The sequence below is a fragment of the Erpetoichthys calabaricus genome, chromosome 9, assembly GCF_900747795.2.
Source record: "Erpetoichthys calabaricus chromosome 9, fErpCal1.3, whole genome shotgun sequence".
Classification (NCBI taxonomy): Eukaryota; Metazoa; Chordata; class Cladistia; order Polypteriformes; family Polypteridae; genus Erpetoichthys; species Erpetoichthys calabaricus.
The window spans coordinates 46,114,883-46,186,971 of record NC_041402.2 but is presented as its reverse complement, the minus strand read 5'-3'; the positions used below and the strand labels follow the sequence as shown (position 1 = coordinate 46,186,971).

The following is a 72,089-nucleotide window of genomic DNA, read 5'->3' as shown; positions in this document are numbered from 1 at the left end:
ACTCTGCATGAAACGATGGGGTGTCCGTGCACTGCAATTTCAAAAGTACGATAGGCTCTGTGTTAAGTAGCTCTATTCATTATGCTACCTAGGAATTGTGGGGGTTTGGTGTTTGGACAGATTAAATAGAATATTCAATAAAATTTGATGTGATGGGCTGGCGCCCTGCCCAGGGTTTGTTTCCTGCCTTGCGCCCTGTGTTGGCTGGGATTGGCTCCAGCAGACCCCCGTGACCCTGTAGTTAGGATACAGAGAGTTGGATAATGGATGGATGAAAGAAAATTTGTATCACTTCCAGTTTGCACACCATCACAACACAGAGTGCTTCTTATAGACTATATATATCAGTGTTTTACAGTCCTGTACCATCAAATATGATTTGTAAGCTCATAGATCTAGGACTTGCAGTTGTTCACCTATAGCAACTAAATTTTGCACCTTTTAACTGTCAGGTCCAAGCATATGTAGATTAGCAGGATTACTTCCTCCATTGCTCATCAACACAGGGACTCCCATGGTAGTAATACAAGATATTATCATGAAGGGGCGGCACGATGGCACAGTGGGTAGCGCTGCTGCCTCGCAGTTAGGAGACCTGAGTTCGGTTCCCGGGTCTTCCCAGCGTGGAGTTTGAATGTTCTCCCTGTGTCTGTGTGGGTTTCCTCCGGGCACTCCGGTTTCCTCCCACAGTCCAACGACATGCAGGTTAGGTGCACTGGTGATTCTAAATTGTCCCTAGTGTGTGCTTGGTGTGTGTGTGCCCTGCGGTGGGCTGGCACCCTGCCCGGGTTTTGTTTCCTGCCTTGTGCCCTATGTTGGCTGGGATTGGCTCCAGCAGACCCCCGTGAGCCTGTAGTTAGAATATAGCGGGTTGGATAATGGGTGGATGGATATTATCATGAAGAAGGTAGACTACATTTGAGGAAAACAAATGTATAGTGTTTCACTGGTGATTTTTTTTGTTCAGATTTTGTTTCTGTCAGTTGTGCAGTAAATCTTTATTAGTGGTACTGTTGTGTGTTTGAGTGGTTGTTATCCCTTGTTTTCTAGTCTAGTCATTTCTTTTGAAGGTTTATTGTCTTTTTGTTTATGAAAATTGTCTTTAAAGTTTCCTTACCAAAAATATCAGAAAAAAGTTGCCTTATAATAAATTATATCATCTGAATACATTTTATGCTATTTTTTATTGCAAATGATTGATTTCATTACTAAGAAAGAAAAAACTAAACTGAAATCAGATCTAATATTAAAGGGTAGTCTGCTTATGTTGTAAAGCATTAAAGAATAAACCTTACACTGTGAAATTAACAATATACAATATATGAATTTTATTGTAGCCTTTTTTGAATATCACACAATGATGGAGGCAGTGGTACATTATTATTATTATTATTATTATTATTATTATTACAGTAATGTAACATACAATAACATTCTCAAATACACCTAACCTATTCAGGGTCAGTTACAGTGTACCTGAGACAGAAGTATATTACCAGCAGATCAAAATCAGACTACATACTATGCTACTAAGAGGAGATGATCCTCAGGTCTAAATGCTGTCTCAGTGAACAGTAAAATAAGATCAGTACTAAGTTTAACAAACTCGCAGCTAATCTTGTTTTGGCTTCATGTTTCTCCTCAGTTTGCTCAGCTGGGCATCTGATTGCCCATTAATGACAGTGTGCCAGCAATTAATGTCTCTGTCAATTAATGATACGCCACTGCCACTACACATTCTCGATTTAATAGGGAAGTGTACAGGGAAAAAATATGTCCTCATGTAAACTTGTTAAAAAACAACTGTAATCATTAAGCTACATTAGATTGAAATGAGTACTGTTTTGCCGTTGTTATTGTAAACGGTATTCATTTTGAGTGTTTGAAAAGGCCCTGAAATCTCTATATGGAAAGTAAGAGATACACATTAGTAGAACTATATCTGAAGCATAATTGTCTCTCTGTAACTCATTTCCCAATTACACAGCTAATACAAAAGAGTTGATATTTGTCATTCGTTATATGTCCAGCTTTGCCTATATTAATTTATATGTTACTTATTCACTTATTTATTAGTATAAAATATAATAAATTTAATAATCAGCATTCACAAATGTAACTGTCATGACTTTAAGCATTTGCACAATTTTATTAGTACCTTATTTTACTTTCACATTGGCAGCTGTGAATTTACAAATGCTTAGCAAAGGAGAGAAAAAAATAAGATGTATCATGCTTGCAAGTTTTGAGAGCTGTTAGTATCCTACTAGGTGCTTCTTTTCTCTCCACTGTTGTAAATTAAAGAGCTCCCTGCGCACTTGTTGCATATTTTCATTGTTTTCCTTAAAAATCAAGTTTTGTTGCAGCAGTTATACCCCCAAAGTTTAGTGCAAGTCCTTTGGCTCTAAGTTAACGCATGTAAAGTCAGTGATCCGCCATAGGGAGAACATTAAGATGTTAGACAAACTGTGCCGGAATGTTGGCAACTGCTGTCTGCCATGAACAACTGGTTAGAGAGTCTATTATGCTTTCATACTCCAAGACCCTTAAGAATTTCAAGCGGCCCACAAAGCAGATGTTGTTGATGGATTATTTCAAGCTGATGTGTCATTCTCCAACTCCATTTCCGTCCACCAGCTGTGAAGGATGGAATGGTGAAGGTGATGTCAAATCCTCGCCAGTTTTGCCGTCTTCTGACAGCAGCAACTATCCATCCATCCATTTTCCAACCCGCTGAATCCGAACACAGGGTCACGGGGGTCTACTGGAGCCAATCCCAGCCAACACAGGGCACAAGGCAGGGAACCAATCCTGGCAACTAAAGTTTTTTTATTTTACTGTTAACACAAAAGGTCACATGTTTCTAGGGAATGACTAGCATGAAAAAATGGTTTTCATGTTACCAATTTTATTTTGTTTTGCACTGGATTTTAAGGATTGTGTCATGGTAAGTTGCCAGTATGAAAAGTGCATATTAAAAATCCTTTCTATCACAGAAGGACTTGGAAACAGTCATTCATGCCTTTATTACATCTCGACTAGATTATTGTAATCCTTTATATGTGGGTCTGCCAAAATCTGCTCTGGCGTTCCTTCAGCTGGTTCAGAACGTGGCAGCTAGATTTTTGATTGGGTCGAGAGAAAGGGATGACATCTCCCCCATTTTAGCCTCTCTCCACTGGCTACTGGTGAGGTGTCGCATTGATTTCAAAATCTTGTTTGTTTTTAAAGCCTTGCATGGTTTCGCTTCAAAATATATCTGTGACCTCCTTTACCCCTATGTGCCATCAAGAGTACTGAGGTCATCTAGATGACTGCTCTTTGTAGTGCCAAGATCTCAGCTGAAGTCTACGGGAGACAGAGCTTTTTCAGTTGTTGCTCCTAGGCTTTGGAATGACTTGCCTCTGCACATCAGGTCTTCATCCTCGATCAAGGTTTTAAAAGTCGTCTTAAGATCTCCTTGTTTTCTTCTGTCTTTCATTGTGTATGATGGGATTGTGGTGGATGTTACAATTGGTTGTTTAATGAATCTGCTTTTGCATGATTGTTTGTATTGTGTTTATTTTAATTCTTTTTTGTACAGCACTTTGGCACAACCTCTGTTGTTTTAAATATGCTTTTATAAATAAATAATCTAATTTAATATTATTAGAAAAGTTTTAAAAAAATAATTCTATACATAAAAGTGTATTTTGAGCAATATCTAGTGAAAGATTACAGTTTTTGGTGGTCACTGGAACCTAACCCCCTATTTACCACAGGTTCAATGTATTAACATTCATATCTTTGACTTTTGTGCCATTTTCTAGCAAAGTTACACTCACAAAAGATGAGGATTGATTGTAAATTACAGTGTACTTCCGTATATAGTTTAGTAGAGTATATGTGTTATTTTTTGATCCAAGCACTACTTAACATTTCTAACATCTGTAAATTGCTGCAACAATAATAGTTCAATTTTTTCTACAGTTTTTAGACATATTTCAAACATAGATTACGAGGAATCTAATTTTCTACTTTGATTTTTTCTGTACATATTGTTTAATATTATTATATTACTAGATCACTTTTTTAGCTATTTTTTATTTTTGAAATAGAACTTCCATGACTAGATATGCAGTATGTTTTTTATGAACTAATCAATACATTATTTTCAGTGAACAACAGCACCAAGTGCTATTAAAAATATTAAAAGAGCTGAAATATAAGATTGTTTGATTTGTTTTTAACTCCTTTTGCAGGTAGATCATTTGACCTACATCATCTTGTCACTAGTTTTGTGTCCAACGTAATTTGTCACTTTGTTTTTGGGAAATGTTATGAATATGAGGATAACACATTTATGCAAGTGTTACATCTTATTGATGAAAACATAAAGTTTTCTACAGGAATATTTCTTCCTAGCTCATGCATATGTGATTTTGCACAAGAAATACTCAGTAATATAAGAAGCTAATAAAGTGCAGCTTCAAAAAAAGCACAATCTGACATCCTAGTGCAGTTGTTGAGATTTCTTTGCCCAATATGATCTAACCTTGCTCACTTAAAGAGTGCATACAAATATGCCACATCTACTTGACCAGCAAAGTGCACTGTAGTTACAGTATACATATGTACAAAACAATTTTGACAACAGCTTTATTGAGCTTGTGAATCTGGCTGTTAATAAATTGCATTTGGGTTTTAATGACAATGACATAGTCTTAGCCATCCACTAGAGTCCAGAGGTCTGCTACTGAAGGGGCTTGGAAGGGGTTGATTGAAGGGAATGCAGGAGCTGCAAAATGACGCAGAAGAAGTTGGATGAAGGAGGTCCTTCTTATATAGCTTTTTAAAATCAATTTAAAATGAATCACCTTTTATTTTGCCATTAAGCAAATACAGTGTGTGAATTGAACTGTATACATCTGAACATATACACGTGAATATATATATATATATACATATATATATATATATATATATAAATATATATATATATATATATATATATATATATATATATATATATATATATATATATATATATATACGCCCCTTCACTATATGTTCTATATGCCCTGGACTGTGCAATACCTCCTCCTGGACGCTAGATGGACGCTCCCTCCTGGGTTGGAGCGGTGCCTTGGTTTCCCGCAGGGCTCCATGGGAATTGCAGTTGGGTGCAGCCCTGTTGGGCCCCACAGGGGCCACCAGGTGGTGCTGCAGCAGGGACTCCTGAGCCCTTATGGGCAGTGTATTCGCCACACACCTGGAAGTGCAGCCAGAACTTGGCAGTCAACCACCTGGAGCACTTCCGGGTGGACTATAAAAGGGCCAAGCAACCACCACTCAATGGCCAGAGTCGGGAGAAGGAGGATGAGGTTGCCTAGGAGGAGTGGTGGAGGAAGAAGAGTGTGATGTGCTTTATGTGGTGTATTTGGGACTGTGTTGTGCCTGTGTGGGTCACGGGGAAGACGTGCCCCACAGGTGAAGAAAAATAAAAAGTTTCTTTGTTTTATACATGCCGCCAGTGTGAGTTTGTGTCGGGTCAGGCGCCTATATAGCGCCTTTGTTACTATATATATATTATATTATATAAATATATATACAGCAGGGGTACTCAGTTACATTCATATTGGACTGCAGTTGCTGCAGGTTAGGTTTATGTTCCAACCAGTTTCGTAATTAGAAGCAACCATACCTTTTACTCTTCCAAGACAAAAATTGCATATTTTTTGTTTTCTGCAGTCCTTCCTTCCCCTGTCATTTATTTCAAAATGTTTTGTTAACACAGATACTTCATGGTGCATGTACAAATGTTTAAATGAAGACATGTTAGTTGGAAATCTGGTAATTCCTTTGTCATTTGCACTTCATTGTTAACTGATGGCTGGTTAAGAAAAAGTATTGCTTTATTAATAAATGAATGGGTTCTAATTAAGAAACTAGTTAAAGTGAGCAACTCTAGCCACTGTTGACCTCCAGGACCTTAATTAGTTACCCCTACATTAGACACTTCTTATAGAGGACAGTTTGGATTGGATGGGTAGGGATGGGTGCTGTGGTGGCTGGGAATTGTTACTACTTATCTTGATTGTTAATACATCACTTTAAATGGTTTTCATGTCTGTTGTCTTCTTACTGGATTTCAGTAAAAATTTAATCACAAATAAAAATCCACACATGCTGTTCAGCCTTTATTGTCCTATATTAGATGATGATAGTTCAATAATCATAATGAAGTGTTTCTAACTTCTTTTTTTCAAAGACACATAAATCACATTCTTTGTTTCTCCTTCTGTCTGGAATTGAAATCTGAATATTAACTTCATTTGGCCATCTTTCTGCTTCAACATTATAAATGCTTAAACATTTTATGTTGCAGTCGAATACTGAAACACATGGAAATATATTAAAACTAGGGGGCTCCGCCCCCTGCTCGCTTCGCTCGCCAACCCCTGTGTTTGGTTTACCGGATATACAATTTATTTTTTGTATAGCCCAAAATCACACAAGAAGTGCCGCAATGGGCTTTAACAGGCCCTACCTCTTGACAGCCCTCCAGCCTTGACCCTCTAAGAAGACCAGAAAAAAACTCCCAAAAAAAAAACCCTTGTAGGGAAAATATGGAAGAAACCTCGGGAAAGGCAGGTCAAAGAGAGACCCCTTTCCAGGTAGGTTGGACATGCAGTGGGTGTCAAAAAGAAGGGGGTCAATACAATACAGTACAATACATGGAACAGAATAAATCCTCAATACAGTATAAAAATAAAAATTCTAGAAGTACGGAGTAGAATTTCACATTAGATGATATCACATAATATGATTTGGATTTGTTTTAAGTCCTGGAGACCTCATTCATCAAGCTGCCTCCCCCATTTTGCCATTCCACATCTGAAATAGCGCTAATCCGATGAAAGGACCCCTCATTCCCACGTTCCCATTTATCAGGGATGACTTTACCTTAGGCAGGCAATCTTCAATTTAAAGAGATTGTTATTTTCTTGTGAATTGTTACATATGCATTATTTTCACTTTTACTTTAAAAACTTTTGTAAAAACAATACTTGTTTCTTTATTTCCTGCCCCGCACGAGGTTACATCTCTTTCTTCCCAGACATATAATACTGCTCGTGTTGTGAAGGGTGTTGCAGCTGAACGTACGCTAAGGATATGCCTTTGGATCATTTGCTGTCTTTTTGCTGCTTGCTAGATGCCTCTTCTGCCTGTCACATGTCATTGTTTTAAGAGCTCGGAGCACACGATGCTTGCATGCCAAAAGCAATCCAACAACTGCTAGCTTAGATGTCTGTTTTAAATGATGGCGCACTGCCTGGTTTCGCGTGACGTTGTAAAAGCAATTACCTGTCTTTTATTTCTGGCCACGGGCGTGGTTGAATTCTTTCTTGCAGGATGTATAACGCTGCTCGCGTTCGGTTGAGGTAGCTGCTGTCGCGCTGCCCTTCGATCTTTTTAAAGCCTGTACAGCCACTGTCCTTTTTGCTACAGCCCTGGGAGAATCTCTTGGCACCAAGTCTCATGTTTACGGCCCCCGCGAGACGCACCATGGCAAGTCTCCTTGGTCTCGCGGGTCTTTAAAATGTCTTTCGAGATTATCATGTATCATAGCCTTGCATTTGCTTTCCATTCCAGGATTTTCTTTTATATATAGACTATGGTGGTGACCCAGATTTGGTGTAATATCAACTTTAATGTGAAGCCTGCAATTCCACTATCACTATCACTAATTCGAATCTGTGGCAAAAGTAATATTAGAACATTCAAACAACTTTGATGAGAACAAATAAAGACCATCAATCACATTCACCTAATATCTCCAAAATAACATCAAGTCAAGCTTTGAATGTCTCCAAAATCATACTAGTTTCTACCAACTACTTGGTAATTTATCTATGAAAACTACATGGTCAAATGTTTGTGGAAATCTGACCAACACATCTAAATGAGCCTGTTAGATATCCCAATCCTAACATATGGGCATAAGCTCCATATTCGACCAAAACAGCTTTTGTGAGGTTAGATGCTGATGTTGGATGAGGTGACCTGGCTCACAATCAGTGTTCCAATTCATCCTAAAAGTGTTTGATAGGGTTGATGTCAGGGCTCTGAGCAGTTCACTCACGTTCCTCCACAAGAAACTAGTCCAACCATGTCTTCATGGCCCTGTCTTTGCGCAAAGAGGCACAGTCAGGCTGGAACAGAAAGGGACTTTACCCAAACTGTTACCATAAAGTTGGAAGCGCACAATTGTTTAAAATATCTTTTTTTGCTGTATCATTAATAGTACCCATCACTGGAACCAAGGAGCCCAGCCCAAATTCTGAAAAACAGCCCCAGACTATTACTCTTTCTCCACTGAACTGAACAGTAGGCACTATGCAGTCCTGAAGGCAGCCTTCTCCTGGCATCTCCTGAGAACATGTTTGCACTGCTCCAGAGCCCATAGCAGCATGATTTACACTTCTTCAGCCGATGCTTGGAATTGTGCATAGTGATCTCAGGCTTGTTCTGAGTTGCTCAGCTATGGACACCCATTTAATGAAACTCCTCACACACAGTTCTTGAGCTGATGCTACTTCTAGATGCAGTTTGTAACTCAGTTGTGTAATGCAACAAAGGATAGTTGATTTTTATGCGGCGTGTGCTTCAGCACCCACCGATCCCACTCTATGAGTTTGTGTGGTCCATCACTTTGTGGCTGTGCTGATGTTGCTCTTTGATGCTTCCACTTCACAATAATAGCACTTACAGTTGACAGATCTTGCAGAGCAGAAATTGCACGTACTGACTTTTGTCAAAGGTGGCATTCTATAACAGTGCCAAGTAGTATCTCCAGTTGTGACAAGTTTTTCATTTTGGCTACTTTTTATTTTTACTTATTTGCATTTTGTTTTTTGGTCAGTCTGTTATTATGTATGGATTTGCCACATTTCAAAAGCCAACACAGGGCGCAAGGCAGGAACAAATCCCGGGCAGGGCGCCAGCCCACTGCAGGACACACACACACACACACACACGCACACACACTAGTGATAATTTAGGATTGCCAATGCACCTAACCTGCATGTCTTTGGACTGTGCGAGGAAACCAGAGCATCTGGAGGAAACCCCTGCAGACACAGGGGGAACATGCAAACTCCATGCAGGGAGGACCCGGGAAGCAAACCCAGGTCTCCTTACTGCAAGGCAGCAGCGCTATCACTGCGCCACCATGCTGTCTGTGGAATATACAGCTTGTAATTAATTAGAAAATGTCCTTGTTGACAGACTACACAATTGATTTATCTTGCTCTTTCCTGTAGATATATCAAGCAAAGGGATTAGTACTGCTGCCTCACACCACTGTGGAGCCCTAGGTTCAAATACTAGCCCAGGTACTACCTGCATGGAGTTTGTGTGCTCTTATGTGTATCTGTGTTGTTTTTTCTCTGTGCACTTCAGTTTTACTCATACATTCTACAGATGTGTATTTTTGGGTAAATGGCAACGTTATTAGCCCAGTATAAGTGTGCTCTGCAAAAGGTTGGCACCACATCAGTGACACATTGAACCCAGTGGTGACTGAGTCGATGAACCTTTTGCAGCTGTGAAATGTACATGTGGGTGGGAAAACATCTGTCTTTCATTTGCAAATTCATCTTCTTGGAGAAGAATTTCCACCTTTTTATTTATGCTCTGACTTTTTTTTTTTATTTATTTGAGTAGTGTTAATCAAGATAAACTGTATAATCTGTGGCTTTCACTTTTGTATCTCCCCCAATTTGTATGAAAGTTTTTCTTGACTTAGTTGTTTTATTATCAGCAAGGCTATTAAGCTATTGAACCTTTCCTGTCTCTTTGTAACAAAAATACATTAATTTCATTAAAAACAAAATTATGACAAACATTTATTATGGCTATTTTATTTTCATATGAAGCAAAGTGTCATGAAGAAATTGATGCAGTATTGTGACTGAAGGAACGACTGTGTTAAGATGACCAGCTAAAGACACAATACATGCTAGCTGTGGCTCACGAAATTCAGAGATATTAAGGATATTGTTCCTCTTGGAGTGTTTTATTGTGCAATTAAGGATGTCCAACTTTCAAGATACACAATACCAAAGTTATACAGTCCAGAGTGTTGTAAATTATGAGCATGGTTTCCTCATTATTTATAACATTAAATAATGTCAGCAGTAAACATTGTGGAAAAATATGTTAATGATTTGATTTTCCACACATTTTGGAGAGATAAAGTAAGTGCTTGATTCAAAGTGAAATTGGGCCACACAGAGAGGCAAAGATTTTTATTCTGTGGGGAATTCTTCTTTATATCTCCAGGGTAATGTAACAAATTTCTGATGCTTTTGTTTGTTAACTAGGCAGGGATGCTCCTTGTGATCTTGCACCTTGTGATGGTTGGCAAACACTTATTTCATTCACATTTAAAATGGTCTTGTGAGAAAAAAGTTTCCTCTCGGGGATTAATAAAGTGTATCAAATCAAATCAAAAATCTCAATCCATCTATTCATCTATTCCAAAAACCCAGCCCTGATCTAGTTTTGTCTAAAAAATCTACTCATTTTATGTTTTGAGAAATTGTGAGATTTTTTTTTTCCATACTTGAAAAATTTAAGTGTCATTATCAACATTTTAACATAGGGAACAACAGCGATTACAAACCTCTCATCAGTTCTCCGTGAGGAATCTCAGTGGAAATTCCCATATGATTTCAACCCTTCAAACTTTCTAAATGATAAAGAACGTATTTGTAAAGCCGCCTGAGGTATTTCTGCCTTTCTCTTCAGGTACTTTTATGTTTGAAAGAATTTATTATAAACTCAAACTGTATAACTATATAATATAGCAGGAGAACAATTTAGTAGTTTACTTTATTGCCATTTGTAAGAAGTATAAGTACACTGGAATTTTTAGTTACAATCTGCCATTTCTCTTGAAAAGAGGTAACAGTATTAAAAGAATAAAGGAAAAGAACAGAAAAAATTGAAATAAAAACACACAGTATGACAATTATATTTGTAAATCAAGAAAGCCTTCCACAAAATGTACAGGACTAGGTACCAGTAATCCTTGCAGCCCACAGTCTTCTATAATACTCCACAATCTGCAGCAGCTCACAGTCTCCACTGGTACTAATCACATGACTCTGAGTTTAAATTATTACCATACACAGATGCTAAGGTACAAGCTATCACATCAGGTGACACACATTATGTGAGAAGCTCTCTGCAGCCAATCATGTGACTTTGCAATGATTACATGTGTGCCTTCATGTCTGGTATCATTGCAAATTCAAGAATTTTTTAGATGTTGGCAAGAACTCATTAATGTTATTGTAAAAGAGCTTGACATGTCTTTGATTGATTTTTCCTGTTGTTCGAATAACACTGTATATGAGGAACCACACTGAGCTTTTTTGCAGTATGGTTGTAAGATGTGGGGAAGGAAGTTATGCATTTCATTTTAGCATGATGGATTTTTTTCTTGCATTTTTTTATTATAATGGTTGTACCCGTGTATTGTTCGTGTGATTGTATCTTTGACTGAATTATGTTACTATATGCATGTGGCTCTCTTAAATAAAGTAAGATTTAAAAAAATTCAGATAGAGAAATTAATTGTCCAAAGCAATGGGGTACCAATTTTTACATGAAAAGCAAATTACATTGTGAAAACTGGAAAAATATAATAAGTTCTGTGATTATGGTAATTCCTATTGGAATAAAATGTTTCTGCTGGTCACTGGGTATTATCTACTGTGATACATGGTTTTATTTAGGCCAGGGGTGTCTTTTGTAAGACTCTTGCAACCCAACACCAGTAATGGACTGGCCAATGAAACTAGTATGATAATTCTTGGCAGGCTGTTCACTGTGGGCTGCGCTGTTGGGGCACAAACTGTGAAACTAAGGAAGTGAGAGAGACAGAGGTGTGACATGAGTGACCCACAATTCATCCTCAGTGCATCTCATGATTATACTATACTAAATACTTGGGCCATCTTCATCCACCTAAAACAGCAACATGTAAGAAAATGAATGAATTTTATGAGTAAGAGACTACAGAACGGCCAGAGTGTAAAACTGGTCAGCTCAGCAGCCTTTTTTACCTGTATCTTCTTCTGATGGTGTGTACACCAAGACAGTTCAGAACACTCAAGTTAATAGAATGTTTAAATGATTTATTAAGAAGCAATCATAGTAATTAAGGGTGAGTTGAAAGTTTAAGAACATGGTGTTAGCATTTGGTTTAAACAAGACAATATAGTCAGAAGACTTGTTCAGACTCTCTCTCATTAAAATAATACTTAGAGATATCCAAGGCCAGCATGTCATGGTTGTATGTTTGTGTCTCTTAACCATCAGTCATGACTGGTAAAGCTGACATAAAGGAAGACATCTAGAACACCAACCCCTACCCACCTTCCACCAGATGACCAAGCCACTTCCTACATCCGTTGATGCCAAAACAGCAGTGGATTTATTCTTACGTCCTCCCGAACTGTTGATCTGCTCACATTGTCATGAATAACGAGTCATGCCATTCTGGTGAAGAACGACATTTCAGTCATTTATTTGTACATGCAAACTAATTCCCTTAGTCACTAATCAGTCCTGGTGACAACGAATGAGGATGGAGACATATTTTAACTTATAAACTGAAAACAAGGACCTGGTTTCCACAATTTATTGTAATACAACTGCCTTTGATGCATCAGTCTGTTGGTCCATCATACTGCCTCCTTTACTTGAACTTGTGCCTAGGGCTAAGTGATAAAAGTTATGACAACATATTTTTATTTTTCACTTGATCAATAATGATCACATCAGTATATCTGTATGAGTATATACTCTGTATGTATAATTGTCATGATTTACCATTGTATTTTTTTAACCTTTAAATTTTGCCAAATTCACATCTTGTTGCATCCAGTGCTTTTGTGAACTCACATAATCAAGAACAAAAAGACTAAAGACAAGGTTAGTTATTCATCAGCAAATGAAGTGAAAAAGTGAAATATAATGCTTGCATAGGTATGCAGACCTCTGTACTCTTTGATTTAACCTTAATAATTGCTTTAGCTTGACATTCACTATCACATTTTCTGAATGAAGTCTCCAGTTTCTTAACAAATCACTGGTCACATAAATCCGAAGTTGTGAAGACAGAGACTTAAGGACGTGCTTAGAAAGCCTTAAAAATGCATAGATTGCAAAAATTTTACAAATGTATCAATGTCTTAGTCTCCTTTTGAGAATTGTTAGCACAATAATCAAGAGATGGAAGGTGTATGACATCTCTAAGAAAATAATGTCATTTGTCAAAACTCAGAATACTTGAGGAGGAAAACATTGGAAGTCAAAAAAGTATTTTTTGAAAAACCTACAAAGTTTAATATCTGAGAGTGAAGTAAAGGTACATCAGTTACCTTAGTTATATCAAAATGTCTGCATAACACTGTTCTATGTGAGATAACTGCAAGAAATAAACTGTTAATTAGAAACAGTAATCTTAAGGCCCACATGAGTCTGTCACAAAGAACAAAAGGGAATTGGCTATTTGGAAAAAGATCAAAGTGTTTATCATTAAGTTTTAACTTTTTGATCAAAATTAAAAATGCAGTATGTAGTGCAAATCTAATGTCCCAAGAAACACAATTAGTAAGTACAGTGAAGTACGGCAGCCAATGTGATATGATATTGGGAATTTTCTCATCAATGCAGACTAAGAAGCTTGTTATCAGCTGAAAGAATATTTGATGGAATTCAGTACTGGAAGATAATGTAAGAGTTTTTATTTCAGTCTTATAAAGATTTAAAGCTTTTGAGTTGATAAAGAGTGAAAAGTTAAGTGAAAAGTGCATGAATGGCTTTGTCAAAGTTCTGACTCCAGTCCTTGAGAATCTTCTTCATCAGTGGTCTTAGAAACATGAGCCTGGAGAAAATCTTTGAAAAGAACATTTCATACTCAGTTTGTGAAGTAAGTAGCAAAAGAAAACGATTAAATGTTGTTATTGTAGCAAAGGTTCACTCTTGATTAAGATTTTAATACTTTATATTTCAATTTTAGAACTATTCTGACAAAATGTACCAACTCAATAAAACATTTACTTTTATTATTATGAATAAACAATTTCAATGCAGATACTGAGTAACATTTGAGCAAATAAAATAAAAATAAAAATGTTAGTTTATTTTTAAAAAAGAGGAATAGAAAGTGACATGTAAATAACATGATCTTCTTAACAGTTTTGTCCCTTGATGTGTTTTCCATCTAAATGACATTTTTGACTGTATTGTATTTTTCTCTTAACATGAAAAACTTTGACCTTATCCTGTACAGTACTCAACAACTAATTTCCTATTCCACATTACTACAGGAAATATGCGAGGAGCCCAAACTCTGATGAAATGTCTGTCAGTTCTGGTTCTTTGTTATTTTTTCATTCCACATTGTGTTGTTGGTTGCACCTTTTTCTTCTGTCATATAGTTCAAAATAACCATAACAAGTCGTTAACTCCGAATTCATATTGTTACAGTCAATAAAACATTCTAAACTACGAAGGAGAAGGTTTGCCAGAACTCGATTTAATGTATGGGTATAGTATGTATATGGGTATAGTAGTATTGTGGTGGGCCGTCAGGGCCTGCAAGGCCTTCTCTGCTGGCCTAAATAAATATCAGAATCACAAACTGATGTTAATTATATTTATGCAAAATCATCCATGGCATACTTACACCATCCTATCCATCAACGGGTCTGAATACGGTGACGTTGCCGTACGCCTGCTAGAGGGCCCTAGTGACACCAACTCAAAATCTGATGGGTTGAAGGAACAGTTTAATCGACATTTATTTTGTGTTAGTGGGCCTGCAGAACGGATTGTGAAGGCCTAAGGGCAGACTTCATTGACTTTGACCCTGCCTGGCAACAAATGATGGCTGAAATGTGATTGGTTAAATGCTTTAATACGAAAATACATGTAAGGAAGCAGCACAACCATCGGAAAAGCTATGAAAGGAAGCGGACAGACTATTTGGAATTATTTAATAAGTATTCATGGACAAAATATAATTAACATCTATTTGTGATTCACATATTTTTTTAGGCCAGCAGAGAAGGCCTTGCAGGAAATGACGGCCCACCACTGCATGTTACATACGCCCAACGATGACCATTACTTTTCTGAAAGTATATTTCTACGGCATTAAAACGCGTCTCCAGTGCAGCTAGCTGTAGTTTTAACAGAAACTGAAAACGTAAAAACAGGACGATATATGCCACAAGAACTTCAGTGTTCCAGCATTATGTCAAAGATATGACGGTCTCATAATGGATATTTTAGCCACCCCGCTCACTTTTTAAAGCAGCAAAACTCAGTGCAGGACCTACCCTTCCAAGGCTTACTCTGACTTCTGCCACAGCTCTTCACGAGTATGTTATCTTTATCCAAGACGTCGTACAACATTTGAGATACAGGTTATTTTTTGCCCGAATGAGCACAGGCAGGTGAAATGATATGCTCATGCTCACACCGTGTCAGTAGCAGGACTTGAGAGGCTGTGTTCAAAGTCCAAAGTCACACCACTTCTGCTGTAGTTGGAAATCGCATCAGCATGTCGTCTCATGTGATTGCTGTTCGTTTTTGACCAACTCTGAATGTGGTATATGTCATCCATCACCAGCTCGTTTGGACCATTTCTTTAATTTGGTCAAGGGACGTTTCGACGGTGAGGCACGTTATTGCAAGTGTGAACGGATGCACTTTGCTTCAGCTACATATTGTCACTTGTGTCCTGACTGCTGCTCTCACTCTACTATATTTGCTGACGTCATTTCTTTTACTTGATGCTGATTTCGAAGAATGGAGCGTGAGATCGACAGGCGGATCGGTGCAGCGTCCGCAGTGATGCGGGCTCTGCATCGGTCTGTCGTGGTGAAAATGGAGCTGAGCCATAAGGCAAAGCTCTCAATTTACCGGTCAATCTATGTTCCTACCCTCACCTATGGTCATGAGCTATGGGTAGTGACCGAAAGAACGAGATCGCGAATACAAGCGGCTGAAATGAGTTTCCTCCGCAGGGTGTCTGGGCTCTCCCTTAAAGATAGGGTGAGAAGCTCAGTCATCCGGGAGGGGCTCAGAGTAGAGCCGCTGCTCCTCCACATCGAGAGGAGTCAGATGAGGTGGCTCGGGCATCTGATCAGGATGCCTCCTGGACGCCTCCCTGGGGAGGTGTTCCGGGCACGTCAAACCGGGAGGAGGCCCCGGGGAAGACCCAGGACACGCTGGAGGGACTATGTCTCCCGGCTGGCCTGGGAACGCCTCGGGATTCTCCCGGAAGAGCTAGAAGAAGTGGCCGGGGAGAGGGAAGTCTGGGCATCTCTGCTCAAGCTGCTGCCCCCGCGACCCGACCTCGGATAAGCGGAAGAGAATGGATGGATGGATGGATGATTTCGGTACCGTGGCCGCTAATAGTTTCTCTAGCCTATTGTAGTGCCCAAGAACAGCTGATTCAGAGGTAAAGCAGTTACAACAGGATGAAATTTACTACTGTCATGAGCAAAGAGGTACCTGCTGTCTTGTATGAAGGGAAAAAAACAGCGGCAGTAGTTGTTTGTTGATATATTCCATCCCGCTTTATACGTTATTTTTTGCCCTGAGTAACATTGCCTTTGACATCCCTGCTTTATAGGATGTATATTGGACCTTGCAGTGACCCGTAGAAAGATACGTGCTCGCGCATTCATTTCTAAGTCCGAGCTAAACGGGAAACGTCACTAATTTTTTGAATTTGATTAACATTTTCAGAAAGGAGGGGAAGGGGCAAAATAGAGATCTACTCTAGAAAAATATAATTGATTTGATAGGGCATAGATATGAGTTAATCCTGTATAATGTTAGCCTTAATAAATTGTAATGATGTGCAAGTACAAACTTGAAATAATAATTCTAAAAAGAAAGAGCAAAGGAAAAAGGGTGTTGCTGTATGCTAATTTACTTAATTTGCATAACAACGGGCGGGGTCATGTGCCGATGTTAACATAAGCTTACTTTATTTATTTCTTTATTTATTTAACAGAAATAACGCGCTACACTGAGCAGCTTACACGTCAAAAAAGTATCATACCCATGATATTGTTTCTTAGCAGCAAGTGTACAGAAGTCCCTCAACGGCGTGAGTTTACTCATTATGACTTCCTCATGTGTAGCCCTACGGTGTGTGTTTCTTTAAGAGCAGGCAGTTCGACCCTCTGAAGGCGGGTTTGAGGCGGAGGTTCGTTTTCGGTGCGATCAGCGAGGGGTGACCTATAGGGGGTTCTTTTATATGCGACGACTTTTGTTCGTTTCAAGGCAATCACAGCTCAAAGGTCTTGTCAGGCGGAATTATGAGCAATTCCTCGGTTTCTGAATATGGAAATGCAGTCCTTCGCGCACTAGCAGGGAAATTACAATCAAGAATAGAATCGCGTTTTCTCTAAAAATAATAAATTAAAAAATAAAATAGCGAAGAATTCCAAACGGTGCTTTCCCCTAACCCTACCCCCATTTTCTTGTCCAGGTTTATTGCTGACACACCGGGAGAGACGTCGGACTTCACATTCAGCCATTGTGCGTTTGGTGATCATGCGGCAGCCAGCGAGGGAAGCGTGAGGAGTTAAGCAGGCTCCAGGTAAGCGTTCGCCGTGACGATTCCACCTTTGTGCGGCCCCGCCGCGTCTCTCCTCATCTCCTTTGGTGCTTGTCACTGCCATGACAGCACTCTAATCGCAGCTTGATTTGGTTTCCTCCTTGCACCGGGGCTCTTTTAACATCCTTTCGTTATACATATTGGGTTCACAATGTTCCATTTAACTGTATTTATAATCAATCCATCCACCCATCTGTTATCAAGTCTGCTTGTATTTGTGTTTTGACAGTAAGCGATCTGCTTAGCTCCTTCTTTGTGTTTTGGTTGGGTGCACCTGCTCAACAGTATATATGTTCCAGAATTTTGTTTTGTGTAGGCATGTAATGTATCACAACATTTCCAAGTTTACTGTTTATTAAAGTTAGTGAAGTAGTATTTTAGAGTACTGTATTCTGTGTGTTACTTGGGGTTGTTCAGCAGAACCATGTTTCGATGTAGGTTCAATACAACCCCTTGTTATATTTATCTGTTAGGAGAGCAGGATGCAAGCCTGTTGGCTTGCCTGTTAATCGTTCTCCTGTCGCGTTATAAAGTCTTCTTTTTTTAAGTAAAAAATTCGTGGCTGAAAAAATCGTTAGTCTGATATTTGAAGACACGACAAAGCAAGCAATGCGTTGATCTGGGTGATATATTGCTGTCTATAATCCAGACAGAAGTTTTTCCCAGACAGAACATTAATGCAAGTATTTTTGCTAACAATATAAATGGACAAGAATCGTCCGACCTACATATAGTGAGCTCCTGTTTGCCTTGGTATACTAACAGCTGATTTTTAATTCTTGCTGTCAATCTGCCTGCTGTCCCAGGCAGTCTATGGACTTGGTGAAAGTGTTTTAAGACGTAAACACCTAAGAGGAAAAGGCACTGGCAAAACTCATTCTTGTTGTTTGCAGTCTACCAGCATTGATTGACTGTTTTATCATTTAATTTTTCTTTAGATTTATTTGGATGATGAATACCTTTGTTATCGACTCTGGTATTCCTCAGGTATTTCATTTTCCTCTGGTTTTAATTCCTGATTTTTCTTACTTATGTAATTTCTGTCATTCTCTAATCAAGGATTAGATGATGATGATGTACTGTAATGCTTGAAAAGGTTGTTTTTTATTAGTGGAATTATTCATCTGTATATTTATCCATTGTCTGTCAGCCAGTCATCATCCAACTCCCTATATCCTAACACAGAGTCACAGGGGTCTGCTGGAGCCAATCCCAGCCAACACAGGGTGCAAGGCAGGAACAAATCCCGGGTAGGGCGCCAGCCCATGCACACACAGTAGGAACAATTTAGGATCGCCGATGGACTGTGGGAGGAAACTGGAGCATCCGGTGGAAACCCATGCAGACACAGGGAGAACATGTAAACTCGACGCAGCGAGGACCCGGGAAGCGAACCCAGGTCTCCTTACTGCGAGGCAGCAGCGCTACCACTGTACCACCATGCCGCCCTTCATCCATTGTATGACCTTATTAATGCAGTTCAGGGTTGAAGGACCCGAAGATTGTCCTGACAGTATTGTACACAAAACAGGGACCGGCACTGGATGAAGTGCCATACTCATTCAGGCACCCACACTTTGTTACATCGGGCCAGTTTAGAGTTTGCATCTTTGAAATGCTGGAAGAGAACTTATGCAGAAGTGTAAATTCATTGTAAGATTTTCTGATCCACATAGAGAAAGTGCACATGCCAGGATTTACACCCAGGACTCTGCAGCCAACCACTCTGCCACTCATTGTGTATTTGTCACCCTTATTTTGATAATAGTTGACTTTATTGTAATGCTACAGGTGGCTGATATTGTATACAGTACTGCTTTATTTGAAATGTGTCATTTTTACATGATACTTTCATGTGTTTATTTAGGTGATTTATACATCTTCAGTGTCTTTAGTTGCCTAAAGAAAATTAATAACTAAGGTGCCATAATAGTTGTGCTTATCTACAATTCGGCTAGGCAGTAATTTCAAACCATAATACAGCAACATGAATTAAAACACAGATTTAAAATGTGTACTTTAAGTAATTCATGCAAAAATGAATTTTAGCAACATTTAAATGGCTCATTTTATTTTAACACGTCAGTCAGATATGATCCGCTGTGGCAATCCCTAACGGGAGCAGTCGGAAGAAAAAGTCAATCAGATATGAAATATATACAGAAGTTGTTTTTGTTTTTTCCTGTAGTGTTTGTTATAAACATATAAAAACAATGGGATTTATTAAGTTAATATTGTTGTTTCTAAGTGGCCGATTTGGAGTAGCATTTTGGAACACTATTTTAGAAGTGTGTGCAAAGAATCACTTTTATTTCTTTTTTTAAAAGTTAGGGTTAATTGCCATATATTTGCTCAGTATTGAACACAACCTTTCTGTTCCCATTGGTTTACAGTTTCATAATTTTGTTTTTGCATACAATGATTCATTCAAGCTAGTTACTTATAGAGGGGTCCGCTGGGGTTCAATTTAAACTTTTGCTCATTTTCAGTAATATTAGTTGGTTATCCATCTACTGTCTGAACTTTTTTACGCCGATTTTTCTTGGAGCTTTATACTTTATTTCAGTAAATGATACTTCTAGTAATTTCCAAAGTTGGGTGGCAAAAGTTGTCTCGGCCATACCATAATATCTATTCAAATGTGACATTTCCCAAGTTTAAAACATGTTGTTTTTTTATTTCATGGCTGTATTTTGAGATACTGAAATAATTACAATGCTGCACTTGTGGTTTTTACCAACGCCTGTCTTTAAATGATTGGTCATAGTAGTTTTTCTGTTTTTATGCTGAGGTGTTTTGAATGAGATCTTTTGAATTTAATTCCCTACTGCTGAAAAGTGACCCAGTAAATGGCTCTGCATATTACACAAGGTGTGTCTGTTTTGAAGACCAGTGACGCAAATCTGCTGTTGGTATGGAGGCCTCACTTACAGGCAAGAATACAGCTGCAGTGTAGTGCCAGGTTTTCCTAAGTTGTGCCTTCAGAGGGATGTCTTACCACTCCTTGTCTTCCATTTCATGAAGAAAGTAGAAAAAAAATGACAATTAAAACACAAACTTGTGCCATAAAAGAAACTAGGATTTTATTTTTTGATTTTAACTTCTTTCCCCTACTTTCCTCTTTCCTTGATATGTATATCTTGGAATGTGAATGCTGGTAGTGCAATTTGGTCTCAATTTGTGATCACATCCCTTCTATGGATGAATACTTTGCTCCAACGTATGAAGTTTTCCATAAATCATTCCTTTTGTCACTCACTTGAATGTGTGTTTTGCTTAGTTTTTTTCAGTTTACTTGTGCTGTAATTAATTGTCCTTGATATCTTAGCATCCAAACTATGGCTTTAATTTGTAAGTGAAAAATCTATGTGTTATTCCTGAAGTCCCTGTTTACAGCATATTATTTACATTCCAGTGATAAATCATAGTAGGATATTGCCTTACTTGTTGCTGTCTGATGCTGTATGTGTTTAATGCAAGTCTTTTATGCAAGCTAATCAAAATTAGTAGTAGTATTGTCATGTGTCATTAGTAGATTGTGATTGTTAATCTCAGTAGACAGTTAATTTTTATTTAGTTATTTTATTTTAATTCTTACTTTGTCTTTTATTTTTCTTTTCTTCATCATATAAAGCACTTTGAGCTACATTATTTGTATAAAAATGTGCTATATAAATAATTGTTGTTGTTGTTAATGACCTAAGGTTTGTGTTTCATATCTGTGAAAATGCAACAAAAATAAACAAGCTTTGATTAGATGGGATGTGGCACAGATTTTTAGAAAAAGAGATATGTTGGAAAAGACATCCCAGTTTACCGTTTACAGTACAGTACTTGAGCTCTTTAGGATTATGTGCATTCATAAATCAGTCTTTTTAAACTATGTTGTAACATTTCCATTTGTGATGCATGGTTTTAAAAATACTTTCCCCTTAAGATCTGTCTGTCTGTCATATAGTGTCTTTTTTGTCTGTCTGATTTATATATAAAGGTGTTTTACTTTCTTTTGCTTGACATACTGAAATTAACCTTTAACCTTTGCACTTAAGGCTGTTAATAATAGATAGATTATGGTGAACAACAGAGTCGTTGAATAGACAGAGGACATTGCTAAAAGAAAACTCAAGTCTGTCTTGGAGCCGGTATGTGTGGTCTTCCTAGAAAACATTTTACTGTTTTACCATGCAAAACTAAAGCTAATGATTGATGGATTCCTTCTGACTGGATTTCACCCAGTTTTGTTGGAGCTAGGTTAGCTGACTTTGTGTTGTATTTTGAAAATGCAAATAATTTGCTGGAAGTGGGTAATATGTTCACTGGTCATCATCCGGCTGTCATAATAATGTTCAACATGGTTGTGTATAATCATGGAGTAAAGCATTTAAGAACATATCTTTTAAATTAATTGTATAATTAATTAAACCTGTATTAATTTAATTAATTTAGTCTAATAAATATTTCAGATTTTATTTTTTCAGTCCTGCCTGTTGCTATACTTACACACTCTCCTGAAAGATTTGCCTGATGTATGTGTGGTTTTTTTTTTTTTTTTTTGGCATTGTGTTATAATGGCTACATTAACTCTGCTGCTTTTCATCTTTTCCCACTTCTATTTGGGGTCGATGTGCTGATTAGCCCTCTCCATAAAACTCGGTCCTGCACGTCCTTCTCAGTCGGACCTTTAACCTTAAAATCTTCTTTCACTTTATTCATTCACCTCTGCTTTGGCCTACCCGCATTGACTTTCCCGGTACTTCCATTTCCATTACTGTTTGCTCATATACAGTATTCATTGTCTCTCTTCATCACATGTCTATAATACTTAAGCCTACTTTCCTGTACTTTCTAAGATATCTCGCCTACTTTTGTAATACCTCTGATTGTCTGATTTTTAAAATTTTTTTTTATTTTGCTCTTTGTAACTTCACATATCCATCTCCACATTCTCATTTCTGCCACATCCAATGTCTTCTACTGTACTCCCTTTACAGCCCATGTCTCATTTCAATACATCATTACTGATCCTTGTTATTTAAACTCATCCACTCTTTTCACTGCAGGCTAACTTCTGAATTCTTCCTATTAATCTTCAGTCCTACCAAAGCCCTTCTCCATTCTTACAACATCCTCTGCTTTTCCTCCTTACTGGTGTTAACACAATATCATTAAGAAAAAGCATGCATGAGGGGGATTGTTCTTTTATCTGTGTGTCAACACATCCATAATGAGATCAAAGGGTTAAGGGGTTGAAGAAGATCCTTGGTGCAGACTATCTGCGATCTAGTCTGTTACCCCAACACTGCTTCTAACGCTCTTGGTACCTCGCACATATACTAGGAAATCTTCTTAGGTATTCCTTTCTCTTCATGTACCTCCAGACCTTGACATGATACCCTTTCTCTTCATGTACCTCCGGACTTAGACATGATACCCTATCATAAGGTTTCTCCAAATGAATAAACACGATTTACAAACCTTTTCATTCTTCTCAGTGCTTGACTATGATTATTCTCAACACAAAGATGACTACAGCTGTTCCTCTGCCTTGCATAAAATCAAATTGCTCCTCCCATATGGTGATCTTTTCCCTAATCCCTCCCTGTATAACTCTGTAGAGTAGATGTTCTACTCTTTCTTCCCCTAAGCTCTTCCACACTTCCACTGGTATTTCATTCAGTCTTGTTGCCTTTCCATTTTTCATTCTCTTCAGTGTCTCTTTTATTTCCTCCCTCTTTATTCTTGGTACTAGCCCTTCATTTGTAACTTCATCCCCAAGCTGCTTGTGTGGTTGGTTGTTTGTATGTTTTTTTTTCTTTAACAGCAGCTTTTCAAAGTACTCCCTCCATCTATTCTTTACCCTATCATGCTCAGTCAAGACCACATCTTGGTCATCTTTCCTCAGTTTTATCTGACTGAAATCCTTCCCATCCTTGTTCCTGACCTTCAATTTTGCTAAAAAAAAAATTCTCCCAATTTTGCCTCCAGTATTTTCATAAATCTCCTCTAAAGCCCTCTTTGCCTCCTCCTTTGCCTTCATAAAATCTGCCAACATTTTTCCTTTTCAGTCATTGTCCCAAAATTTAGCACCCCATTCTTAAACCTCACCTTACCTTATTTTTCTCCATCACCTTCTTCTTTTTCTTCTGCATTTTTCTAGACTAAATTTTTCAACTGAACCCACCCTTGGTGAAGTAGCTCTTGCTCACATCCTAAAAGTGTCAGGCGTGGCTTGTTTACATCGCCTATGGGGTTTGCCCTAGCATTTTCTGAAACGGATCGGACTGATTTCATCGTTATAGGTTTTGGCTAAAGTTTTATAGGTAGGTGCATTTTTTGACATTAACCCTCTCAGTTTATCTGGGCTTGGGATCAGTGCCAAATTGGGCTAGTTTGCACCCTTGATGGCTAGACTTCATTCATTTTTTCCTATTAATCTGTACATCTTTTTCATGGCATTTGACTTTTTCTTTTATTACTGTCAGGTAGATTTAGGTCAGTATGAATGAACACAAAGATCATCTGGTTGGACTAGGTGTTATTTGCCTCACTTATAAATGCTGGATATTTTAAAGAGGAAATGTTTTATTCAGTATGTTGTTTTTCTCTCCTCACATTTTCTAGAAATCAAAAGAAGTGGCAAGAATGCATCTAAGAACATTCTCATAGACTCCGAGTTCAAGCCCCACCAAGTAACAAGTGTACAGCTACTGACAATGCTACCTGGTGTGGGGGTCTTTGGAACAGGCAGCACTGCCCGGGTCCTGGTGTCTCTGTTGCGGGCAGAAGGCTTCACTGTGCAAGCTGTGTGGGGAAGGACGGAAGAGGAGGCCAAAAAGCTGGCTGCAGAGTTGAAGGTTTCCTTTTACACCAGTCGAACCGATGATGTTTTGCTGCACCAAGAGGTAGATCTTGTCTGTATCAATATCCCACCACCTCTCACCAGGCAGATTGCTGTTAAAGCATTAGGTAAGGTTGTTTGCTCATTATAGTGAAACTAGGGGGCTCCGCCCCCTGCTCGCTTCGCTCGCCAACCCCTGGCGTTGGGACATGAGAAAGAGTCAGATGTATGAATTAGATATAGAATAGTGTGCAGCTTTGGATGATGCCCATAGAAATAACAAATAGAGTGTTTGTCATATATTAATGTTTTATTGGAATATTTCTTTGTATACAACATTAGTAGTAAAGATGGTGTCTTGTCCTTGAATGAGTCTTCCTTGGCATGGATTATTTATAATTTTAACTTTAACGTCAGATGAACGGCGAACACGTGAGAAGGCAACATAAAGTTGTCCATGTCCAAAAACGGGTTCAGAGAGGTAGATGCCAACCTTGTCCATGGTTTGTCCTTGTGATTTGTTGATGGTCATGGCAAATGCAGGTTTAATGGGGAACTGTCGGCGTTTCAATGTAAAAGGTAATTCTAGCTCAGAACTTGTAAGGTCAATTCTAGGAATGAGAACAGTATTGTTAGCATGTGATCCTGTAAGAACTGTCGCTTGAATAACATTGCGTGTCATGGTGTTGACGACTAACCGTGTGCCATTGCATAAACCCTGTTTTGTGTTAAGGTTTCTTAATAGCATGATTATTGTTCCGTTTTTAAGGGCAAGGTCGTGTTGTGGTAATCCGGCAGGGTTAATAGTGTTCAAATATTCTAAGGGGAAATTTATATGTTCATTGTCGTCATCAGAGTCAACTTTGTCTGAGCTTAGAAAGATCTGTGTCTCTCCAGGAAGTAATGAAATGACTTGGTTATTAATGTGATTAACATTAATATTTTTTGGACATAATATAGTGCGTTGTGTTAACAGGGGTATTTGGTCTAATGTGATTGCTGTTCCAAATATCTCTTTTACTAAGTCGTCTGAGATAAAGGATTGTGGAATGGAAATAATATCTGGGTGAAGTCCATCTGTATTTGTGAGTGTACCATTTCCTAGTTGTATTAGCCAACTGTTCTATTCTGGATCTGGACATCGCATGTTTTGTACCAACTGTATTGTTTTAAAGCAATGCCAATTGTCTGCGTATTTTAAGGTGGACTGAACAATAGCTGAGCGCATGGCATGTGGAACAATAGCTAAGCATTGTCTAAAATCTCCTCCTAATAAAAGAACTTTTCCTCCAAAGGGAATATTATTATTCATCAACGTTTGTAGAAGTTTATCAATGGTGTTGAGTAAGTGACTGGATGCCATTGTACATTCATCAATAATTATCAGTTTTGCAAGACGGATGTCTCGGGCATTGCTACTGTGAATGTTCATAGTGGATACTGATGTCTCTGTGATTGGGACCGGTATTTTGAATATTGAGTGACATGTACGACCATTTATTAACAGATTTGCTGCCACTCCGGAGGATCGCAGTCACTGTTAATATGTTTCCTTTTCTGCAGTTGAACGGTTAATAGTGCTTTATTGTAAGGAGATCCACCTATGCTGACACCTATGCTGTCTAGTGTGAAGGTGTTGACGTTCACTTTAGAATATGTGGCTTTGGGTGTCACTTCTTATGGATGTGTGTGTGTGTGGGGGGGGGGGGGGGGGGGGGGGGGGGGTTGAGGATTGTTGTTGCGCGAGCGTCTTCTTTCTTTTTGTGTTCCTGTGTCTTGTTTGAATCCCCCTCTTTGTGTGTGTCCCGTCCGTTGCTTGTAGGGTCTGTGGGGTGGGCTTCGCTCGCCAACCCCTGGTGTTGGGAATGACAAAGAGCGTGATGTATGAATGAGATATAGAATAGTGTGACGGTGTAGATGATGCAAATAGAAAGCAAACAATAAAGTGTGTGGCACAGTGTAAAGGTTTATTTGAAAATTTCTTTGTACACGCCGTTTCAGTGTAAAAGGTAATTCCAGCTCAGAACTTGTAAGGTCATTTAAGATGGTTATTGTTGTGATCAGAGTCAAGTTTGTCAGAGCTTAGAAAGAGTTGTGTCTCTCCAGGAAGTAATGGAATGACTTGGGTATTTATGTTTTCCACATTAATATTTTTTGGACATAATATAGTGCGTTGTGTTAAAAGGGGCATTTGGTCTAATGAGATTGCTGTTCCAAATGTCTCTGTAACTAAGTCGTTGCAGATAAAGGCTTGAGGAATTGTAATAATATGTGGGTGAAGTCCATCTGTATTGGTGAGTGTACCATCTCTCAGTTGTAATAAGCAATTGTTATGATCTGGTTCTGGACATCGTATCTTTTTTACTAACTGTATCTTTTGAAAGTAATGCCAATTGTCTGCGTATTTTAAGGTGCACTGAACAATAGCTGAGTGCATGGCATCTGGAAGAATAGCTAATCACTGTCTAAAATCTCCTCCTAATAAAAGTACCTTTCCTCCAAATCGAATATTATTATTCATAAACGTTTGTAGAAGTTTATGAATGGTGTTGAGTAAGTGACTGGATGCCATTGAACATTCATCAATAAACAACATTTTTTCAAGACGGATGTCACGTGCAGTGCCACCGTTAATGTTCATAGTGGATACCGATTTGTAGGATCTAATGCAGTTGGTAAAGATTTAACTTTCAGGTACATCGTCAGTTATAAGCTTCTGTAGATATTCAGGATATGAATGTAAAGGAGGCAGTCTAATTTGACCCTTTTGACAACAACGTGTAAATGTATAACTTGTATTGCCAGTTGTTTCTTCAGGGAAGTGAACTGAATGACAATGATTGCAAATGACATTCATTAATCCGAATGAATTTTCCTGGTGTATGTTTTCCTTGTGCCGTTTGAGAGGCGCGTTGTTGCATGTGTAGTATTTGGGACGTGTTGTTTTGGAGCTGTAATCGATTTGCCTGTGCTGTGTGAGAAGCCCGTTGTAGCCTTCGCTGCCATTAACGTATGTCTGAGACGGGAGGTGTTTCGTTTTGAATCTGTGCCTGTTGCGATGCAACACTTTGATTGATAGATTGCGTAATGTGGATCTAGGATGTAGATTTGAGCATATTTGCGTTGTTGATTTGTTTCAGGGTGCACTGTTCCAATGCGATGCAGTATTTGTGCACATATGTGAAAGTAGTATGGGCCGTTGCCTTTTGGTGGCCTGATATTTACTCCGGTATATGCAAAATCAAATGAACTATTGTAGGATCTAATGCAGTTCATAAAGTTTTTACTTTTAGGTACATCGTTAGTTAGAAGCTTTAGTTGAGCTTTGCGTTTTTGGAGTCGAGACATTTTTTCTTATGGATGTGTGGGGGGGGGATCGTTGTTGCGCGAGCGTTTTGTTTCTTTTTGTGTTCCTGTGTCTTGTTTGAATCCCCCTCTTTGTGTGTGTCCCGTCCCTTGCTTGTAGGGTCTGTGGGGTGGTTTTGTGTTCTTTTTTTTTGGTCTTCCATGGGCTTGTTGAATCCCCCTCTTGGTGTGTGTCCCGTCCCGTCCCGTGCCTGTAGGGGGGGGGGGGGTGGGGGGTATGGTCGTGCCTTGCTATTGTGCGCTCGTCTGTTCTTTTTTTTTTGGTGTGTTTAGTTTCGTGTGCAATGTGTTTCGTGCTTTCCCCTCGTTTGAGTACTCTTTCCCCTCGTTTGAGTACTCTTTCCCCTCGTTTGAGTACTCTTTTATGTGCCTTTTCCTTATTTTGGTGCTTGTTGAGCCTCATTTTTGTGACTCCTTTCTGTATGTGCTCACTCCTGTTTTCTGTGCTCTTGTCGGACTCTTTTTGCGCCTGCGTCTCTCGCGGCCCCTCATCCGCCTCTCTCCCCCTCTTTGTGTGTGTCCCGTCCCTTGCTTGTAGGGTCTGTGGGGTGGTTTTGTGTTGTTTTTTTGGTCTTCCATGGGCTTGTTGAATCCCCCTCTTGGTGTGTGTCCCGTCCCGTGCCTGTAGGGTGGCGGGGGTATGGTCGTGCCTTGCTATTGTGCGCTCGTCTGTTCTTTTTTTTTTGGTGTGTTTAGTTTCGTGTGCAATGTGTTTCGTGCTTTCCCCTCGTTTGAGTACTCTTTAATGTTTTTTTTCCTTATTCTGGTGCTTGTTGAGCCTCATTTTTGTGACTCCTTTCTGTATGTGCTCACTCCTGTTTTCTGTGCTCTTGTCGGACTCTTTTTGCGCCTGCGTCTCTCGCGGACCCTCATCCGCCTCTCTCGCCCTCTTTTGCCCGCCTTTCTCGGGTCCTCAGCCGACTCTCGCGGACTGTTTGTTGCGCCGGCGCAGTACGTCTTTTTGCAGCTACGGCCCATGGCCGGATGTGCCTGCGTCCATCATCCGGTTTAGCATTCTCGGTTAGTAATATGGATACATTAGTATTTCTGTTTCTGCTTTCACCTGTTTAATGTTTTATACTCCAATTTGCTTGCTTTCTCTCTGTCCTCTACCTCTCCCTCTATTTTTTGTCGTACTATTTAAAAGTTATTGTTTATACTTGAAATTCTAAAGCAGCAAGCTCACACTGCAATTGCAATAATGTGTTAATAATAATCAAACCCATCCATCCATTATCCAACTAGGGGGTCGGGGGTCTGCTGGAGCCAATCCCAGCCAACACAAGGTGCAAAGCAGGAAACAAACCCCAGGCAGGGCGCCAGCCCACCCAGATTATTGTAAAATTATTTTATTATGTGGAACAGTGACCCAGGAAAAGGAAAGTGTGTGTAGTGATGTTTATTTTATTTTTCAGTTTCACAAAATGAGTGTTTAATTTTAGACAGACTATTTTTTTCACTAGGGGACCCCGCCTCTTTCTCGCTTCGCTTGCCAATCCCATGGGGCAGGTGCTGGGCGCCTGCTATTTCATGACTGAGCCGCTTGAAGGTTGTCATGGCGCTCCTCCGTTAGACAAAGCAATTGTATTTCAAGAGATGGTATACTGAACAGTATGTGGGGCGTGGGAGGAAGATGGTTTGGTACTTAGTTGCTATAGATAAAAAAATCAGTTACTTGAGAATTTCACTACAACCGTCTATTTTAAATACCAATGAATAATAAAACATAGTAAAAAGTAAAAGTATAAAAAAATAAAAAGTAAATAAAAAAATAAATTACATTAATGCCTCGTCAAAAACATTATTATGAACTAATTTATCCTCTAACTTACATTCTGAAAATTTTGCTTTTTTGCCTTTCAGTTCAGTTTGCATATTGTTCAGGGTATTTTTCTCTGTTTCATTTATTGGATGATTCTCTCTAGTGCGATGTAAAATTCGACTTTCTTGAATAGATAATTTGATTTTCTGCCTTGCCATTATAACCGACTGCGTTGAAGGGCAAGTTAGCACTGAGAGTGTCATGGATTGGTAAGGAGAGAGGATGTGCACAGCAGGAGTAACGATTGGGCGAGTAGTGTGGAGGGGACATGACTGAAAACTTCTCATCCAATAATCCAGACTACTCAAGCTCCAAAACCGATGTTTTGCCAGTACATGGTTTGTTTGTTCATAACCATATCATATCCATGTCATGAATTAATTCTATCAGACTTTTATTTTTGTATATGTGTTCTTATTTTAAGCAACTAACTTTTGTATTAGAAGTGTGGAAAGAAACGCTTGCCTGAATTAGTATGAGGGTTGTAAGGAGAGTTGAAAAGAGTGTATTAAACCCCTATTGGAATGGTAATATTATACCATCTATCCTTTTTTAATCATGTTAATCATAATGATTAGTTTTCCTTGAACATTTTATGTTTTGTATTATAAAATATTTGCGATATAAAAATGTAATAGTTCAAGTCACGATAAAACAATATTTTGCACTTACAGTTGTAACACACACAACAAATTCAAATTAATAATATATAATTAAATCAGTAATAAAAGAGGGAATGTTAAATTCCATACCTTTTAAAAATAGTTTCAGTCAAGATCTGAATATTAATATATAACTTTTTTAGATGTTTGTCTATACCACAAAATGAAATAAACATTTACCATTGTTTGTACGGTGAGGTATTGGAATTGTAAGAAGGAAAACAGAAGCGCATGTCTGTTGTCTGAATGGTTCTATATATGGTGTGGACACTAGAGGGCATACAGTGATTGCCCCAAACCCAGAAACAACCTGACAGACACAAGTCCCATTAAAATAAATTTTGAGTTATTTTCACACTACCTTCCACAAAGGTTCCAAAAATGCAATACACACAAGTTTCCAGGCTGTTTCTTCCCTCTCTCTCCTCCTCTATACCTCCGAGGCGAGCTTTGACCACTTCCACCAGACTGTGACTCGCCTGGAGGAGGTTGAGCAGCTTCTTTTATTTAGGACTCTGAAGTAGGATTTTTGAGATGTAGAGAAGGTGAAGCACCTGGAGGAAAAACCCTTGGATGTATTGGGAGAACATACTTTGACCACAAGGAGACACCACTGAGCCCCAAACCTCAGACACAATAGTACCCAACACGGTCCCATTTTCAAATTAAGGATTTTATTTGCAAAAATAAATCGCCACACATAAAAAGCAACTAAACCACAATATAAACAAGTGTATCTTCTTTCTTTCCTTCTGCTCCTCTTGTTGAGTGTTGCATGGCTCTGATTCATCCAGGTGAGGTGGAGGGCTTCTTTAAAACTGGGGATTCTTCCAGTCCCATAGTGTCTCCTCTTGGAAGCATTTCCGAGTCATGAGGACACCAGGGAGGCCCTCCCATGACAGTGCCCTCTAACAGCACCCAGGGACCCCAACAGGGCTGCAGTTCTGGACTCTGACTCCCATGTGTCCCTGCGGGTACCCAAACTGGAATGTCTTAGGAGGACCCCTGTCTCCGGTCTTATGTGGGATGGAACTGCTTCTGTCCTCTGGCTTCTGCTGGTCCACTCCTTATATACCCCTGGGCAAGAAGTCATTTCCTCGTCCAGCTGACATACCTGTTTGTCCTTCATGGCACTTACAATACATACATACACCAGGATTTCAACCCAGAACTCTTGGGCTGTGATGCAATGGAAGTCCTGAAAGTTGAACGTACACTTTATGTGCAGGATTTAGGAGTCATAGTGGACTCCTCACTATCAAGACAGATATTAAGAAGGCTAACCTATTGTTGGTTTATATAGTGCCTTGATCTGTAGAGTACAAGTCCAAGGAGGTCCAAGGAGGTTATGCTGAAATTTTATAATTCACTGATGAGGCCTCATCTGGACTATTGTGCACTGTTTTGGTCTCCAGGCTACAAAAAGACATAACGACGCTGAAAAAGCTCCAGAGAAGAGTGACTCAGCTGATTCCAGGGCTAAAGGGGATGAATTATGAGGAAAGAATAATAGAGCTTTCAGTTTAAGCAAAAGGAGATTAAGAGGAGACATGATTGAAATGTTGAAAATTATGAAAGGAATTAATCCAGTGGATCAAGACTGCTATTTTAAAATTTGTTCAACAAGGACCTGGGAACACAATTGGAAACTTGTTAGGGGCAATTTCACACAAACATTAGGTAGTTTGTCTTCACACAGAGAACCATAGATGATAGACACTTGGTATAAGTTACCAAGTAGTGTGGTAGACAGTAGAACTTTAGGGACCTTCAAAACTTGACTTGTTATTGTGTTATTTTGGAGGAGTTAAGTGGTTAGGACTGGCAAGCTTTGTTGGGCTGAATGGCCTGTTCACGTCTAAATTTATCTAATGTTCTAATCTGCTTTAACCTTGTAGCCTAAATCTCACTGTCAGTTTTTATTAATTAATTTACCTCAAGAATGTAGAGATTTTTATTGAGAAAATCCTCCCTTGTTTGCTTTTTGTTTGCTCCAAATTACTTAATTCTAGGCAGGAAAGCTGCTTGAAGCAGAATCCTGATAAGGGTTGCTTCCTTTTCCTGTGCATTGCCCTGTGGGCTATAAGTATACTCTCCGTCTTTATCCAATGCAAATGTATAGATTAGCAAAAGTCATTGTTCAGGGATATTTGAAAGTATTCACCAAATGTGAAATCTGAGGCCTGTACATTAATGTATTATAGGTGTTGGTATATTTATTTAAGACAGTTTGAATGTTTTGTTTAAAGCAATAAGTGTCATAAAGTATTGTTCACTGTTCTGAGAAAGATTATTATGTTATGGGTTGCTTTTGGAGATGACACCAGAATTTAATCCTAGCAGAAAAATAAACATTTATTTGAGATCTTATCACAAAAGCAGGAAAAGGATTGCAGACAACAGTACACATTAAAGGTCTTACATGACAGAGGTCAAACAATTTTTTAGGGTGTGCTCAGAGAGTGACAGAACCGCCAAAGGAAACTGGTGGTAATTGACTGTAGGGGTAGCCAGTCGAGTGAGATGAGATATAACAAAATTCGAGAAAGTTCAAAGAAACTAGCCAAGCTTATGAACCAAGGGTTTAAAGATGGGTTTTTTAACAGCTCCCTGTTAAAATTTCCAAAAGGAAAGCTGGTAATGTTACTTTTTGTAACTGGGTGTGACATTTGTGGAAATGTTTCCTTTTTCAATTCCCCCTAAAGGAATTTTTTTGGGGGTGAAGGATTGGAATACAGTTTCTGTGAATATAATTCATTATACTTTTTTGAAATAAGATGACTATTGAAACGTTAACAAATGTTTCACTCATTGCCGTTGGCTTGTGCAGTAAATATCTACCTTAGATCTGGCACCTTTGGCTTTTTATTTATTTATGAAGTTAGTAAATGGATAACTGTGTCTAGCTAGCACCTGTTCTACTGTGCAAAGGTCTTAGTCCACTCAACAAAATGATTTTTAAAGTTAGTTATCTGTTAGTAAATGTGCCTTTTGTTACAGAATGTCATATTCTTGTTTGATTTCTAAGTGCAATTAGCAGCATTGGAATTAGACTTCAAAAACTGAAATAAAGTTGAAAATTTTTTTTTTTTTTTTTTTAGAGTTGGTTATTTTTGTAACATCATTTATATTAATAAATCGAAGTTGCTTAAAACAACTGGTGAGAGGGTGGGGGGCGACTTGTTTTCAATCCTATCTTTTGTAAAAATTGATCAATTTGTATGGAATGATTACAATAAAATTAATACAATTTAAAAAAAAAAAAAAAAAAAAAAACTGAGTGTCTGCAATGGTGAGTTAGATTTATTTTACAGATGATTGTATCTTCAGATTCAGTTATTGAGGACAATGCTGTGCTGACATGGATGCAATCACATCATTGACCACTGCTAGAGGGTCTTCTAGGAATGGTGTGCAATAATTGTAAAGTTGTGCATGTTGGGTTAATTGGTATCTGATAGAACACTTTTAAAACCAATGTTGCGTTATTCAAATGTTAATCAGTTCAGATGTATAAATGTAACTTTCTTATCATCTTGTCTGGTCAGTCCATAGCCTGCTATTCATGAATGTACCATAATTTCTGAAAAAGCTAAAATTAGAATTTGAATTATAGTGAAGATAGCCTAACCATATACAGTTCAACTATGGTGAATGTAAAGACAATGCAATCTTTACAACAACCCATGCATCCGTACTAGATGCTAAACATCACACATTAGGTCTAGCAACAGTAACTGCATGCATACTTTATCCACACATAAAAAAGAAAAGTAAAATAATGTTTCCCTGGGGGAGAAATGTGTAAATTACTAACAAGTGAGCACGGTTATATAGGCTAAATTGTAAAGAAAAGAAGATTAATTTTGGGTTAAGCCTAATTGACAATTTTCGACTATGATGTGGCCTGTTCGGCAGACATGTCTTTGCAAGTTAGTGATGTTCTCCTCAATTTGACCCTCCATTCATTTAGTTGCAAAGTGTTTTATGCTTAATTGTGTTGCTCATTTGAAGGTAACATTTAATTTTACAGGAATTATAATTAAGGTATTTTGCATTGCAGCATATCAGGTTCACACTAAGTCATTTGCATTGCAGCAATTATATGTTTAACAAATTGTTGGTGAGCTTAATTGGTTACTTAGCCGTAGTGCTGTACTGAATGAAGCACAGATGAAGACATCATCTCCACTTGTCGAGCACTTTTTTTTTTTTTTTGGTTTTTCCTCCCTAAGAAATTCCTACAAGTTACTAGATGAGGCATGATAAAACAGGTTTGTACCCACCCAGCTATTTCCTTGCTGTAGTTCATTGTTATTCATGGCCCTGTAGACTGCAGAATGGGACTTGTGGCTGGTCTTGTGATAGAGTGGTATTTCTAATAAGGCTGAGGAATGTTTCCTTTCAGCTATCCTTTAAGGGTTTTTTTTTTTTTCTTGCCTGGCTGCACTGCAAGGCAACTGTATTTGCAACGTGGGTTTTATTTGTTTATTTATTTTTTGGAGTAGGAGATAATGACTAAATGAAGACTAGTATTTTGTTTAAGGCAGTCACTGCATAGACAAGCAAGGGGTGTAGTCATGATTAAATGTTTATTGTGCTTTTCAAAATTGCTGTCAGCCTTATTTTTTGGCACAGGGTATGCTTGATGTCAAAATTAGTTTACTCTTATACGATAGATGATGGAAGATCATTTTTGTTAATATGCTAATTTCTTTGCCTGTCCCCTTTAATCTAAAAAATTTAACGTAGTGAAAATGGGTCTTCATGAAAACTATTGTTATTAAAGCAGCAGGAAATCATAAAAACAAGTATAAACATTTCACTTGTGGTCCCTGTTGGTGACATGCATTGTTTTTTATGTTTTTGAAACGAACCTTCCTGTCCTGGAGAGGCCAGCGGAAACACATTTGCATTGAAATAGAACAAATCAGGATAACTGTGTCAAGCATGCCTTCCCCTTGGATATACAGGTCATAGTTTTCACAAAACTGGGCAGTATCTTTCAATCTGGCAAATTAAATTAACCAGAGAATGGGGTGGCTTTAGGGATGATCTTTTTAACTTAAATATTCAGTTTATTTTTGGGATTGGTGCAATAGTTGGTACTTCTGGTGTTTGCTCTTTCCTTCTGTTTCCACGTGGGTTTTCTCTGAGTAAGAACCAGTTTCTACCTAATATTCAAAAGTTGTGTGTGTTGGGTTAATTGGTATCTGGTAAGTTGCTCAGTAGGAGTGATTGTGCCCTAGTATGGACTAGCAGCACACCCGGGTTCTTTTCTTTTTTTAAATACCGTGATGAAAGGCTTAGTCTCTCCATGAACTTGAAATGGAAATAGCAGATTTATGTTCCTTACTGGCTGGGTATTTTAATGTGTAACAGACAGATATATTCATTGGCAGACAAAGTTTAGATGTTTCCCTAAAATTCTATACTGGAAACATAGTTTATAGTAGTCTCTCTATTATAATAAACAAATCCTGGGACGAGACGAGACTTTTTAGCCTGGGACGAGACGTGAATTTTTCAGAGACATACTTGGACGTCCAGCAAGATGAGACTTTGTGCCAAGAGATTTAGCCATGCCCGGGACCGGAAATAAAAGACAAAGAGTAGATGACAAAGTAGAACGTTGTAAAGAGGTTCCAAAACGTTGGCACGATACACTTGCAGAGCAGGTTAGAGATAATGAAAGTACTAAAATTCCAAAGACTCAAAAAAATGATAGTAAAAATCGCATTAGCGCAAACAAACGGAAATTATTACCCTGTGAAATAACGGAACAGCAAAAAGAGATCGAATATATTGTTCGGATTTAAACTTTAAGTTGGAGACTTGTAGATCGTCTAATTCATGTTGCCATCAGGGAAAAGTAGTGTTTCTTCCCAATGAAGAGGCGTATCCGTGAGAATTAAAAGATTTGTTGTTTGGTGAAAGTGAAATTCACAAACGCGAGTGGCAGAGACATGAAGTGGCTGGCGCGTTTTGCAGACCAGGGGGGTTGGCAAGCGAAGCGAGCAGGGGGCAAAGCCCCCTAAGTTTTATATATGAAAAAAATGTAATTCTCAAATGCAAATTGCTGCAGTACTATCGAGTATTTACATTGCAAAGTGGGATAAATTCACCAGTTAAGCTTTTGCTAAATAATAATTTGCAGGAGATTGTAGCTGACATGAATTTTCATTTTATAAAAGCTTTCAAATTGCTTTACCTTATTTTTTTTTTTCCTAGGAATTGGGAAGAATGTAATCTGTGAAAAAGCTGCCACTTCAGTGGATGCTTTTAAAATGGTAACAGCTGCTCGCTACTATCCAAAGCTAATGAGCCTGATGGGAAATGTGCTACGTTTTCTTCCTGTTTTTATACGAATGAAGGAACTGATTGATGAAGGATACATTGGAGAAGTAATGGTGTGTGATGTGCGCGTTTACTGGGGCAGCCTACTAAGCAAGACCTATAACTGGATTTGTGATGAGATGATGGGAGGTGGTGGACTCCACACCATGGGAACATACATTGTGGATCTTTTGAGTCACCTCACTGGTCAAAGAGCAGAGAAGGTTCATGGGCTGTTGAAGACTTTTGTGAAACAGAATGGTGCTATTCATGGTATCCGGCATGTTACCAGTGATGATTTTTGCTTTTTTCAAATGATGATGACTGGAGGGATCTGTAGCACAGTTACCTTGAACTTCAACATGCCAGGTGCTTTTGTGCACGAAGTGATGGTTGTTGGTTCTACTGGAAGGCTTGTGGCCCGAGGTACAGACTTGTATGGTCATAAAAATACCTCTTTCCAGGAAGAGTTGTTACTGGCTGACACATCTGGTATCTGCACAGCTGGATGTTTTGAGAAGGGACTGAGAGACATACCTTTACTGTACCTGAAAGGAATGGTCTGCATGGTGCAGGCTCTTCGGCAGTCCTTTCAGGGACAGGATGACCGTAGAACCTGGGACCAAGGGCCCGTCTCAATGGCAGCTTCTTTTGAAGATGGGCTTTACATGCAGAGCGTCGTGGATGCCATCAAAAAGTCCAGCAGGTCTGGAGAGTGGGAGGTGGTGGAGTTAATGACTAAAGAACCTGATGCTAACCAGAATCTTTGTGATGCTATCCAAAGGAATAATTTATAGCTGGGGAAGACTGGCAGAGGTTAAGCTGACTGAAATTCTCAAAAATGGGGAGGGGAAAAATACCTTCTGTAAACGTTAGTGTCCGTAATGGTGTTTATTCAGTTTTGAATTTTGACCACAGTTTGGCAATTTAATACTGGCAGGTTAATGTATTAGGTTTTGTCTTTAACCTAATTTGGTGAACTTTGACAGACTGATGTTTAGAGTGGCCGGCCAGCTGCACTTTAAGCTTTTTCTGGTTTCTTCACATTAGCATTTTGTCTTTTATTGGATGCCTATCCTTACACAGCTCCTGAATATCAGTAACTACTGTTTCATTTCAAGAAGCTGAAATCCCAAATGCCATAATTACCTGATTTGAGCCAGGTTTATATTCAAGACAATTATCATTATTTTTACTGTTTTTTAAAATGTTTTTTTTTTCTGCTCCCTGAGTAAATCCAACAGGTCTGAAGCCTCTGCTGAATGAGGCATAATTAATAATTACATTTTTTTTGGCTCACAGTTTTGATTTTCTGTGGCAGCATACTTTAGACATCCAAACGTTTTAATGAGTTTTCTTTTTTCTGGAAGAGGAAATGTTCTGGTCACCCTGCAGGAAGCTAAAGTGCAAAAACTCCTATAAAACTACTTCATGCATTTAGAAGTGGTATGTTACTTAATGTTCTGGTTAGTAGAAATGTTATCATTTTGCTTCATGTATAATTTAAAAGATAAGGTAAAAATAGCATTTTATCATACGGTGAAAATAGTAACATGTCAATAGCACAAAGGAACAGGCAAAGACAGTGCTTAGTATGAGTTTTAAGATTTTTTTTTTTTCCTTTTTATGGTTTTCAGATTAAAAAAAGTGTGATTACTGTAGATTGTTCCTCCTTTCTCAGGTTAAATTTATTTAAAAATTTAAACTTACAGCACAATTAAGCCTTTATAGAATACAAAATTTTAGATCTACTGTTTTAAAAGCAAAACGAAACAAAACAAAAACATTTGGCTAGCTCTTTGGCTCCCCACATAAAGTTAGTCATCTATTGTTGCATGCTTGTGTGTTATTTAAACTATGAAAACTACTGTCAAAAAAAAGTTCGGTGAAGCCTTGAAAACCTTTTAGATCGCCAAAGCCACTTTTTGGTTGTTGGCATAGGATATGGTAATTGTTTAATTTCAGAGGGCACTGTGGAGTTTCTCATATTGTTCATACAGTCAAAACTAACCCAGGTCTTGAACCCTGATGGTATACAAAATGAGGAAAGGCAGCAGCACACCTCAAAATTAATAGTTTGAACACTGGAAATGGGTGGGGGTGCCGGGGTAGCGCGCACAGTAAAGTGCTTCAGTAGCACTACAGATTTATTTTACAATTTAAATAAGCAGGTGGAATATATTTATTATGGGAGTTTTGCTTTAAAACTTTATTAAATAATCGTTTATTTAAAAATGATAAACACAGATCTTTTTTCTTATAAGATGTACTGTAATTTCTAGATGGCTATTTATTAAATTTTGGGTATAGATTTAAAAGGAACTTTTTTATATATAAAAGAGATTTATATGGTTTTATTTTGGTGACATTACTGTATGGCGTATGTCCAAATATCATGTTTTTATTAATTTCTTTTAAACTGTGTTTCATATTTAACTGTAACTTTAATAAATGTGCTGAAGCCTATTGTCTTTTGCTGTTTTTAATGTTAAGCACCCAGATGGTGTCACTAGAGGTCCTTCTACATTCACATTACAAGCCTCTTTGCTCAATTTCTGATTTTTTTGCTCAGGTTGGATTTGCCTGTCTTGACTGTTCATATTAAGTTCAAGTGACCTCCTTTACTGTATAATGTGAACACATCTATCCTCTGAAATGTCTATGCAGAAGTCATCTTTGTCATGTCATGTTTGTGATAGAACTGATGTCCATTTTGTCAGTTTTAATACCATGTTAGTAGCATAGTGTATGCATCACATTGCTCTGGAGGATGACATTCAGTTTTGTCAGCTGTATATGGTTAGGTTGAGAAGGCGAAAAATACCCAGATGGCTAGTCTTTGCTGTTTTCACGGCTATTGCTGGCACTGCTGCACAAAGAGATGTGTGGGTACAAGAAAGAAGCCAGCAATGGTGGGACTGTGACTGTTGTCAGAGTTGAAACTCTCCTCCATTGTTGCGCTGGCTGATGACAATAGTGCTCAGCCCGTGCGTATAGGGGGAAAAAAAAAATATAAATTCTGATCTGACTGTTCTCATTCATGTTGCATGGCCAAGAATCGGATAGGTATCTAATCCAGGACCACATCTGAAAGTGACTCGAATCTGATTTGAAAAAGATTGGATTTCAATGTCCATACAGTCCTTAAAAAATCAGATTTGGGTCACGTTAAGGCAAAAAAATGGATTTGACTCACTTCCGCCTAGGGATGCACCGATACCGAAACGGGTATCTGGTATCGGCCTCGATACCACATTTTCTAAAGTACTCGTACTCGTTAAAAGTCCCCCGATACTGGGGACCGATACCACGGTCTGAGAAATGTCTATGTTTGAGCGGCGTGTAAGGGGTTAATCACAGGCGCCGAGTGCCCGCCCCCAGGCCCCGGCTGCAGCTCAGAGCGGGGAGAAGGCAAGGCGAGACATGTCAGCCGTGTGGAACTATTTCAAAGTGAATGAAGATGACAAAACAAAGGCGGACTGCAAATTGTGCTCAGCGAAATTGTCCAGAGGAGGCTCAAAAGGTAGCGCATTTAACACAAGTAATTTAATCAAGCACCTAAAATCCCAACACGACAACGAGTACAAAGAGTTTACCCACGCTTCTAAACCAACACAACCCACGCTGCAGCAAACTCTTGCAAGACGAGAGAAAATGTCCAGAGACAATCCACGTGCTGTGAAAATAAATTGGGCAATTATCGAGTACATTGCATTGAGTGACCAGCCACTCTCGGAGGTAGAAAAAGTGGGATTCCTGCGTCTCCTCCATGTTCTGGAGCCCAGATATGATGTCCCAAGCCGCCGCTAAATGACTGACACGGAGCTGCCTAAACTACACGACTCCGTGAAAAAACATATCCACAGCCTACTGCAAGCCTCCTCTGCGTTTAGTTTCACCACGGATATCTGGACAAGCAGTGTTAGCCCCGTGTCGCTAATTAGCCTAACCTCCCAGTGGATAGACGAGAGTTTCTTGTTTTTTTTGTTAAATTATATGACTAAAGCTGTTACCTGTAAATTAAAATCATATTTTTATTAAGTACTCGGTATCGGCAAGTACTCGGTATCGGCGAGTACTGAAATGCAAGTACTCGTACTCGTACTCGTTTTCCAAAAAAGTGGTATCGGTGCATCCCTACTTCCGCCTGGTAATATGAACATAGAGTGCTTACCAATATATAGGTATACATATTTTCCTCAAGGATGCTAAAGGACATGCATAATGGTTTTGACTTCAGCATAATTTTCTGTTTGTTGTAATGCCATCCATTTTTAAATCCTACAGTTTTTCTCGTTCGACAATCTGTTTCACATAACATGCTTTTAAATCTTTTTGGAGTACAACAGTGTGGGTCTACTTTTTACAATTGTATTTTGAGTTGTCAAGTATTTAACATTTCTTTAATCTGGTTTTTATAACAGAGAAATGAGCAAATGAGTTGATCTTCATTTAAAACTCATACACTTGCAAAAAATATGTAACACAATGGTGTGTGTGACAATTAGAAATCTACACCTGACTGAATGCAGAGCACAAATATGGCAGCTCTGTGGTGTCTTAACTGCACCTCACAGACTCGTGCAGTGAAGCTTTTGACTTGAGCAGACGTGGTAATGAGTATTGACATGACATTATTAAATTTAAATAATGGAAACCAAGAAATCTGTTTCAGTTCCATGCTGGTCAAAAAGTGGATTTTAAATGAAAAATGCATGCAGACATTAAAAGCCCCACAGCACTCCGTAAACTACTGTTGTCAGTGTGGCTTGCCTCAAATATGACATTAACATTTTGGTGAGTCTACTTAATATTAAATGATGTTTTGTCCCACCTCCTGTAATAAAAGTATAATACAGCCTATTAAACTGGAATACCTTAGGGTGTTAATTGAAAGTGTTAACCTGATGAATATTAAATAGTAATATACTTAAACAAGCAGACATGTAAATACAATCACTGGAAAAGTATTAGGAACACCTGTGCATCTGCATATCCAGGTCATTATCTGGCAGCAGCAAAGTGCATACAATAAAACCGATACAGGTCAAGAGCTACAGTTCATATCAAACACCAGAATGGGGAATAAATATGATTTTGGTGATTTTGACTGTGGTATTATTGTTGCGGCCAGACAGGTGGGTTTGAGTATTTCTGTAATGGCTGATCTTCTGGCAGCACACAACAATCTCCAGAGTTTTCTTAGAATGGTGTAAAAAAACAAAAAAAAACTGTCAAGACATTTTGTACTGCCGTAGTTTGCTTCATTTCTGAAATTTGGTGTATTTTGGTTAATGTAATCAATAACCTTTAGTTTCCTTGATTCCTGGTCGTAGATCCTGGTAATTACTGGGGGCAAAAAAGGGCCATTACACTTGCTGTTCCAGTATATTTCTTCTGGTATCATCCATCCATTCTGTTATCCAGCGCAGGGTTGCAGGGCAGCTGGAGTCTATCCCAACTATCATTATAAATTATAACACTGATTTATATCATTTTTGAAATATTGCCCTTTAATGTTTTATATAGTGTTTGAAATTGTGTTATATGTATGTACCTCTATATAACGTGGTTAGCCCATGTTGCCATCATTGGAGGAGCAAGCTGATGTGCAAATCGTCTTTAGCACATTAATTGAAAGCTCATTGCTGCTGGCCAGTACTGATGAAACAAGTGTCCTGTCACAGAATTTTATACTTTGCTACCAGAAAGAAGGGATCGTGTTAATCTTAATACATTCTGTATGTCTGCAGAAAAAAGAATACAAATACTGTATCTCCATAGAAAAATTATTTATTTAATGCACAATTTATAAATATGCAGTCTTCACAAGTTTTCCATCAGATACTGAAGTTGTTGCTGTCGTTCCCACAGAACACCCACACAGTTAAAAAAATGAAACTATGATTAAAACATTTTTTAAATAAGGTAAATCATCATAGTTGCAAAGTAAATGTACCTTATAAATGACATCAATGGAATCTCATGCATAAGCATAAAGAAAGGTTTCATATATTTCTACATGCTACTGCTATAACATGGTCATTTTTTGACAATTCCTTTATTAACAGAGCTTTCCTCTAAAATGTAAAATGTCTTAAATCAAATTTTCATTTTCTTCATTGAAAGATGCATTCTTTAAAAAGCAAAGGATCTTGCTATGAGTAAAATAGAAGCATGCAAGGTATTTATCGGCTTATTTTAATATTAATTGATTATTAAAGTGAAGCATATTTTTTCAATTGTCTTTTCCTTAACTAAATTTTAGGTGCTTCCATAAACCAAAAAGTCAAGTGAAGTAAGTTAATAGGTGTGTGTATTAAAATAGACTTCTGTGAAATAGCATTTGTAGATACGAGGGGTGTTCAATAATATATCTACCTCAGTACAAAAGAAAAGAGTTTTCAAAAAAAAATATAGTCCCCCATACACTTCATCCACGTTTCCTGCAATGACTTTAACCCCTTTGAAAAAAAAGTCTTCTGTCTGATCTTCAAACCAGGACGTCACAGTTGCCTTGACGTCTTCATCACTTGAAAACTGCTGTCCACGGAGATATTTCTTCAGGAAGTAATCTTGGGGAACCAGGTCAGGACTGTGGGGCAGATGGTTCAGCTGCTGGAACCCACATTCTCAGGTGGCAGCCTGTGATTGATGTGACATATGAACCGGCGGGCGCATTGTCATGAAGAAGTGTAATTAATTCACATAAGGATTCTTCCGGACATCCTGTCTCTTGGAATGTTAGACTCGCACTGACCCAACTGTGCACGAGTAGCCTTTAGACATGTCACAGCATGCCCAGACTTGTTTCAACATGCTCGCTACTTTCTTTCATACTCAGGTAGATTAATTGAACACCCCCCCCCCCCCTTGTATGTGTATTAAAACACAGTTCTTTGAAATCGCATTTTTGGATTTTCCAAGTGTTTGCTCTTTTTTGATATTGAACTTGATCAGTTTTTCTTACATGCTTCCCAGTGATATAAAAGGTAATCTGAGTGAACAGCCATGAAATGTTGGTACATTCTGGTTTGTAGTGTGGGTGAAATTGTGTACTTGTCATGCCACTGTGAAAAAGTAAAATTGTGAAATCTTACAACTGAATGTTTCCCATTACATAAGGAGAAAACTAAAAGCCTCTTCCGAGAGTTAAACACATCATCTGTTCAAACAAAGAAGTGGCGATGGCGCCAGAGTTTGAAAACTCTTTGCGGCCTCAGGACCTGGATGAGTTACTGTCTTAAAATAACTCTTAAGCCATTTGATTGGCAGCTTTGTTTATTCTACAAATTTGGATGTGATTGGAATAGAGCAAATGCTTATGACCCATTTTCCTTTCCTCAAGGTTATGCGGGCAACATTTCATCACTTCAGATGTCCCTGCACATGCTTTTCTGAATCTGAATCATGTCTCAGCATGTCATACAAACTTTCCAAGCTTCACAGTTTCTCCCACTACATGGGGGGGGGGGGGGGGGGGAAGGGGGGAGATTGTGTATAATTATGTCTGTCCAAATACATCTGAGCCAAGAAATTCACAAAAAGGCAGGATTTGTGTGAAATTAGAATATGAGATATTTTTCAGTTATGTATTTGGAACATTAATTATTCAGTCAATTCTACAACTATCCATGCTGCATTTTCTCATATAATGCAGTCTACATATCCTGTGAATTCAGAAAGTATTTCAGACCACTTCATTTTCTGTACATTTGATTGTGTTGTACTTTTAATTTGTAATTAAAATTAAATTTAATTTCCATTTGTGCCCATCAGCCTATACTTGTTAACCCATAATGACAAAGTGAATACATGTTTTCAAAAAGGTTTACGTAATTATTAAAAATCAAAAACTGAAATCTCTCATTCATACAAGCACTTAGACCCTTAATTCAGTTGTTTGTAGAAGCCCCCATGGCAACATTTACAGGTTCAAATCTTCTTGGGTAAGTCTTTAAAAGCTTGGCAGATCCTCTGAAGCTCTTTTAGATTAGAAGGGAAGAGTCCATAAACTGCCATCTTGTGGTCTCTCCACACATGTTCTTTGTAGCTCAAGTCTGAGCTTTGGCAAGGACTGTCAGTGAGTTGGCCCAAAGCCACTCCAGTGTTGTCTTGACCTGAATGCTTCAGGTCATTGTCATGCTGGAACCATCAATTTCAGTCTAAGTTCACATGCATTCTGGAGTGGGTTCTCTTCCTGGAACTTTCTGAATTTGACTGAATTCATCCAACCATCCATCCATTTTCCAACCCGCTGAATCCGAACACAGGGTCACGGGAGTCTGCTGGAGCCAATCCCAGCCAACACAGGGTGCAAGGCAGGGAACCAATCCTGGGCAGGGCGCCAACCCACTGCAGGACACGCCCACACACCAAGCACACACTAGGGACAATTTAGAATCGCCAATTGACCTAACCTGCATGTCTTTGGACTGTGGGAGGAAACCGACGCAGACACAAGGAGAACATGCAAACTCCACCCAGGGAGGACCCGGGAAGCGAACCCAGGTCTCTTTACTGTGAGGCAGCAGCGCTACCACTGTGCCACCGTGCCGCCGACTGCATTTATCCTTCGCTCCATTCTGACCATTCTTCCTATCCCATGGTTGCAGCCACCACCACGCTTCATGGTAGGGATGGTATTAGGCAGATTATAAGCAGTGCCTGGTCTTTGCCAGACATGGTGCTTGGTATTCTGTAGAAATAGTTACATTTTTCAGAGAACCTTTTCCCACATACTCTCAAAATGCTTGGCATACTCCAAGTGGTAGTTAGCCATTCTACCATAAACACCTACAGTAATTGACCTGAACAGAGGACTTCTGAAGTTCAGTTAGAGTGACCACTGGCTTCTTGGTTACCACCCTGACAAAGGTCCTTCTCGCCCAGTTACTCAATTTGGCCAGGCAACCAACTTTAGGAAGTGTCCTGGTGGTCCCAAGCTTCTTCCATTTGACAATTATTTAGAATACTGTGCTCCCGGGAATATTCAAAGCTTTACAAATGGCTTTATACCCTTGCCCTGATCTATGCCTCACCACAATTTGATCACATTGGTCTAAAGAATGTCCATTGGACTTCATAGCTTGATTTATTTCCTGACATGCAGTGTAAATTGTAGGATCTTATATACACAGGTGTGTGACATTCTAAACTATCACTGGACAAAATGTCTTACTTATTGGCATGTTATTTATGACATGTGTTTGTATTCTTCACCATAGTCTAGCTGAAGCCTGTAAACACCAGGGGCCTCATATATAACGCCTTGCATTGAATTCACACTAAAACCTGGCGTACAGACAAAACTAGAAATGTGCGTATGCACAAAACAATTCAGATGTATAAAACTGTGCTTAAGCAAAGTTCAAAGCACTTTCCCTTTATAAATCATATATCTGTAGGACAAGCAGACACTACCACCCCATATAGCTGGCATGGTGCGACTCAGTGATGACTGAGAAATACCCGATTGATCAGCCAGTTCACATTGAAAAGCTCCTGTGCTAAAAACCTGAAGGTGAACAAAATTTGCAAAGGAGCAGATAGAGCGCAATTCCACAAAGTCTGCCTTTGTAAAGCCGGCCCCAGTTCAGCAGATAGCTTCAAGAGGGATTCCTCTTGGAAATCTAAATAGACTTAGAAGCTAATCATTATCATGGGACAAGAAATCAGTATGATCTCTAAATATGCACTCTCTTCTGGTTCTTCTATTGGCCATGTCTTCTAACAATGCTAAAGCTGCCATGGTAGTTGGAATAGTTTGGCCATTCCACACACCTTTATATTGTTCAAGATTGATTACAATCAAGTGCTTTAAATTTGTAAACGATATGCGATTAATTTCAATGTATTTGATAAAGCCCACATAATGGATGTGAATGTAAAAAAGAAAGCTAAACCACACAGAAACAGCAGCACTGGCATTATGACAAGTTTGGTTTTTATACATCTTAATGTGAGTGTGAAAATGGGCGTACACAGCATTGTTGTGTGTATGCACTGAGAATCCCTACTTTCAGTTCAAGAAGCCATTTCTGTGACACCTATTACAATGACATTTCAAGAAGGAGTGTAGCTGAGCTGCTTCCCAGCATTCTAATTATGTGGGTTGTTGGCATTTAATACATGAATATGAAACCTAATTTTATAAACCTAACACTGCACTTGAAAATTGGCTTGTTACTGTATTTTGCCTGGGTATTCAAGTTATAGAGTTTGGATTATTTAGTGGGGAACATTTGTATTTTTAATATAATTATTGTATTTAAATTCTACCATAAACAAATGCAACCCTGCTGCTGGGATAGGCTCCAACTCCTACATTTCTGAACTGAATTATGTGGATTTGAGAATGGCATGATATAGATCTAATCATTTCCCTCTTTCTGCTGCTTGTCTCAAGTATAATCAAATTTAGCTTTGTGGCAATATAATTTGTGTTGAGTTTCTCCCCCTTCTCAACATGTAGTCTGCCTGTCCCTGCACAGAGAGAGGCTAATGTCTAATTGATCAGCATACAGTACATTTGTCTGACACACTTGGTAAAATAGTTCCCTTCGTAGAGAAGATTTATCTAGGTGTAAAACTTTTAAAAAGATTTTTAAAATCTAGAATAACAGCTCTCTAGGGGAACAAATATAAAGAATTTTAAAAGAGATTTTGCCACTTTCCAACATGCTTTTTGGCCACTTCATGTTTATAAGGAAGTTCATTTTGATTGCTGAACACAACCACACACCATCAAAGCAAAAATAACACACGAAAATCAAGCTGAAAATTACCAAGGCATGAAAGCAAACATACTCATCTAGAATCAATATTCAGTACCTTTGTACACTGTCACAATTTAAAACATGTCCAAAGTTAAGTGAATATTGTCAAGAAGGTTATGATATTAGCTATTATAAGGTGGAGAGAGGCTTAGTTGGAAAATAGCTCCTTTTGACGTGAAGCTTTAAACATGAATGCTGATAATGGATGCTGCTTTCCACTACCTAAGTTTGGCTTCTGTTTTTTTCTCTGCTTTATTTTTCATAAATATTCTTGGAGCCAAGAATGAAATTCCTCAGCATAGTTAGGTACTTCTCTAAATGTAGAAACCGTAATAGTCTGATAGTACATCAACTGATCTTACATGATGTCACAGTCACTGACTGGGTATAGCACGGGTTATTTTGCACATGATGCACATTTGAAAAAATGTAGAGTCTAGCAGATGATGTCCAAGCGTGTATTGACCATGTTAAAAGCAACTAAGAAATTTTAGTTCATAAGGAAGGCTGTGTATAGGCTATATCAAAAATATCACAGGAAGTAGCAGACGGTGCAGTGAAAAATAGTGCATAGTATATAAAAAGTAGCAAAGACCATTAGCACAGCATTCATTTTCTCCATATCTCCTATGTGGGCCAGCACATAAAACCAGTAGGTGAATAAAATAATAGAAGGAGTGTAACTGTGAAGTCACTAAGTCCCAGATCAGGTTGATTGCCAAGTAGCAGTACAGTATGCATCGCCACATTGATATGTGAGTTTTCAGGCAAATAACACAATTCCAAAGAGGCCATATAATTGGTGCAGATGAATCAATAACAAAAAACAACAAATTATTTTAGGTATCAAGAGGAACATTTTAAAAGGTAAAGACAGCATATGCCAAACATGCCAGACAGACAGGTTAGTTGGTAAATGTTGCCAAAATACATACTCAAAATTTACCAAAGAAATGAATCAGCACCTCTGTGACCCATTCTAAAGCAAGAAATGCAGGTTGTGTGCTACACAAGGCTGAAATTAATGGAAGGGCCTGCCATTTGGCAATTACACAAAAAAGACAACCTAATGTAAGGAATACAAAAGCTGGACTCTTGAGCAATATGAAAAAAAAGAGTCGCCTCACCCTCATCTTAGTTCCTACATTTGGAAAATGACAGAAGATGCCTTTGACCTACAGTATTTGCTTCCAACTGTTAAAAACATCTGTCATGTATAATGGTCAAGGTATATGAGATAATTTTACAGGACTTGGTGCACCCTATTGTGCAAACACTGTTCCCTCATTATGCTCTCACATTCCATTATGATAATGCCCTCATACATATTGCTAAACTAATTTAGGTGAGTATCAGGAACACTATGATAAAAGTAAAAGCCATCAGTGGCCTTCCCACTCACCAGATCTAATCACTGAATCTTTATGGGAAATTTAGGAGCACAGAGTGTCCAGCAGATTTCCATCTCCTTCGTCTCTCCAAGCACTAGTGGCCTTCCTCCTTGAAGAACTGTGCAGTATCCTTCTAGACACAGTTTAGGGCATATATGGCAGCAGTTAAAGAATGAATGAAGCTGTTCTGAAGGCAAAGGGTGAACCTACTCCTTATTAGGTTCTTGATATTATTAATATATTGTTAGATGTTTTCTGTTGACACCCCTGTAGGTGTCACCTATTGATGTAATTAAAATGGAGTTCTTACTTGTAACAAGAAAAAAACCCAAATTTGCAGCCTTTATCTGCTTGTGAGTCCTATTTCAGTTTAAAAAGCAGCAATATCTTGCCCTGCCAAAAAACAGATTTCTTCTCCATTTAGCCAAGTTCTCTTTTACAACAATTACTTTAGGAAGTGCCAATATTTAGATACACACTGTATGGCCTGTGTGTGGTGTGTTTCTTCTTGATACTACTAAATTGGTGTAGAATAAAAACTCATTGTAGAAATCTGTCTCACAAACAAAACCTGATCTCTTTGAGACACTAACCATACTGGAGCCAAAGCCTTTTAGTCTGGTACAGATATGATAGTGGGGACCCAACTGAATTCCTCCAACATGCATAAGAACAACCACCAGCTGGGGCACTCTATTGCTTATGGCAACCAGAAGTCACTCCAGCTAGTACACAGGTACCCACTCAGACTCTTCTTCACTTGGCACCCATTTGGCCCCTCTGAAGTTCTCCAAACATCTTGTCTTCTAAAGCACTAGATGCCTTTGCAGAGGACCACTGTTCCTTCTTTCCAGTAAGTTCAAAGGAATATGGATGCCTTTGTGATATTCCTCCCAGTGGTCGATGGCTACAGGAATGAGGTTACTTCTAGCCAAGGCCTGTAGCTGCCATGGGATCATGTCTTAAAGCTGCCTCTTCGGAGCTATGATAAAGTTGTAAGGGTACAATTAAACATAAGGACATGCTATACTATAGTACATATGTGATATAAAATATTGTATATACAGTACTATATAGGCTGAAAGACCTCTTACACAATGCATCTCAAGAACAGTACCATGCAATTACCATACCATAAGACTGCCACCTTAATAAATTTAGCAACTTTAATCAGTTGTGTACATTGAAAAGTAAAATATCAATCTTAGTATTTGGCTGTTGTGCCTCGGTTTTTGAAAATATTTAAATGTATCTGTTTTTTTACATTATTTTGTCTTTGGTCTGATCCATGTTTTTGGATGTATACTGTGATCAAGACAAAGTAAAATTCCCAGTCATGATTAAAACAATGATAAATATTTGTGAAAGAGTTATTTGCCTGACATGCCCCCAAAATGCTTAATCAAATCCACTAGGATCATACACATCCTCTCCTCTCTAAATTGCATTTTAATAAGCAATGCAGAACAAAACATACAAAAAATTTCAGAGATTTGAAACCATTAAAAATTTAGAGGTACTGTATTATTTACAACAAAGCAATTAACATTAATTGTATGAAAACAGCAGTATAGAAAAACAGAAATGAAACAAGTTAAATTAAACGGATAAAAAATTAAGGAATATAATAAAATATCTTCATTTAGTAGACATAGAGAAATAAATAGAAAACTAGGAGGCTTTGCCCCCTGCTTGCTTTGCTCGCCAACCCTCCAGGCCTGCGCTATGTACCAGCCACTTTGCATCTCTGCCACTCCCTGATGGCAACCCTAATTAGATGATTTGTTTGAGCTAATGTGATCTTTAGCAACATTTTTTTGACACTTTTGAATTTTAGTACTTCCATTATCTCTAACCTGCTCTGCATGTGTATCGTGCCAATGTTTTTGAATTCTTTATGACATTCTACTTTGTCATCTACTCTTTGTCTTTTATTTCCCGTACCGGGTGTGGTTAAATCTCTTGGCACAAAGTCTCGAAAAGTATCTCTCTGAAAAAGTCATATCTTGTCCCAGAATTTTTTTATTATAATAGAGAGAAAAGATAAAGGCGATGAGATGGAAGTAACAGATTAATCTACAACTGATTTATGTGTTTCCAGACCCAAAAGAAGTGCTGGTTACAGCCAGTTTTTTTCAGTTCATAAAAGGTTAGCAGCTGCAATATAAAGTGTGGTAAATGTTAGACATAAATCTAATTCAAGATAGAAATGTTCAAAATGAATATGGCTATTGGTGTACATTAAAGGATTGGTGTAGGCATGTGCAGGAGTGGTGGGAATTAATAAAGGAAAATACTAGACAAGAAAAGTTAAAGAAAGCTTCTGAAAGAAAAGATGATGTTAAAACAGAAAGAAAATGAACTAAAAGAAGCAAATGAAAAAATAGAATGTTAACTTTCAGAAAGAAGTACAACCCCAATTGCTTCAATGTTGGGACGCTATTTAAAATTGTAAATAAAAAAAGAATGCAATGATTTGCAAATTTCATGAACCCATATTTTATTCACAATAGAACATAGAAAACATATCAAATGTTGAAAGTAAGACGTTTTACTATTTTGTGAAAATATTTAGCTCATTTTGAATTTGATGACAGCAGCATGTCTCAAAAACGTTTGGATGTGGGAAACAGAAGTAAGTGGTACTAAAAAGTAACAGCTGGAGGAGCATTTTGCAACTAATTAGGTGAATTGGCAACAGGTCAGTAACATGACGAGGTATAAAAAGACCATGTTAAACAGGCAGAGTCTCTCAGAAGTAAAGATGGGCAGAGGTTCACCTGCAAAAAAACTGCGTCTACAAATTGTGGAACAATTTCAGAATAATGTTCCTCAATGCGGTTGGCACCCTGCCCAGGACTGGTTCCCTGCCTTGTGCCCTGTGTTGGCTGGGATTGGCTCCAGCAGACCCCCGTGACCCTGTGTTCGGATTCAGCGGGTTGGAAAATGGATGGATGGATGGATGTTCCTCAATGTAAAACTGAAAAGACTTTGAATATCTCATCATCTACAGTACATAATATCATCAAAAGATGCCAAGAATCTGGAGAAATCTCTGTGTGCAAGGGACAAGGCCGAAAATCAATATTGGATCTTCAGGCCCTCGGGCAGCACTGTATTAAAATCAGGTAAGATTCTGTCATGGAAATCACTGCATGGGATCATTAACACTTCCAGAAATTATTGTTTGTGAACACAGTTGGCTGTACCATCCACAAATGCAGGTTAAAGCTTTATCATGCAAAGTAGAAGCCATATGTGAACATGATACAGAAATGCTGCTATTTTCTCTGGGTCAAAGGTCATATAAACTGAGCCAAAGTGGAAATCTGTTCAGTGGTCAAAATTTGAAGTTTGTTTCAGAATGTAACAAGGAAATGAAATTTTCTAGAAAAAACTATTTGCTCTACCTGGGATCACATAAGAATCCAGGCTCCTGCTAGTAAAGAAAGTTGTGGTCTAATGGCTGAGAGCAAACCTTCTGTGGAATATAGAAGAGGAAAAGGAACACTTACAATTGGGAGAGATGGATCAACATACTGAACATTTCTATACCGTTTGTGAATTCATGGTATACTTCTATTTGTGTTGAAATAATTTACAATTACAGATGCATGAAACAGTCTCAGATAAAGAAGATGAAACTTGCTTTTTCATGACATCTGCATGCTTTGATCTGTCTTTTTTCTATTACTCTACATGTGTACTTTCCATATGAAAGTAAAACATCTGCTAGTTTTGAGGGGTAAAATTTAACTTCTTAACAGCTTTGTCATAACCAACTATATAATCTTCCTGTTTACTGACTTTAGTGAAGTTTCATTACAATAAATGTTATTTTTATACAGATTCCTGTTATTCACAACCAGAAATCCATTTACAGATAATCTATCTTCACTAGAAATGTACTTAAACCAAATGATTGTGTGGCATGTTGGATATTAACATCAGTGCTTCCAAAAAAGTGTTCAGGATATATTATAGGAGTCCATTTTTAACAACAGCTTAGATTGTGAAAGTATAGAATTTAGTTGAGCAACAGCAAGGCAAACAAAAAACTGGTAAGCACATTTGACTGGGAGCCAAAATGGTTTACGATCACATGATACATTCCCGTTACCATCTGTTCGAATCTTATTTGATTTTTTTTCCATGCTGATAGCAAACTTGTGTTAAAAATAATGTTTAAATAAATATAAAGTTCACAAAGAGTCCTATTCCTAGCTCTCCATTTGTGTATAATATGCCTCTATCAACTGGTGATACTTAAGCTTAAGTATGAACCCAACATACATAAAGTTTTGATTCTTAATTACCTTTTAGTTAAGACTGTCCACAAAAAATATTAACTAATTAAGTTTGTATACTCCATATAAAATATCCTTAATGGACTCTCTACACAGCAAAGGCACTGCTTCTTTGTGAAATTTGCTCATTTTTTAACTTATCTATCCCCTTTCTGCCCTATGGCTGCATTTGAACATATATATTGATGAAATTCAATCTTTATCAATGAGCTAAGAACAGTTATATAAAGTTAATTCTGGTAAATGTTTGGCTCACAACTCTACAGTCCTTAATTAAAGTCCCAATCTGCATTGTATTTCTGTGATTTTTTTCCACCCACATTCTAAGGATGTGTGCATCTTGTAAATCAGAGACTTTGAAATGGCCATCTCTGAGTGTGTCGTGATGTCACTTAGGTGGTTTATTTTTGTATTCAGAATGTCATGTGTAAAATTTGCATTTATGTCAAACTGAAGTAGATTTCCAAAATAATTAGGGACCATTTCCTCTAGCAGGGAATTGTGGGATGTGGTGAGACTTTGTGGGTATTTTAGTTTACTCGTTATAAATCTATGGGGGAACCTCTTGGAAACACCTCGGGTTCAACTTCCAATTTGCTCATTTATAAATAATAAGGAAGAAGAATTCCCAGATGGAAAACAGTACTTCAGAGCCAAAGATCCAGTTTTAAAGCATCAGTGAACAATACTAGGATGCATTTCATTAACTGCCTTAAATGTTCAACATTGCTCATACTCTAGAGGAGGTGCATCTCTGAACATGCACACACTGCAAGATTTGCTGGTAAGTTCGTCATTTCTTTTTCCAAGGGAAAGCAAATCACCATCATTAATTATTATTTACATCTGGACTGATCATCACCTTTGCTAAATTGGACTTGTTTGTGCCTGGATAAAAAGATTTTTGGTGCTCGTCTTTATTTATTGTTCATTTTCAGGGTGTTGTTAATATTTTGTAAATATTTTGTGCAATTGTGATAATATAATCCAAATTTAGGCATTTTCCTTCTGTGGTATTTGATTGATTTAAATGGGTAGTTACAGTACATTTACAGTATTGGGTTAATTTTGTCAATAGAATCCTGTCCTTTTTGATTACGTTTTTACAGTTATGCATATCTATAGTAGCAGTGGTGTGCGGTGAAGTTCATGGCTGGTGAGGCATACTGACTCCTTCAGAGTCAGAGTTACAAATATATGAACCCAAAAGTGTAGCTTATTCACTGTTCAATTGGCAGCCTGCACATTGACTATTGGTTATGTTTCATATCTCATCAGCATTCTTTACACACACACATAGTTAAGGTACATATTTGGCTAAGAAAGAACGTTACATTTTTAGCGGTGAGAGAGAGAGCGGCGAGAGCGCATTTTTCTCTCTACCCTCCAAGTTTTCTAAATTTGCTGTTGCAATTTCACAATTCTTACTCATTCAATACAAATGAAAGTATAGAGTGGTGTACAAAAAACAGATTTCAGTTTTGACCTTAATTGAAATATTCAGTTGTTTTTAAAAGCTTTTAATTCTGATGCTTTAATCAACTTTAATACAGACTGTTCAACAAAGAGATAACAAGAAAAACAAAAGAATATTTTATTTAAGGTCAAATTTTAGTTTTTATATATTGGATTGTTTTTTTCTTAGTCTAATCCCATCCCATTTTTTTATAAAATTGAAAACCGTTTATGGTCTTACCTTTATTTGTAAATGAAGTCCATGTACCTATCCTTCTCCAGGAATATTACTTTCTTGTATCAGTCCTCCTTATTTTCCTTTAGTTTTAAAGTCTTTTTCCTAAAGTCTTAATCTTCCATTTTGGCAGTCAGTCGGAACAATAAAATAACAATAAATGGACCGCTGCAGTGCACTTGATTTTCTGGTATTGCGAACGTATTGGCAACGAGCACCTGTTGGGCTCACATGCGCCCCCTTCGGTGCGGCAAGGTACTGTCTGCCTCACCTTGTGTCTTTTCACTGTGGTTTTATGTCCGATCAGCAAGACTAAATATGTCACACACATTCATTAAAGATAGTAGCCAGACAGTGGAAAGTCAGGGTGTATAATGATCATGTCTGCAAACATTATATTGGTGACATACAGAGAGAGACAGAAACAGGCACGCGCCAATTGCATGCATCAACCCAGTGTGTCAGGGAGAGCGCAGTCTGAGGTGAAGTTAGGCTTGTTGTTGCTGCACCTGCATTTCTCCCCTGTATTTGAACATGAAATGTGCAAAGTCAGTGATTTTGATTATAAAAATTATCAAAATTATTGGAATTATACAGAAAATTGTATAGCACAGACAAGTGGACACATTTATTTTATGTTATCATTATTAGTTTTTTTACTTTTCATGATCACAGGTGAGCCTCCCCTGACCGCACATCCCTGTGTAGTAGCTTCAGTGCTGCTAGAATTTTTGAGGTCCATTACAAACGAGCCAAGTGTGTTGTATGATGGATGGCCACATAGTCCAGAGCTGTTTTCTGCAATACATCCAATCTGGCTGGATTAGGTGGGTACTATAACTATTATAAATCAATTTGTTTATAATTATATATATTATAAAAGAAATGCTAATACAACTAAGAAAACTGATATTTGGAGACACATATTCAAATAGGAGTAGAGACCGAAACCTCTTGAAGTACTGAACAAAACCAGAGCACTATGTTTCATAACCTAACACAGAAAATGTCACTTATTAGTAAACTGTTTAGAAAAAAAAATAACTATATGTACCTACAAGTAGTGGAGCTGCAAAGTTCCTTTTGAAAAATTGCACATGGTTTTCACAAATAGAGAGGCAAGAAATGTAAGATGTAAGATTTAAAAAAATATAATCTAAACCCCGAAAATTTCCTGATGGTCATTTTAAAGGAGCTACAAATTAAAGGATAAAGAAAAAATCTGAATGAATGCCACAAAAGCAATAGGTCCCAGTTTCTCTAAATCACAAAATAATTTGTATGTGATAATTTACCTTGGGGCAAATGGAAAGCTCTCAGTAGGAGGGAAGGTATGTTTAACAGATGTTGATGGCAGAGAAGACTGAGATGCATCATCTGGGTGCACATTAAGTTCTGGCAGGCTGTAATTGATATATTGATAGAGACTTCGAATTGTTTTGTGACTTTTAGGACCTGTTAAAATAATAACACACAAGAAAAACAAAACTGAAGGTTGAGTCAAATTAAGAATCAAATCAGATCGCCTTCTTCCTTCACTAGTCAAGTAATGCTTTAACACAAACTGGAACTATTTAATTCAAATAAAATTACTAGAAACCATAAAAAAAAAAATATATATATAATTCAAATGATTCTATAGACTGCATGTCAATAGAAAGTTGAAATGAAATAAGTAAATACAATACTAAACATTTTGACCTGCTTGCTTGATGTCTTTTTCTTATTTTCTTGTAATTCAGATCAAAGAATACATTACGAGTGTAATTTTAATACACACCATGTGCACTAATGCACAAGTGTGTGGTGAAGGTCTTCTTCAACTGAGGTTGTAGCTGGCCTGTAGTTCCACACCACATTTTGTCTCACTTTGCAAATAGTCCTCTCTTCTCTCTCCACCTAAAGTGTATGGTCACTTTTATCTGTGCTACAGCATTGCAACAGCCATTTTAAATCTCATTTTTGGACCTCCCTGTAATATTACTTCAGGTGTTGGAGATGGTCATTAAAAGTAGCAGGTCCTACAGGTTGTACCCCTCTCCTTCTCTCTGTCTCTGTCTTTGTCTCTCTCTCTGTGGCAATGATGGATATCCCTGCTCTTATAAACAATTAAACTTTAGGGCAAGACATTTGGTATTATCTTTGATGTCTCTACCCTAACAGTGGAAACAGACCTCTGTAACTTTCATCTAGAAATGTTTGCTGCTATGTAGTATTTTGAGTAAAAATCTTTGGAATCACCTTCTGTTACCTCTTATCCTTTAGAGGCAGCATAACATGTGGTGTAATGGTTAGAATTACTGCTTCAAAGACCTAAAGTACTGGGCTGGAATCTTGCTCAATCACTGCCTGTGTGGAGTTTTGAGTTTTGCACATCAGGGTTTTCTCTGTAAATAAGTGTTGTAGCAAAGGAGGAATGTATCTGTGATTAGTTCAGTGTTCACTCTGGAGTGTCGGTTAGGACACAGGTAAATGATGCAGAAAATTCCACACAGCAGCTCAGAACTAAATTATGATTGACTTATTTAAGGATAAATACCTGCATTTAAATAGGTGCATGTGTGGTATGCAATAAAAAAACAGATACATAAAAGAGTCCACTAGATGTCAGTATTACTCAAATAAGGTACTAGCTTATTGGCAAAATGAAATCCAAATAAATAAAGTTTATAAATAAAGAGTATCAACAAACTTATAGTAAAGCCTATAGTAATATACATTAATGGAACAACATAAACAATTATTGAAGGAATAGTTCTGCATGTAAATAACACTAAGGCACATTTCCAACACATACACACTATACAGTACATTTTAAACAACTTTTATGTCTTAGCCATATAACAAATATACAAGTCAAACACAAATGAACCCACCTCTGGTCATACACATTGTGATGATTTGGTATATTATAAACTCTTAGCTATTGCAATTATTATAACTACTTAAAGAAATAACTACAAGGAAATAACAAACTCACATATATCTTTCCACTAACATCCCATAATATGTGCTCTTGTGCATGCTGGAAGGTGCACCCTGAAATGTGAGCCGTGTCTATCAATTATTGCTGTCTCTCTAACACTGTTGCCCCCAAATATGCTGTGCATAGTTGCTATTCACTTTAGACAGCAGATAACTTAAACCGATAGTTTATTACTATGAGAGTTCTGAAGCTGAATTTCCAGAAGGGCAATAAGGTGAGGAACAGGCCTAGCGTAGAGTCTATCCTTTACTTTCACCTCTGCAGCTCTTACATGACCATCTGGGCTAGGGAAGGTTCTAACTATTTGGCCTATTAACCAAAGTGCTCAAGGAAGCGGAGGATCATTGAACATGATTATCGTTCTTACTAAGAGTTCTTCTGTCTGGCCTGAGAACTGGGTAGATAGTACTTGACAAAAGTTGACCAGAATTGGTCAGTAAGCACTTGACTCTGTCTCTATTTCCGCTGCCTCATCAGCTCATTGATGGGATATACAACCTGTGGTAGAGAACTATCATGCCACCCCATCAGCAGGAAATTGGGTGTAACTGGGTTCAAGTCAGCAACGTTTGATGACACATACCCTAAAGGCTTACTTTCAGGATTCTCTCCAATTTTATAAGGACTGTTTTAAGTACTTCTTCAGACACTGACTGTGAACCTATTGTGGTGTAAGGGGCCTGCTTCACGAACCTTATTTCTCTGTCCCATGTGCCACAAAAGCTCCTGGTGGGCCAAAACAGAAAGTGATTTTTTGCTTTGCAAACTCTTTGTGGATCTCTGGACTAAGGGTGGAAAATGTTTCTCTTAACTCCCTCTCTCCACCATGGAAATTTGTGCATTGCTCAGACAGTAGCTCATAGTGTGTGTCCCTTCGATTTATGAACCTTCTGAGTGCCAATAGGAAGGAATCCTTGTTAAAATTGGTGAGAACATTCCAACGGACACATTGGACAGTGAGACACTTGAAGATAATGCCCCATCTATTTTCACAGCGCCTACCTATCTTATCCTGAAATGGTCCAAAGCAATCCAGGCCAGTGATGAAGAAGGCAGGTTTGTGAAGCCTCAAACTTCCTGGGGGTAGGTCCACCATTTTAGGGACAAGGGGCTTTGTCTTCAGTTTACAGCAATTGGTGAAAGTGTGTCGGAATTTGGGAACTGCTCCTCTGCCTCTTAGGATCCCAATATTTCTCCTTAATTCGGCAAACACTCTCCTGGGACCTGGATGATAAAGTTTGGCATCATATTCTTGAATAACTAATTTAATTACTGGATTGTGAGGGTTTACAACAATAGGATGAATTGATGACAGCTCAGTCCCTTCACCATGGCGCAATCGACCTCCAACTCGGATAAGCTGACATGACGTAATACCAAGTATGGTATTCCTTAGGGTTAGGAATGAGAGGAGATGACACTGTGAGGCCACAGAAGACTCTCTTTGGTTGTACTGCTTCAATTTCTGGAACAATAACGGTCAGCATTACTGGCAATTCTGACTCTGGTTTATAAAGAGATAATGGGCCTTGAATCTGTCTTTGTGGTACAGAAAATTCAGCTAGTGTTCGATTCCGGGTGATATCTGCTGGGTTCCTGATGGAGGCCACATACTTCTAAGAATAATGATTGTTCTTCAATTTCAAGTATCCTGGTTCCCACAAATACTTTAAAGTAGTAGGATTCAGACTGTAGCCAGGATAACACAGTTGTGGAGTCAGACCACAGAACTACTTAGTAGATTGTTAAAGTAAGCTCATTACCTAGGAGTTTAGCTACCTGAGCTCCACTTAAGGCGACACATAGCTCTAGTCTTCTAATGGTTTGTCGACGCTTTGGTGCAACTCTAGAACTGGCCACAGTGAAGGTAAAATAAATATTGCCATTTTTGTCTTCTGTTCTTAGGTAGGGAACAGACAAATAGGCTTATTCAGAGGCATCACAGAATATGTGAATCTGTATGGTAATGGAAAACAAGTCCATATCAACAGGTGTATAACATCTTGGGATACTCATGCTAGTATGAGTTTAATGTTCTCCAGCCTAATCATTCCAGACTCTTAATAGATCTTCAGGCAACACAGGGTTGTCCAGTCTGTTTGTTAATCCCACAGTTTCTGGACTAGGACTTTGACACGTGTGGTGATTGGAAGAATATACCCCAAAGGATCATACTGACTAGCGAATACTTTGTATATTTGGCACCTAGTAATAGTAGTCTTCTGCACTGAGCAACTGAATATGACCCGGTTCTTCCTGTTATGCTGAACCCTATGGTAAGGAATAAACCATGACTCTTCAGAGGTGATTCTTTCTGCTGGTAACTTAATAACATATCCAGCCTTCTCCAATTTTTTAATTTCTTCATTGTAGGCAACTGTTTTACCTTTATCGTTTTCGCCTGCAGTAGATCAATGATCTCTTGATCTTGTCGAGACCTTGTTATGAATCTCTCATTTTTGTCAGGGATGGTGTCTGCTTGCCAGCATCTTGAAGGTGTGAGCGCAATAAGAAGGCTTTACTGTGGATGAAGCATTTTTTAAGCAGTTGAGCTGGGTCTTGTAATGTCCAGCCTAATCTAGTCTTAACTGCTGCAGGGCCCCATGACGGTCCAAAGCAGAGGTACAATAGGGGTGATCAAGTGTGGATGATCAGCTCCAATCAACAAGAGAGGGAATGCTTTATGAACAGGCTGTAGTTGAAGATCTTTTAAGGGGTTGTATCATTGCTGCTGACCTGCTACTGGGTATGCATGTTAGGCAATGCTTAATTGTTCAGCTGTAAAGGCTCTTATGATAGGATAATTCTTGTGAAGTTGAGAAACTGAGGCTATTCTGATGAATACCGAAGCACCATGTAGTGTCTTCACATCTTGCATAATGGTCTTTAGTATTAGATCCTCTGGGTCTCCTTTAAGACCTAGCTTCTGAGTGGCAGCAGATAACAAGATAGTCCTCTCAGACCCATCATCAGGAATAGCATATGTGTCTAAAACCTTATCTTGGTGTTGCAGATGAACTTTGATAATTTTAAGAAGGACAAGGTTGGAGCCTTCAGGTTTATCTAGGTACAGAGTTTCACTGGTAAAACCTACTAAACAAATGCCTCCCTTTGGTAATCTTTAATTTACTTCAAGGAGGATTTGAAGATGCTTACTATTACAGAGATGACACGGTTTGTTCAATGTGCACTGAGCTGCTTAATGGGCTCATCCACACCTCTAGCACCTGTTCTTAGTTTTAATCCAGTCGACAATCTGCTCCTTATTAAGTTGTTTAAATTGAGAGTATTGACTCAGGTAATGTTTAGTGCTAACACAGTATGGGCAGAAAACTTTGCTTTTCTCTGGCTTCTTACTTGTAGACTGTTACGCCGATGCTGATGATGTTGAAGTGATTGATACTGAAGATTTCTCTGTGCCATGAAAAATAGTGATCTGTCTGGTTTTAGCTCCTGAATCTCATCTGCTATCTGGCCTGTGCGTCATTTGATCCTTGTGTCCTTTGCCTCTGCTCTGAGCCTCAAAGTTTTGGCACAAGATTCGAAATTAAGCCATTTTGCCAGATGCAGAAGTGTATAAATAGTGCCCGGTTGGTAGCACATTTGTCTTCTAAAGGATGATCGCAACTCTAAAGGTAGCTTGGTTAGTTAGTAAGCAACACTGAACCACAACATAGTTCGATATCACCCTCTGGACCTATTTTGCTCAAAGCTAATTGATGAGGTTGTCCAGTTCTTTCCATTTATGCTTCTGTGTAGGGAATAACAGAGTTCAGAAATTAATCAGCTTCTAGACATGCCTCTTCTAGCATCAGATGATCCAACAATGCCTGATATTTAAAGAGCCCAGTGGCATCTTCTAGCAGTAAGTTGGCTTGGGTCTCAATAGCTGAAAAGTAGAATGGTGGGCTTTGGACCGCTATACGTTATTTCTTGCTTAATAACACTGTTCTGCCTTTTGAGCAGAGTGCACTATGGGAGAATAAGAACAGTGGTTTTCATCAAGTACTGAAAAGTTTGATTTATTTCTAGTGGCTCTGATTTCTGGAGATCTTGATAGTGTTTAATAGGTGTATGCAACAGATAACTTGGTTGTGGAGAGTGATGGTGTAGAGATCCATACATAGGAGAAGATTCTTCATACAGGTATTGAATGGCTGGGGGTTCTAGAACCATAAGAGCTTGCTGCTCACCTGATGCTTTATGGTGAATGAAGTTCCGGCCTGTACATGGTTCACTGCCATTAAGAGAGGCACATTCCTGTCTATCTGCCACTTGTCTGTGCTGTGGAGTGGATACTGGAGGAGTCTTTGGATTAAGGTTAAGGGCAGCCTTCTCTGATGATCTAATGTTAGTTCTGGGTGCAGGCACTGGGGATACTTTATCTTGGATCAGTCGCTTGTGGGTTAAAGGCATTTTCTGATTTGCTTTTAGTTGCTCTTGAATGCCTGCCTGCATCTCCCGTAAGTGTCTAATCTTATCTCTCATGGACTGAGTGAACTGTCTCAACTGTTTTTTCTCAGTTTCAAGGTCATGAATAACTAATTTGTATCTCAGTGGTACGAAATCAGCATGTTCTGTTTGAAATAAAGGTGTTTCATATCTTGTACATCCTATGCCAATCTACAATTGTGTGCAATCTATGCTCTTCTCCATAGGAACTGTACTGACTGGTAGGAGATGAGGCTGCAGGGTGACTTGTTGATTTCATTGGGATGTAGCATTTGTTGGCATGCCATTGATTCCTTTCCTGTTCTGGTGATGGGTATGCTGTGTGGACCAAAGGTGTGAAAGGAACTTGACCAGGATACTGAACTTCAATTTCTGCAAGAAAGACTGGTGGACGGGTCAAGCGTTGTGGAGAGCCACTGTAGAACTGATACTTTGACATCCTCCTTCCATTCTAAACACACTATCTGGCTCGAAGGACCTGGTGGACGGGTCAAGCGTTGTGGAGAGCCACTGTAGAACTGATACTTTGACATCCTTCTTCCATTCTAAACACACTATCTGGCTCGAAGGGCCACATTTTGTAACAAAGGAGCACTGTATCTGTGATGAGTTCAGGACGTGTAATAATCACTCCAGACTGTTGGTCAGGATACAAGTAAATGATGCAGGGAATTCCACACAGCAGCTCAGAATGAATTATGGCTGATTTATTTGAGGATATATACCTGTATTTGAATAGGTGTATGTGTGATCTACAATGAAAAAATGGATACATAAAACTTATTAGTAAATTACACAGAAATCCACTAGATGTCAGTATTACTCAAATTAGGTACTAACTTATTGATATAATGAAATCCAAATCAATAAACTTTACTATAAGATTGTTGATATTGTTTAGTGGTAAAGTACATTAATGTAACAACATAAACTATTATTGAAAGAATAGTTTTGCATATAAATAATATTAAGGCACATACCCAACACAGAAACACTATACAGTACACTTTAAATAATTTGATGTCTTAACCATATAACAAACATACAAGTCAAACACAAATGACCCCACCTCTGGTCACCAATGCACACTTTGTGACTGATTTGGTATATTAGAAACTCTTAGCTATTGCAATTATTACAACTACTTAAGGAAATAAGTATCTTTCTTCTCCATTAACATCCCCTAATATGTGCTCTCATTTATGCTGGGAGGACTACCCTGAAATGAGAGCCGTGTCTCTCAATTATTGTTGTCCCTGTAACATGTGTGTTATGTTTATTGCTGACTGTGAGAGTGAGCATGTAAGTCGACTAGCTCGGGGATTAAATACTAGACTGGCACCACATTTCATTTCTTTATGGAATTGATAACATAGTTATCATTAAATACATACAGAGAACAGAGAAATGAATACAATGAGAATGACATAATTATGAACTGCAGTGATCAAACATCCAAGTAAATAATTATGCAGGAGCAAGTGTGATATTTAAACTAATAAAGAGCATTGCAGGAGAGACTAAGACTGTGATGGGTGCTATTATGCTAATACACAACTTAATAAGCAAGAAATGGTTAGAAACAGTGATGAGCAAAATGATTCACATGAAACTCAGTGTTCACAAAAAACAAAACAAAACAAAAAAAAAAACTTGCAAAATGAATAGGCTTTTCGCTTTTAGTGAAATTCATGCCATTTGCCCAAGAAGAAATGCATCTAGTTCCTGTCTGTCTGGAAACATTATCATGCATTAATTATGCATGTGTCTTCCTGTCATTTATTATTTAGATAGAGATCTCTAATGAAAAAAAAATTACCAGTAGTGTACATTGCCTCAACTAGGATAAGGAGGTTGTTAGGCAATGGTGTGAGAATCTTGCGTAAGCTGGCAAGGATGACTCTCTGTATAAATACTTTACCTGTGGAGAAAACACAGTAATGTGCATGATGGGGTGTTTTAGTATGCCTTTGTTTGGAAAATATGCAGTCTGTCAAATTTTAAAAAAATGTACTACACTCCTCTCCACGTAACGTGAATGAGAGTCATAAACATAACTAATATTACTGATGGGGTATGGACTATATGTTTTATGCAGCTACACTAAAGAACACAGGTACACATGGAAGGGTGAAGGTGGCTGTATGGATCAATATTCCTTGTTTTCCACCCCAAAACAAACTTTTCAGAGAGTTTTGCATTTTGCAATTGAGAAATTGTGTGCAATAATTAATTCATGTGTTTCAAAAAAATGTAAGTGAATCTAAAATTTCTTGTTTTGCTCATCATTTCTAGTTAGACATACTAAATGGTGTAAATATCTTAACATTTTTTGAACAATACAGGAGAATACTTCTTTCATGACGAACAATGCTTTATAGTAATAAACTATTTTTGATTTTGATAACTCTTCTGCAAATATTTTGAATACAAAACATACCTAATATCTAGATAAAAAAAGGATAAAGGTGGAAACCTTAAAAACACTGACATGCAGTCCGAATGTTACATTCTACACTATTCTGCAGCACTGCAGTCCAGCACTAAGATTGTCCTTTCCAATTATTAAGTGGCCTATTAATTTTTCCTCACCATCCATTGTGGCTCTGGATGACTTGGAACACTTTGAATCTGGCTTCATCCTCTTCTTCCTTTGACATTTAGCAGGACATCTGCTTTTCTCTTTGACTTTGCTTCTTCCTCTTTTCTTGACAGTTCTTTGGTCTGACAGACTTGCATTTTGGAACATGTATCCCCCTACTTTGGCACTAGAATAGAAAAACAACAAGATAATGTACAGTACTACACAGAAGAAGCCAAACTACACCTCCTGACATAGTTTAGAGTTTATAAGTGAGAACATCTAGGAAGATTAGGAAATGTTTCTTATTTATGAACATTTAAATAAATACTGATTTAGACCACGCTAAAGTCAATATTTAATTCCCCTTTTTTGTTAAGTAACTCCTATTTCCTTTCTTCTCTTATAATTGTGACTATAGCATAGTAGAAGATCTCCTATGACTCAGTAATAGTTAGACTTATCAGGTGTGTTGTGTGCTAATAAGGTTCCCCTTAGAGGGGAAGGAGTAAGGCCATGTGCAATCCAAATTTCTTCATCTATGATGGCTCTCATTATGTATAATCTAGCCTCACTCACACCAAAGATTTAGGTAATGACTCCTTGAGACTAATGTTTGTCAACCAATCTGCAATCATGTAAAATGAAGCTCCTGCACATGGCTGCTGAGCTCCATCTCCAGGCCAGGAAGAACAGATCAAGAATGGAAACGATATTTCTTAATGTTGACAGGAGTGAGTTGAGATGATTTGGACATGTAGTGTGCATGCTACGGGGTATTATACATGGACCACTAGACTGAAATCCAGTGGCAGAACCAGGATGCACTGGACAGATTAAATCCCTCAATTAACCTGGGTATGCCTGAGAGTTTTGTAAAAGGAGCTTGTGACCATTGTTCTGGTTTGTGAATTCTTGCCCCTTAAACTTAATGTGTACCACCCACAATGTGGTATAAAATAAATTGAAACTAGAAATGATGAAAATAGATAGATAGATAGATAGTATGTGTTTGCTTCAATACTGTCTTGTGTACTCTGCTAAATATAATACATTTACATGTCAATCAAGCATTAAACATTTTTCTTTCTAAATATAACTCTTTTTGATCTGTGGTTTTGGGGGATAATTATTGGTTCATCTTTTCATTTTGATACCTGCTATTAAAAACAAACACAAAAAGCAACAGAGGTATTTACATTTAACCAATCACATGCCAAATTGTGAACAAAGGTAATTTCCTTCACCTTATATAACCTGAAACCCTAAATAAAATCAACTGTTCCTCTAAGATGTCCCTAAATGTTTGTTGGCTGCACATTGCAGGGGTAACTATGGTCCATGAGGAGATATAAAAGGTCGTTTAGATTTATGGTTGAGTGCTGAGCATACATCATAAAAACTGTGACAGCTATCATTAAAAAAGTATAAAACATGGCATCATAAGGATACTGCAGAGACCAGAACATCTTTCAAAAATTTTGTACTTGTACAAAGAAAACTAACTGGTCAATGACAACTTTAATAAAGTGAAGAAATCTGTGACACTACATGACCACTCATTACATATTATAGTCATTCTACCTCTTCTACACAAGTGCACGTCATGGGATGAGGGGGGTGACAAGATACAATCCATTTCCAACAATTTCCAACAAGGCTCATGCATCCTACCAAAAAAATTGACTTGCCTCAGATGAGACCAAGGAAGAACGTCTAAAGATATTTTAAACCAAGTCTGTCTTTAATGGAGATGGAGGATCTTGCCTTGATAAAGGGGAAGATGATTTAAGTACAAAATCTGTTACCATCTGCTATAAATCTGGAGTTAAAAGATAAGTCTGCTATTTTTCAGGTTAGTAATTTCTTCACAGTCACAGAATATATTAATTTGCCACATGAAATTGTATTCTAAAGTGATTTTTTTGTTTACAAATGTTGAAAATACATAACCTACTCTTCCATTTTTAATGGAGATGAACGGTCCCAGTGTCCCAACATGAATACATCAATTTTCCAAGTCAAAGGTGTTAAAAGTATTGAACCGTACCTTGCACACATGTTGCAAAACAATATATCCATGTCATTTTAGGAAGGAAAAAGGCAAAAAGAAAACAACTGTTGTGAGAATCAGTCATTTTAAAAGCTGATTAGCTGTGTGCTTCTCTTCGATGTTCATCTTCCTCCACAGAAATCTTTCATGCCTCAGGGGTGCTGTGTATTATGATAAATCATCTACAAGTGCTGTTATTGACATTATTCAATGTTGATACCCAGATGTGATTTGCTGTCTCTGTTCTGTTGACAACTAGACAATAATCACAGAAAAAAAGTCACAATTATAATTGCTCTGGGTCTTTCACTATACAGAAGATTATTTGGTTATATCTCAAATGATACTACCTACTGTTGCTAGTATCAAGCATGCTTGTGCTTCAGTGGTCCAGTGAGAAAAACATTGAGCATGCATGTTGTGTGCAATCACCTGCTGACAAGAACTGAACAGATGTTATAAGGATACATTTAGTTTTAATCAGGATGAAGTTCAGTAAGTTTAACAGAGATATTTTACCATAGGCAGAGTGGTAGTACAGAGCTGTCATTTCTGCCTCGCATTGCTAGGCGGATCTACAAGGAGTTTACATGTTCTCCCTTTGTGTTTTTGGATTGATCAGTGCCAGTAAGTTAACTCACTCAAAAACGTTGTTCTCACTTATTGCCACATCTTTAGCAAGAGTGACTCAACACTCCCTGTAAAAGTGTAAAAACTCAACCCATTACACCCACTGCAAGCAGACAAATGAACATGAAGTGTATCCTTAACCTCAAGAAAATAATACCTAGAATCTGGGATAAATATATATTATTTCCAGTTTAGTTTTGTTGTATCAAGTATGCCTCAGAAACATGAAAGGAACATTTTGCTAAATCTAAATCTTTGTTGCTTCAGAATGAACTTATTTGGTAAGTCTTAAGGCTTTTGTTTTCATGTTGGGACCCTGATAACCTTCATCTTCCTTATAAGAGGCAAACACAGGAGGGGTGTTTTTTAAAATTCATAAAAAATACTTACATATTCTTAGAACACAATTTAATGTGGCAAATTACCATATACCATGATTATGAAGAAATAGCTTAATCTTAAACAATAACAAACATATTCTTTTAAGAAGAATTTCACTTTATGAGAAGACTACAGTCTGAAGCACGCCGCTACCTCAAACTAAGGAATTGCTTAGAGAGGAAGATCAATACTGGAATGGCCCAGTCAGATTGCCAGATTTAGTCCTAAAATTGGTGGATTAATTTAAAGAGTCCTGAATGCACGCTACTGTTTTTATTGGTTGAAATGTGCTTTAATTCTTCTGCAAGAAAGAATATGGTAAAACTAACTTGGCACAGATGTATGAAATCTATTGTAGCACAAATTGTTTTTGTCAATGATTAAAAGTCCTGTCATGTAACTAACTGAAAATTTGCTATATTTATCATTTTTTTTCTAAAAATGTTCAATTTTATTTTCATGTATCAATTAAAGTAGAAAAGCTGACATAATCTGTCTTCATGTGGTCTCGTCAATAACAGCTAAAATTTCAATGGGGGCAATTAAGATTTTTCGTATCCATTGAGAAGTCAAACAAAACGACAGAATTTATTGGCTAACTGAACAGATACAATATGCAAGCTTAAGAAGCAGGGGGAAAAAGACAACATACAGTATTGCTTATTGCCGCAATAAAATCTTGAGGATTAAGTTCTCGTATTAAAGTAATGATTGGAAGTTTATTAAATGTGTGACGAAACATTAGAAAAGCGTGGGAATGGCTATTTGTATACTGGACACAAGAGGGCGCTGGGAATCAGAAAATCGCAAATCAAATTTCTCGGAATTTCGCACAGTATTGAGGTCAGAATGGCCAAAGCTAGAAACAGAGGTACAAATAATTAGATCAACGTAAGCGCATATCGAATTCACAAAGTCATTTTTAACTATTGAGGGAATTCCCATAAAATATATTGAGGTACATTTGTAAAAATGCTAGTGTGAGCAGACATTTGAATTATTCTATAAAATGTTACTCACGTGCATTTCGAGGGGGTGGGGGTGTTTTACCTACTTTTCCTGGTGAAGCTGGAGGACCGATTCCTGCGTCTGGTTTTCGGTCAGGCATCTCTTCCCCAGTCTGGTTAGCATTTTACATTGACCGACGTGTCGTTTTTGCATTTGGCACTGACTGCTCCTTCTGGTTATCGGTACAAATAACTCAGATTTGGCACAATGGAAGGAGAATGATGAGCAACAGACAGTCGAAAAAAAGTACAAATTAAAAATTATGCATTAGAATGTATGCTACATGTAGAAAATATTGAAAACAGTATTTATGAAATTGTTAACTGTTCTTCGAAGATACATACAATGATATATATTAGGTGATACTGCAAACGATTAACGGAAATAATGTGCAATACAATCTATTATTTAAATTTCATGTACCAATTCTGATTTTAAATGCCTTTATATTGTCATGTATTAAATTATCATCAATTCCACGAACTACACAGAGCAGTCGTATATTGCCCCTTATAATCGTGCTGTCTGGGAAGTCTCCGTCCAACGCGATTGGAATAAAACGGAAAAAATGGAAGAAATAACAAAAAGATCGCTTTGTTATAATTAAAAAAATTAATGCATAACCACAATTTCAAAATATATCACTCCAATTCAAGGCTAGCCTGGGCCGAAGCCTAAAATTCATTACTAGTTGCTCACTGAGCGCAAAAAACGAGAACTAGCGAGTGCATATGCGGAACTCTAACTGATGATCACCTTTGTCTCGAGTTTAAACTTTTAGGATATCGAGAAGTCTTCTTGAATTTCGAATCAGATTTATACGATTTATCAGATTTATAGTTACGTTAGGGCACCTAATCTAATAAAACGCGGGGGTTTACTAATGTTCATTTCATCTACTACCTAAATAATTCATAATGTCTTGTCACATTCACCTCCCCTCTATTCTTTAACGAAATAATGTAACATATTCGGCCAGTGCGGCCACTCAATGTGCAGAGCGGAGTTACACTATTCAGTTTTGAAATGGACAACCAGTACAATATAAAAGGCCATGAGAATGACAATTACTACCGTTTTAATGACCAAAGGGTATTTGTCGGAGGAAAAGAAATATTTCTGGTGTTGGGTTATAGGATATAAATTTTTATATGGAAACAGGAGAGTCATAAAATTGATGCTGAAAAAAAGGTTATACGAGGGACGTTCAAAATGTTTCCGCAATTTTTAAAAACTGTATTTATTCAGTATTGCAAAAACAAATTACATCACTTTTCTACATAGTCATCTTCGTTTGCGATGCAATTTTCCCAGCGTCGTGCCAACTTTTTAATGCCCAATTACTACTCCTCCCGCCTTCACCGTTTCCAACGAAATATAAAAGTACAGAAACTTTTTGAACGTCCCTTGTAAAAATCCAAGGATTATTCAATTCAGTTACATTGGGCTCTTCTACCACGCCGCATTTAACCCGCAGCTGCCCGTACGCGTTAGTTATAATACACCTGCATCCACACATCTTTGTTAAGGCCATTCGGCATGCGATCTTATCATACCACTTTACCTTAGTTTTGTCTAACCAAAATGATGCGAAGGTACATTATGTTTAAATTGAAAGGAAGCGTAAATAGAAAAATGTATTTATCTACATGTAAAATACTTATCATCGAAAAGATTTTTACACTTATTCCAAGATTTGTGCGCAATAGTAAACGGCAGTTTTTTTCCCACCATTCCTCAAGGGAACTGAATTTCAAGCAACAAAGTTAAAGTAGTTCAAATGCACGGGACAACGGTAAAAACTCTATTACACCTACAGGAAGTGCGTCTGTGTGCCCTGCGGTAGACTAGTGTCCAGCCGAGGGCTGATTCGAGAGCTCCAGCACCCGCATTCCTGAGCCTGATTAGGAGAATTCGAAACTAGAATCACGTGGCAGATATTATCGTTCAGCATAGAACGCAAAAGTCCAAGGCACATCTATCTATCTGCGTTCGCAATGAGTCAGGCGTCATGTGACTTAATATAGCCTGTAATTGGGGATTTTAATACTTAAATAATTATAACCTATGTAGCTTACACATACAGGACGAGCGGTATATATTTAACTATTTTTTTAACTTATCAAACATTTTTAAAAGTAATAAGGTACCCAAACTTAATCTTGAAACCACGCTTTTCCATGAAATAACCCTGTTAACTAAATCAGCAACAGATGGACATAATGTAATACATATAACGTGAATAGAAATAAACGATGATAATGAATAAATTAATAAAACTGAAGTTTATTTAGAATGGAGCAATGATTACCTATTCTGTAGAGATCTCGGCATTTTGTGGGGTATACTTAATCTCCGTCAGGAAGAAAAAAAGACTCGTCATTTCAATGTATTTGTCTTTTTGTACGTGTCCTAATGGTAGTTATAGGAATTTTCATGTAATACAGACAGACGTTTTGAGATAAGGTAATTAAACTCAATAATCATGGCGTGCTACGTGATGAATGTTGATTAGGACACGCGAATTTTACGGTAGTATGTTCAAGTGAAAATAATTGACCTTACATGCTATGTATTTGTGTCGGGGGTGAGGGGTTTGGGGGTTGTTGTGCTCCTGTTGTTTCATTTTAAACACTTCAATAAAAAAAAATTTCTTTGTGTTTACTTTGTTTCATAATCCTCCAACGTTTACTGAACTGTAAAATTTCCCAGCTTGAAATTATGCAAAATATGTAACATCTTTTTCCATAGCTTTAGCTTTGGATAGGTGGAAATCAGAGGTTCCTGATTATCTCTGACAAGGACTGATCATTTTTTCGGAATGAAATATGTACGGTGATGAAACGATATTTGCTTTTGTCAGTATTTAATGAATTATTAAACATAAGAACATAAATCGCGAGTTTTCCAATACGTTTTTGATCATTAAGTATCAGAAACTGGAAAATGATTAGTAATGTTATATTAAACTTTTTGTGAAATAAGTAAACAAGCAAGAAAGCAAACAAACAAATGACAAACAAATTAAAAAAATTAAAATATTAATAATAATCGTGTTCCCGTAAGACCAATGAGCAATCATTAGTTGTATCTTTTGAAATAGGCCTACT

At 37.9% G+C, this 72,089-nt stretch overlaps 1 protein-coding gene across 1 annotated transcript; it reads left to right on the top strand.

Annotated features, from left to right (window-relative positions):
• The first annotated feature begins 17,109 nt into the window (after positions 1 to 17,109).
• On the top strand, positions 17,110 to 39,188 carry LOC114657661 (glucose-fructose oxidoreductase domain-containing protein 2-like). Its single transcript, XM_028809531.2, has 3 exons — positions 17,110 to 17,680; positions 24,320 to 24,664; positions 36,618 to 39,188. Exons 2-3 carry the CDS (start codon positions 24,412 to 24,414, stop codon positions 37,517 to 37,519), a joined length of 1,155 nt encoding a protein of 384 aa, XP_028665364.1. The 5' UTR covers positions 17,110 to 17,680; positions 24,320 to 24,411; the 3' UTR covers positions 37,520 to 39,188.
• The last annotated feature ends 32,901 nt before the right edge of the window (positions 39,189 to 72,089 follow it).

Coding starts and splice junctions, on each gene's coding strand:
- LOC114657661 (XM_028809531.2), top strand. CDS start 24,412: ATGCTACCTGGTGTGGGGGTCTTTGGAACAGGCAGCACTGCCCGGGTC. Junction 24,665..36,617: donor GATTGCTGTTAAAGCATTAG/GTAAGGTTGTTT, acceptor TTTTTTTCCTAG/GAATTGGGAAGAATGTAATC.